The sequence below is a fragment of the Prosopis cineraria genome, unplaced genomic scaffold (assembly GCF_029017545.1).
Source record: "Prosopis cineraria cultivar Desert tree isolate PC_DT_omini unplaced genomic scaffold, ASM2901754v1 PC1, whole genome shotgun sequence".
Taxonomy (NCBI): domain Eukaryota; kingdom Viridiplantae; phylum Streptophyta; class Magnoliopsida; order Fabales; family Fabaceae; genus Prosopis; species Prosopis cineraria.
Window position 1 is genome coordinate 36,618,737 of NW_026555332.1, and position 72,089 is coordinate 36,690,825.

General features: G+C 29.2%; 5 protein-coding genes and 1 pseudogene across 12 annotated transcripts; 4 read left to right on the forward strand and 2 right to left on the reverse strand.

Annotated features, from left to right (window-relative positions):
• Nucleotides 1-2,213: 2,213 nt before the first annotated feature.
• LOC129294627 (threonine dehydratase biosynthetic, chloroplastic-like) lies at nucleotides 2,214-6,617 on the reverse strand. Its single transcript, XM_054933101.1, has 6 exons — nucleotides 6,093-6,617; nucleotides 5,796-5,978; nucleotides 4,775-5,044; nucleotides 4,165-4,170; nucleotides 2,696-2,896; nucleotides 2,214-2,387 (listed from the first exon to the last, which is right to left on the reverse strand). Exons 1-6 carry the CDS (start codon nucleotides 6,615-6,617, stop codon nucleotides 2,214-2,216), a joined length of 1,359 nt encoding a protein of 452 aa, XP_054789076.1.
• An 8,487-nt stretch (nucleotides 6,618-15,104) lies between these two features.
• LOC129290265 (mitochondrial import inner membrane translocase subunit TIM14-3-like) lies at nucleotides 15,105-17,388 on the forward strand. Of its 2 annotated transcripts, XM_054926998.1 has the most exons (5): nucleotides 15,105-15,246; nucleotides 15,351-15,427; nucleotides 16,519-16,697; nucleotides 16,938-17,074; nucleotides 17,241-17,388. In XM_054926998.1, the coding sequence occupies exons 2-5, from the start codon at nucleotides 15,425-15,427 to the stop codon at nucleotides 17,243-17,245; spliced, it is 324 nt and encodes a 107-aa protein (XP_054782973.1). In that variant the 5' UTR covers nucleotides 15,105-15,246; nucleotides 15,351-15,424; the 3' UTR covers nucleotides 17,246-17,388. The 2 variants fall into 2 exon arrangements, with proteins under 2 accessions (XP_054782973.1, XP_054782965.1); XM_054926990.1 differs by having other exon boundaries at nucleotides 16,938-17,388.
• Nucleotides 17,389-23,302: 5,914 nt separating this feature from the next.
• LOC129315855 (bifunctional D-cysteine desulfhydrase/1-aminocyclopropane-1-carboxylate deaminase, mitochondrial-like) lies at nucleotides 23,303-35,555 on the forward strand. Of its 5 annotated transcripts, XR_008594614.1 has the most exons (11): nucleotides 23,303-23,477; nucleotides 25,143-25,208; nucleotides 30,892-31,086; nucleotides 31,226-31,336; nucleotides 32,222-32,313; nucleotides 32,905-32,997; nucleotides 33,428-33,485; nucleotides 33,568-33,681; nucleotides 33,838-33,923; nucleotides 34,499-34,596; nucleotides 35,111-35,555. XR_008594614.1 is itself a non-coding variant. In XM_054959973.1 (10 exons), exons 1-9 carry the CDS (start codon nucleotides 23,340-23,342, stop codon nucleotides 34,592-34,594), a joined length of 963 nt encoding a protein of 320 aa, XP_054815948.1. In that variant the 5' UTR covers nucleotides 23,303-23,339; the 3' UTR covers nucleotides 34,595-34,596; nucleotides 35,111-35,555. The 5 variants fall into 5 exon arrangements, 3 of the variants coding, with proteins under 3 accessions (XP_054815948.1, XP_054815957.1, XP_054815965.1); XR_008594613.1 differs by having other exon boundaries at nucleotides 34,499-35,555; XM_054959973.1 differs by lacking the exon at nucleotides 33,838-33,923.
• A 1,216-nt stretch (nucleotides 35,556-36,771) lies between these two features.
• On the forward strand, nucleotides 36,772-42,404 carry LOC129315847 (bifunctional D-cysteine desulfhydrase/1-aminocyclopropane-1-carboxylate deaminase, mitochondrial-like). Its single transcript, XM_054959961.1, has 10 exons — nucleotides 36,772-37,139; nucleotides 37,277-37,342; nucleotides 37,791-37,985; nucleotides 38,106-38,216; nucleotides 39,141-39,232; nucleotides 39,416-39,508; nucleotides 39,946-40,003; nucleotides 40,083-40,196; nucleotides 41,261-41,358; nucleotides 41,946-42,404. Exons 1-10 carry the CDS (start codon nucleotides 36,879-36,881, stop codon nucleotides 42,148-42,150), a joined length of 1,293 nt encoding a protein of 430 aa, XP_054815936.1. The 5' UTR covers nucleotides 36,772-36,878; the 3' UTR covers nucleotides 42,151-42,404.
• Nucleotides 42,405-46,495: 4,091 nt separating this feature from the next.
• Nucleotides 46,496-47,477, forward strand: LOC129294711 (protein SENSITIVITY TO RED LIGHT REDUCED 1-like; annotated as a pseudogene).
• Nucleotides 47,478-48,229: 752 nt separating this feature from the next.
• Nucleotides 48,230-51,496, reverse strand: LOC129285018 (uncharacterized). Of its 3 annotated transcripts, none has more exons than XM_054920575.1 (7): nucleotides 51,381-51,496; nucleotides 51,016-51,183; nucleotides 50,790-50,863; nucleotides 50,397-50,564; nucleotides 49,438-49,548; nucleotides 48,925-48,991; nucleotides 48,230-48,845 (listed from the first exon to the last, which is right to left on the reverse strand). In XM_054920575.1, exons 2-7 carry the CDS (start codon nucleotides 51,137-51,139, stop codon nucleotides 48,562-48,564), a joined length of 828 nt encoding a protein of 275 aa, XP_054776550.1. In that variant the 5' UTR covers nucleotides 51,140-51,183; nucleotides 51,381-51,496; the 3' UTR covers nucleotides 48,230-48,561. The 3 variants fall into 3 exon arrangements, with proteins under 3 accessions (XP_054776550.1, XP_054776543.1, XP_054776534.1); XM_054920568.1 differs by having other exon boundaries at nucleotides 50,790-50,862; nucleotides 51,033-51,202; nucleotides 51,381-51,470; XM_054920559.1 differs by having other exon boundaries at nucleotides 51,016-51,202; nucleotides 51,381-51,470.
• Nucleotides 51,497-72,089: the final 20,593 nt, after the last annotated feature.

The following is a 72,089-nucleotide window of genomic DNA, read 5'->3' on the forward strand; positions in this document are numbered from 1 at the left end:
TTAAATTATATTAATATTAACATTTTAATTTGTGTAAATAAATAACTCAATATATCTTAGTTCAAATAAATTTAATAAAAGAGAAAGCTTTAATTCTTAAATACCAAATATTAATTTTATAATAATTAATAAAGATGATAATATATAAGTTAATCTCCAATGACATTATGGATATGAGCTATATTTGATGAAAATGCTATGGATGAATATTCATCAAGGTGATAATCTTCTTGATCCTCACGCACTATATGATTTTTTTCTTTCATGATGCATAAAATCAAAATGAGAATTAAATTGTTTCATAATAAAATTATGCATCACCATTGATACAACAACAATTTGAACTTGTATATCATAGTCATAGCTAAGCACATTACATAAAATTACAAAATTATTCTTTCAAACTTCAAATGTTCTTTTTATTGCGTACCGTAAATTTAAATGAAAATAATTAAAGACCTTATTATTATTTGCAAATTCAGTTGATTTTCTAAAATCAGAAAGATGGTAGTGTTTTTGTCTATATAAACCAAGATATCTATTTAGTGTTAGATAGTCGCCATCTACCAAATAATATTTACCTTGTAAAACAGAGATCATTATCGATGTTTGTAAGTTGAAAAGTCCAACATAAATAAATTGAACTAACAAATATACTTGAAAGCGGATGTAGAAAGTTGATTGGCTAAGTTGTTAGAGCACAATAAAAAATGTGAGCATCATGTGTAGTACCCTTTCATCCAGCCAAAAAGTAAAGCACGTGTCCTAATTATAGGCAGCCATTACATTTTGTGTTGTGATTCCTTTTCTTTCAATATATTTTGATTTTTTACTTGCAGGGACTACACATGAAATATGTGTATCATCAATTGCTCCAACTGTATTTTTAAAAAATGGTCAACATTACTTATCATTTTGCATTTTATTGAGAGATCGAGACAATATCGAAGATGGGGCGAGTAGATCCAGGCAACACTAACCTTCTTGGACTATGGCTGGAGCTTGTTGCCACTAGCCATAGCTCGAAGATGGCAAATGGCGACTAGGTCAATGGTAGAGGAGGAAGCCTCAAGAGAAGAAGGAGCACACATCTCGCGCGCGCGCGAGAGAGAGAGAGAGAGAGAGAGAGAGAGAGCACAGGAGAGAGTACATGGGAGATTGTTGCCACTGGCTGTAGTCGAAGACGACAGACGGTGACAAGCTCGGCGATGGGAGGACTGCGATAGAGAAGAGGTTCAAGATCGCGAGAGATGGGAGATCGAGAAACGACCAAGGGTAATATTGGCAGTGAAATTCTCTGACGACTTATTTATTATTCTAACGATAAAATTAATTTAGATAAGCGGGCAGGGGTAGCTTAACTCAACACGTGATTCACACCTCAGTGATTGGTTATCTGATTATTATGCTGTTTGGGTAATTTTCTTGTAAAAAGTGATTTCCTTCCAAAAAATCGATTCTGAAGGCAAACCAAATAGGCAGCCAGTTATCTTCCTCAAAAAGTTTTAAATTTTATTAACGTTTTCTAAAAATTTATTAAATTTTTAATTTTATCATTATTAAATGTACATACTTTAAAAATAAAATATTTTAATATTCATTCTGAATTATTATTCAAGATGTTTTCTAGAAATTACACTTAGTCCAAAATTAAAAAAACATTGCATATGTTACATATATATATATATATATATATAATTTTAAATTTACTTTGTTATATTTTATTCAAATAATTAATGAGAATGTTTTGAATAAATAAAATATTATATTTATTTTAATTAAAATACGGATGGATTTAATAATAAAAGGAAAAAAGTATGTACTGTGCGTACAGAATGATATCCAGCTGCTGGAATTCACAAAACTGAACTTTTCTCACATCTCACGGAGATAAAAAAGACTATGAGGATTATTCAAATATACATTAAAAAAAAAAACTTACACAGTTACAGTTTTTTGACCAGCACACAGTTACAGTTACACCTTATATAAGATAAATCATTCATTTAAACAAACCACTAGTTCCTCTTATATATATTAACTAAAAGAGTTTCCACTAATTATTAAAAAAAAAAGTGGCGGGAAATATATCTGGATAGAATAGGATTGTAGTTCTCATTTTTTCTAGAAAATATTTTTTTTACCTACAAAATATTGTATAAATGTGCAGAGACAAGAAGCAAGCGGAGTGAATCGAAATGTTTCAATGAAGATTAATTAGAAAGTTCAATGACGCCCCTTAATTTGTCAAAATTAATATTTGCCCCACTGGTTATTGCCACCACATGTTCCTCCTTGAGACCATAATAACTGCAATATGCCTCAGCCCCAGCAAGAGCAAGAGCACCTGCTGGCTCCAATATGCTCCTTTTCTCCTCAAACATGGCCTGCGCCAACTTGCATGTCTCATTCCATTATATGTAAATACTACTATTATATGGTGCATGTCTCATTCCATTATATGTAAATACTACTATTATAAAACAGGCTTACAGAAACGTTTCTTTTTTATACACAAGAGCGCTTAAAAAACGTTCCGTATATATATATATATATATATAAGCGCTTCCATATATATGAGAATATTTTAATAATATGACTGACTTAATTCATAAAGACTTCAAATTACATGTACGTAGTTCATTTAAAATGTTCTTGAAGGAATTAGAATTGATGACTCAAATTAAATTCTCACCTTTATTGAGGCACAAATTGAATCATGGCTGACAAGAACTATGCCATCTATTAATTCCTTGCATAAGCGAAAATTTTCTTCACCAACTTGTTTAACAGCCACACCATCTGCAAATCCTCCTACCTTCTCCAACGCCACTCTCTGGCCATGGTGTAGTGACAATGCCATCGCATTTGCATCGTTTGGCTCCACTCCAATAATCTTTACCCATACAATTGATCATGGTTATTATGTTCAAAGAGTTAGATAGGAGATCAAACATATGACATACTAATTAAATAAAAATAATAATATTTATTTGCATGTGCGTGTATATATATATATAGTATAAGAAATAAAACAATAATTTGTCCCAAAAAAACACAATTTGTCAAGTTATTAATACAATATATAACACACAAATTCACATGCCCTAGTTGCCAACACAATAACACCATAAGATTGAAAGGTTTAGGGTTTTTCAAATGTTAATTTTGCCCCTACTCAAGAGTCATTTGAGTCAAGCAAACCCACTTTGTGTTACAAGTTAACTTTGAATTTATCAAACCTGCCCGGCTCAAAACAATACAACCTCTTTAATGCCCCTTGATTGCCTTGCCTCCCTAATTTTTGTTCCTTTTGATCACTAGCTTTTATATAAAATGAGAGACATTTTAGTATCTTATCACAATGACTCAGTACATTTTTGTATTTTTTTTTTCAATTTTTTATATAAAATGGATAAAACAGCATAATTTTTGGGTGTTTTTCTTTGAAATTTTGTAAAAAATATTGCATCAATTTATAACTACAAAATATCAAAATATCTTGTATTTTAAGTGAAATTTAATGACTAGAAAAAAAGTGTAATCCCTTGCTAAATTTAATGAGCCAATTCTTTGTAACAAAATTATTGTGATTTATCCCTCGCTATATCAACTTTTTTTAGTAGTGATTGAAACGTTACAAAGAACACTAGAGAGTATGAGAATAGAAACCTCAAACTTGAATACGTACACGCCATCATGTTGTTTCGTGTTAGAAACTACATGAATATATAGGAGCCATTTGGTTGCTACTTGCAACTGGAAAGGATGTGAATAAAATAAATTAAAGAAATAAAGATAAGAATTAAATAAACTAAAGCACCCACCTCTTTGTAGTAATTATGATGAAACTCAATATTACATACTATATATTAAATCTATAATTGTTATATCTTCCACAAATTTAATAAATTATAATTCTCAACCTGATGAATTATATTACCTTTCTCCCTTTATCAATATAGTTGACTCATCTCTCCTTCATATCTTGATCATTCTATTTTTACTTTTATTTCTTTAATCCATTTTATTTATGGGAGAATTTCAATTAAGGACCATGAATGGGACTTAATTATTAGTGGGTCTCAAAAAAAATTTAAAATTTCCATTCAGTTTTGGGGGATTAAAATAGAAACAATTTCAACGGTGAAAAGATTAAAGTACCTTTAACTTGGTATGAAGAATTATTAGTTATTAATTTTTTTACTTCACTTGTTAATTTACTAATATGAGTTGTAAATTACATAAATTGATATATCAATAATTATACAATATTTGACATTAATTGTTTAATCACAAACAGCAATATTAGTCATTAAGTTGCTAACTTTACTTGTTAATTTACTAATATCAGTTTTAGTAATTTAAAATTAATGTTAGTAAATTAATAAATAAAGTTAACAAATTAAAAACTGATATTACTGCTTCTCTAACAAACGGATATAATTCATAACTTATATTATTAAATTAATAAGTGAAGTAAAAAAATTAACAACTAATGATTCCATATAACAAGTAAAAGGTACTTTAATTTTTTTTTTGCCATTGAAATTATTTTCATTTTAATTCTCCTGAACTGAACTGAAATCTTAAAATTTTTTATGACCCACTAGTAATTAAGTCCTATCTATGGTCTTTGATTGAAATTGTCCCTTTATTCATTTCTTTCTGACAACCAAACAAGCTGATAGGGTTTTGGTGTTCCCAATATTTTAATAATTTTCAAAATAAAACCAGCAAACAAGAAGATAATTAATAATAGTATATTGTAAACCTGTGGAAAAACCGGCTTGACACAAGCAGCAATACCGGCTATGAGACCACCACCTCCGACTGGCACAAAAATTGCATGCAGTGGACTTTGTATTTGGCGCAAAATTTCCAAACCGATGGTTCCCTGACCACTTATGATATCAGGATGATCAAAAGGGGGTATGAATGTTAGACTCTCTTCTTTGGCTCGTTTCTTGGCATATGATTGTGCTTCATCATAAGACTCCCCAACCAAAACAACTGTGGCACCCAGCTTCTCAACAGATCGCCACTGAAAGATTTAAAGGAGGGTAATTAAGGTCACAGGGGTACAGCCAGAAATTTTAGTTAAGGAGAAGAAAGGGAGAAAGGGGGATGAGAAGAGGATCTGCTTCTCTTTTTCAGTTATTATGGTTTGAATTCCTATAAGGTAATTTATTATAATTATTAATTGCAAAGGAAAACAAAACTGGAAGGATAAATTAGCAAATTATTCTCTAAACTTTAGGTCTAGTGGCACTATAAACTCTGAACTTGTTTATTATGTAAATTATTTTTTGTTCTCTCAACTTTTAAAAACTGTGCAATCTAACTCCTGCTATAAACAAAAGTTAATTTTAACTGTTAGTTGACTAAAAATAACTATAAAAATTACAAAAAATGACCAATTTTTTTTGTCCTTTTTTATAATTTTTTGGGTCTGTTTTTTAGGCCCTTGATTGTAATTGTTTGGGTTCTTTTTATAATTGTTGAAGTCCTTCTTTGTCATTATATAGTCAACTAATGATTAAAATTAACTTATGATAACAGTTGGGGTCAAATTGCATCATTTTCAAAAGGTAAAAGAATAATTTGTACAATAAACGAGTTCACAATCTGCAGTGTTTCTTTACCTAAAGTTTAAGAGGTAATTTGCTCAAATACTCAAATTAGAAGGTTACATAATTTTTTAACAATTTTAAGAATATAATTATAATTTTTTAATAAGCACAAAATTAATTTAAGTTTAGTTTATATATTAAGAATTGGAGAGAGTAACGTACCTTGATTTCAGGAGTGGTTATAGGCATAGCAATCACAGCATTACTGCAGTTCAATCTCTTGGCAGATAATGCAACACCTTGAGCATGGTTTCCAGCTGATGAACAAATTATCCCTTTTTCCAGTTCTTCCTTGCCAAGTTTTGCCATCATATTATAAGCTCCACGAAGCTTGAATGAGAAAGTCTATAAATGAAAATTATTTTAATTAATTAGAAACTCAACAATTACGTGTAACTTTTGTCAAGTGCGATGAAAATCTATCACCAATATAATATGGCTTATCAACTATAAAGTTACCGGCTGTAAATCCTCTCTTTTGAGCCAAATATTGACTCCTAATCTTTCTGACAGCTTTGGTGCCAATTGCAATGCCGATTCAATAGCGACATCATAGACCTTAGAAGAAAGTATACTAGACAAGTAATCCATGGCGTTGATATTTATGCTATCATCACCATCATTGTCATGGAGGTCTGGTGCTACCCCAAGGTAACCTGGTGGCCATTGTAGGGAATTAGAAGAGACCTTGAGGAGATGAGGAGGAGGATGGAAAGTAGTAGGCAAAGCTAATATTGGATCTTCTGGTGGTGAGGTTATGGCCGAAGAAGATGATGAATAGGCTATGGAGGCTACCTGCTTTGTAGCAGCTGGTTTGGACAAATTGGCATTAATGATGATGAAGGGCTTGCCAGGAAATCGTGTTTTGGTTATATGTTCCTTTCTTTTGGAGTTGCCAAGAAAGGATTGGAGGGCTAAGTTGTGGAAACGATCATGATGATAAAGAAGAGGCCTTCGGGCGAGAGAGAATGACAATGCCTCCATGGTGTAGAGAGAGAGAGAGAGAGAGAGTGAGATGGAGAGAGTAGGAATGAAGGAGATGGTACATCAACCAAATTTTATAGCTAGAACCATTCACCAACTATTTATGTTGTTAGAGACTACTACTCAAAATTAAACGAACGCTTTTTACCATTGTAAAAGTGGATAGACTTGGTTGGAAGCACTTGTGAACCAATGACTCGGCTGGTCTAGTCGATTGAATAAGTTGGTCACTTTGTGATGCGATTTCAACCCAACAGGTTATTACATGTAGATGAGTTATCTAGCTAATTATTAGCTTTGAAAACGTGATCTATGGATACTTGCAACCGTGCATGAGTAGGCTTCTAATCTTTTTAATAGTAGTGTTAATGAGGGGATGACTCTAGTTGCAGTCGTTCATAATGAGGTGAACTGCTTCTATGGAGTCGCAATGAACATTGACATGAAAATAATTTACCTTGGGAGAGTCCCGAATGACACATCCACATTGTAAATATTGAAACTTGATGATTAAGATGTTGAAGACTTTATGATTGGAGGTTACATGAATCAATCGGCTTAAATACATAGGTTACAAAATTAAGACAATTAAACAAATAATAAGTTGGTGGTTAATGCAATTAAAGCTACAATAATTTAGTGGTCACAAAAATTAATAAAACAATCTATTCCTTTTGAAATAATCGTTATCTATAAAAAAAATCTAACAATCCCCCAATTATTTTCAAAAGTACATAAAAAGAAAAAGTATTGTCTTGTGTTTGGTTGAACTAGTTGAAGAAGTTCAATAAACTTATAACGAGGTTTTAAGTTTAAGTGCATGCACACACATACACATATATATATCGTATTTAATAAATATGCTAAAAGTATCTTCTAAAGCACTCATGAGATTGTTATTGATAATAATGGTCCTATACAACAAATGTTTAGATTAAGTCTAAGCAGATATAGTGGTAATACCTCATGTTTTTCAGGATATCAACCGATGGCATAAATTAAAAAAATTTATTATCTAGTTAGGTTATAACTACGAGTACAAACCATATTAAATCGGTGTCTTATAACCTATGAACTACGCTTAGATACGTGGTGAAGTTGAATTTTCAACCAGAATCTCGAAATTGAAAAACTCTCGTACTAGAGGGATAGAGAAATCTCAAGGAGAAGAAAATTGGAAGGGGCGAAACCACATTACCCGAAAAAAAAAAAAAAAGAACTTCATTCTTTCCTAGCTAGTAGCAAAGCATTACACAATGAAAATAAGTAAGTAACTAAGCTTGCTTGTTCAAACAAAGCGAAAAAAAAAACAAAGAATAATAAAGAGTGTGTGATTCTTCGTACACAAACATGGGACCTTATAATGTATATAATATTACTCCCCATTATCTACAATACTAAGCATATTTTAGAAGCCTTATTTGTTCCAAAAAAATAGGATATTAAGTAGTTTTTTATAATTATTTTTGATTATATCCTTAGCTCACATTTTTTTAAAAAAAATGATGTATTAGAATTTCAAATGTCATTATTAAATTAAAGTATTTATATAAGACATTTAATGAAGATATAATTAAAAAATGTATACTTTTTTTGAAAAAAAATTAAGGCTTCAACAATTTTTTTAAAAAAACTGTATAATAGTTACTAACACCCAATAATATAGATGGGGAGAGAGCCTATATATATATATATATATATTATATTAATGTACTTTGTACAAATTATTCATCATTTAAATGACAGTAAAACATGGAACGCAATATTTCACAAAAACTATATGTTATTGATTAATATCAACTTTTAATTTGTTAAGATTATGTTAAATATGTCAAACATACTAAGTTTTAAATTTTATATATTAGATATTAATTAATTTATTTGTACAAAAAGTTGAATATTAATCCTAATTTTTATTTCAAATAATCAAAATACAAAGTATTACAAATGTAACAAAAACTTGGTCTCCCACTTGATGAACTGGCACCGCCCCTGATTGGAGGCAAGGTGAAAGCCGCACTAAGGAAAGAACGCACAATAGGGCTGAACAGTTTGAAGAGTTGGGCATGACCATAGCATACGTGGCATCGTGTAATTGGTTGTTGCTTCTCAGGACGAGGGGGACGGCATTGTTAAAGTCTAAAGAATGCCTCTTTGATTTGTATTTTTTTGTTTTGTTTTTAGTAGGAAACTCTGCAGGAGAATGTCTTTCGTCTGTCATGTTCAATTGAACGAGTTCAAGTGCTCTCTTGGGAAACGTCAGGTGCTTGCTATTAAAATATAAAAAAAAAATCATATTTAAAGATTAAAAGATAAATTATAAATGTATAAGTTTGAAATGTATTTAATTAAATAGTTTAAGTTATTTTGATGGAGTATATTATTATTAAATATACTTAATATAAAAAATTTAATATGGTATCATAAGCCATTTGATTTGGAGACAAAAAGAGAGAGGGGGGAATGAAAGAATGAAATATGAAAAAAATACAACAAGAATTAAAAAAAAAGAAAAGGGAAAAGGAGAAAAAAGAAGAAGAAGAAAAAATTGAATAAACTTAAAGCTTTTAAGACTAAAAAAAATATAAATCCAAGCGAGAAAATGAAAAAAAAAGAAAAAAATAATAGATGAAATATTAAAATATAAAAAAAGTCCCACATTTAAAGATTAAAAGATACATTATAGATATATAAACTTAAAAAAATATATAACTAAATATTTTAAACTATTTTAATAGAATATACTATTATCAAATATATTTAATATAAAAAATCTAACGGGTTTGGCAAATCAAACAGTCCCTGGCCAGAACTACAAAAATCAAACAAGGGGGAACAGATTACTCAGATACATAATCCCCCATACACCGTCCAGAATAATTGAAAAAAATAATATACAATTCCAGTGGATGGAAAATGCTGACCTAACCCCGATGGCCCGATCCATTATAATACATTCATTTTAATAATATATTTGATAAATTTAACAGTTATAGATTATGCAAAAAATTTGTGAAAAGCAAATTGTAGAATAATTTTTAAATATTAGTTGTGATAGAAACCATTTCTCTTTGTATTAAATTTTTGTTAAGTTATTTGAGCAAAATTATTTAACTTTTTATTAGAATTTTATTGAGTTTGCTGAATTTTTGTTGGAATTGTGCTACATGTATAAAGTTTTTCTCTATTTATTGAGTTTTTGTTGGATTATTTGGGCAAAACTAATGATTTTTTATTTAAATATTCATTTTTTTCATATTCAAATATGCATATTTTATGTATACAAATGAAATTATTTTAATTAAGATCAATATGAGTCCAAATTGACTTTTAATTAAACTACTAACACTTAATTCATTATTTAATGATCGAACCAATTTTTAATACTTTGCTAATATTCAGGCCCTTACTAATACAGATTAGGTCAACTAACCATTTAGTTATTAATAGAATGGAAGACATAAAGATATTAAAATATCTTTTACTGTATATAAAAGTCAATAATAAAAAAAAATCTGAATAAGTACTTGCAACTTTTTTTAGAAGATTTTATTAGATACTTAACGGTCATGAATTTGATGTTATTAGATTTTATTGTCATTCTTTCATGAAAAATCTATATATAATATAAAATTAACATCCGTTTTTTTAATACACTGCTCACTGTTCCTAGTCTACGTGGAACCAAAATAAAACAATATGCACTGGCCACTTACACAGGATTGGGTCAAGCAATGCTTGAACAAAACGATAAAGAATGGCAAAGGACAAAGGCCGATATAAGAATAGTCTATGGTTTATACATTTTCTTCATCGTTAATACAGATCTCGAGTCTGTGGCCATTAAAGAAACACATATCTGGACTCTTCTTCCATCTTTAAGTCAACCCAACTATTATATAATTGATAGTATGATTTCTCATTTTACAATTTTAAGAAGGCTTAACCCACAAATGAAGATAAGTGCAGCTCATAGAAAATGCCGAGGGAATGATGTGTTTGCTAGGAGAAAAATGGAGAGCACTTTAACGAGTTTGATTTATATATATAAAATAAAGAAGTGAGGTTAAAATATTTTAATTAATTCTTCTTATTCTTTTAATTTATTTTTTATATTTATTAAAATTTACAACCCCTTTTCTCAATTGATCAGAACCTTCTGATTAAATTGAAATGTGATTTTGACTTCACACTCAACATAATCTCAAACACACTTAATTTATTTTTAAAAAAAATATTCTGAGACACACATCCACGCAATTACATAAACATACCAACGTAACGTTGAGACATAGGACACCTTCCAAGAAGGGAGGTGGTATCGTCACCATGACAACTAAATGTTTGTTTAATAGTGGTCAAATTTCTTTTTTTTTTTTATAAAAATCTAACTATATCAATTTTAAAAAAGAAATAAAAAAGTAAACAAAAAGAACATAGTATAAACAAAAGGAGTCTGATTAAATAATTTCTTGAATTTCGTGATAAACACCGTCGTTTTATTTTGCTTCTCCATAGTCGCCTTTAAAACACTCCGTTGGTGGTCCTAAATTCTAAGGATAAAAGTTCTCCGAGTTTCGCTGTATAAAATTATGTGAATTTTAAATCATATATTAGCCCTTGATTAAATAAACATTCATAATTGGATCGCCTAATAAAAGAAACGGTACTTTACTTGTGTCATTAACCGGTTTCAATGTAATACTCTTCTGGTTTGATTTATAGGACAGTAAGAGAAAATTAATTTTAGTTTTATTTAGAGGATACTTCACTATTTTTTATATTCATTTTTACTTTTATGCCTTTATTAAATGTTAAAAAAATTATTAAGAACTGTTCCTTTTGTCTTAATTAGGAGATAGAGGTAAAAATTTATTAAATTTTAAAATAGAATTAATGACGTTTAATATTTTTTTTAATTTTAAAAAAATATGTTAATAATGACTTATAAATAGAAATAGAGGAAGTGTATGAATGGGTAATCTATAAAAATATACTTTTTAATTTTTTATTATATAATTTATGCTATTTAATTTAATTGGCTGTTACTATTATCTCAAATTTAAGGAACTTAAACAGTTAATTTTAAACAATTTTGATCCAAATTCTAATATGCTCCTTTTCTACTCAAGCATGGCCTTCAACAAGTTTCATTCTCATATTTATGTAGTATAAAATGCAACCATAGATGAAAACTATGCATGGTAAGTAAAAGTAGAACGGTGTAAAAGTCTTTTAATCCAATACAGTTCGATTCAAGCTCAGTCCTATTAGGTCCAAATAAAAATTAGTCTTTTAAGATCAAAAAGGCAAAAATTTAGTGGAGACTACATGAATCAATCTGCTTAAATGGATAGGTTACTAAATTAATACAATTAAACAAATAATAAGTTGGTGGTTAATACAATTAAAGCTACAATAATTTAGTGGTCACAAAAATTAATAAAAATTCTATTCCTTTTGAAATATTCATTATCTAAAAAAAATATCTAACAATCCTCCGTTTATTTTCAAAAGTACATAAAAAAGAAAAATTATTGAGGTGTGCTTGGTTGAAATAGTTGAGGAAGTTAAATAAGCATATAATGGGATCTCTAGTTCAAGTGCATCAATATATAATCATGTTTAATAAATATGTCAAAAACATCCTCTGAAGTATTCGTGAGATTGCCATTAGTAACAGTCTTGTACCAGAGGGGTTCAAATCAAGTTTGAGCAGGTATAGTGATAATACCTCAAGTTTCTTAGGATATTAAACAATGGTATAAAAAATAATTTTTTAATAATATAGATGGGGAGAGAGCATTTATTATACACACACATATATATATTAATGCACTTTATATAATTTATTCATCATTTAAATGACAGTAAAACATGTAACGCAATATTTCACAAAAACTATATGGTATTGATCATTTAAGCCAATAAGGAAATGGCAAAGGACTAAGGCCAATATAATAATAGTCATGGTTTAGATATTTTCTTTTTCGTTAATACAGATCTCGAGTCTGTGGCCATCAAAGAAACACGTAGCTGGAGCCTTCTTCCATCTTAAAGTCAACCCAACTATTATATAATTGACAATACGATTTCTCGATTTAACAATTTTAAGAAGGCTTGACCAACAAATGAAGACTACAGCAGCTCATAGAAAATGCCTAGGGAATGATGTGTTTGGTAGGAGGAAAATGGAGGGGATGAGTGATTTTATTTTAACGAGTTTGATTTTCTTTTTTATATATATAGATATATATATATATATAAAATTAAGAAGTGGGGTTAAAAAATTTTAACTAATTCTTCTTATTCTTTTAATTTATATTTTATATTTATTAAAATTTATAACCCCTTGTCTCAAATTTATTAGAATCTTCTGATTAAATTGAAATGTGATTTGACCTCACAACTTCAAGCACACTTAATTTATTTTTTATAAAAATATTCTAAGACACACATCCATGCATTTACACAAATATACCAACGTAAGGTTTAAATATAGGATATCTTTTAAGAAAGGATGTGATATTGTTACTATTAACAACTAACTGTTTGTTTAATAGTGGTCAATTTTTTTTATAAAATTTAACTATATCAATTTAAAAAAAACAAAAAGTAAACAAAAGGAACATATATGGCAAAACAAAAGGATTCTGATTAAATAATTTCTTTAATTTCGTGATAAACACCGTCGTTTATTTTGCTTCTCCATAGTCGCCTTTAACAACGCGTTGGTGGCTCTAAATTCCAAGGATAAAAATTCTCCGAATTTCGCTGTGTAAAATTATGTGAATTTAAAATCATATTGGCCGTTGATTAAATAAACTTTTATAATTGGATCACTTAATAAAAGAAACAGTACCGTGCTTGAGTCATTAAATGGTTTCAATGTAATATTGTTCTGATCCTATTTATGAGGAAGAAAAAAAAGATTAATTTTAGTCTTACTTATATAATATTTCATTATTTTTTATATTCATCTTTACTTTTATACCTTTATTAAATACTGAAAAAAATTATTAAGAATAGTTATTTTTGTCTTTATTAGGTGACAAAGGTAAAAAAAAAATTTTTTAGGACAGAGTTAAATGAGGTTTAATTTTTTTTTTAATTAAAAAAAATGCTAAAAGCTAATGATTTATAAGTAAGACCAAAGAGTGTATTAAGAGGTAACTCATTAAAATATATTTTCTAATTTTTTTTATTATATAACAATTTTATGCTATTTAATTTAATCAACTGTTGCTATTATCTCAATTTTAAGGAACTTACACAGTTAATTTTGAATAATGTTGATCCAAATTCTAATATGCTCCTTTTCTCCTCAAACTTCAACATGTTTCATTCTGGTATTTGTACGGTGCTCCTTTCGGTTCTATTTAGAAGTCATTTTTACCAACCTCATCAATACTAATACAACAAAAGTATAAAGAGTAACATTTTATAAAATTACAAACATAACCCTCAAAAAGTAAATAAACTATATAATATTATTTTTCTGTTTCTATCTCTCTTTCTCTCTCACTTTTTAAGGGTAGTTTATATATTTCATTTGAAACAAAATATCACTATCAATTCAATAACTTATAAAGTAGATCACTTTATCCTTCTAAAATGTGACTTATAAAGTGAATTGAAGGAAGTATAAAATACAACCACAAATGAAAATAATGCACGATAGGTAGAAGCCAAAAGCTAAAAAGAAAAAGAGAGAGAAAAAAAAATACTAGTTTTTTTTTTTTTTGGCCACAGAATATAGTAGTGGTAAGGGATAAGCAAATAACTTGTAAACCGCTCAACTCACTTGCATTCAGTCAAACTGGCCAAATATAGACCAAATTGTTTATGGTAAAAAATAGGCAAACTCCATAGCTAAACTGCAATAATAGTGGTGGTTACTAATGAGAGTTAGGTCTAGTGAAATAAGCTAGTCTCTTATAATATGATACATTAATGTTTAAATTTTTGTCAGGAGAGATGCTTATATTTAGTGCCTATATTGTTTTGAACAGAATTGCTTTTAGTAAGAAAATACTTGTAGATAATCATAAAAAAATAATAATAGTGGTAGTTTTTTTTTTTTTAAGAATACATAAACCACGAAGATGTGCCCAAAAAACCCGCTAACTATTGTGTTCATGATAAAAAATCATGTAAAAGTACCGTAACTCTCTACACTTTATACGAGGATAATTAAAAAAAAAACTACTTTACCAGATTGCACAGTGATTCACTACCCTCTATGTATCATAAGTGATGATCCATCCAATCTTATATTAAAACTCAAAACGTGGTGAATTTGTATGAACGAGCTGGTCAGTGGTGATTGACTGATCGCTCTTGTAATTAAGTTCTAGCGAGGGAACGTGGGCCTGATACTAATGAAATAAGCCCAAGGAAAAATAAGTTGGGCTGAGCCCACCTAATTATCTCTCCGAAAAATATATATAGCATAAAATAAATTTTCTTCCAGAATTTTCTGTTCAGGAAATGGCCGCCGCCTTAAATTTGTACTTAGTTTGCGGTTCAAGGAGTTTCTTGAAGCTCAAGTCGGGAATGGCATGACTGAATGAGAACGCGGAATGGCATCCTCACCAGAATCTGTGATCTCCATCATTTATTTATTTATGTATAAATATCTCCCTCTCATTTCCACCTTCCAACATTTTCTGCTTCTGCAAGTTCCGCTGCATCATTCTGGAATATTATAATTTATCAGCTTCATTTTCACAGAGCTATCACGATCTCCTTTCCCACAAAGCTTCCTTCTTGGTTGGATTCGTTGCGAGATCTCCTGGGATTTGGCCATGGTAAATTTTCTTTTCTCTTGTTTTTTTTCTTCGATTTTCTGTTTATCTGGAACAAGATATTTGGTTGCGGAATTCTTTACATGTTATTAATGCCAAAGTTATATGGAGGTACTGAGTTGTTTTTTCCTTGCGTCTATTTTTTTTTTTTCGATTTAGTGATAACCCTTAAGAGATAGGGCGTCTTGTTAAACAGTGGCGCATCATTTGCTTAAGACAAAGGGAAATAGAAGGTGGGGGTGGGGGGTGGGGAGATAATTAGAAAAGAAAAGGAAGAACAGGGAAGAAATAGAAATTAATAGGTCTGAATGAAATAAAAAAAAAATACTGAAAACCTAAAATAAACATTCCTAATTTTCCATCAGACTTTTTATTGGTCTTAAACGGCTTTACTCTTATTAAGAATGTCTGTCCTCTTTCACTTACATGTATATCTAATATTCAGTATGCTTTAATCTAAATCTTGTTTTGAATTCACTTGTATAAAATAGAAAACTGAAAGAGCTTGCAGTTTTTCGGAACTATAACATATAAACAGTAGTGTGTTCATTCAAGATTCTAATGTGCAAATGGTGTGCTATACTCTTGCAAGAAATGAAATAAGAACCATTGACATGTCTGCATTTTTCTTTGGCATAAATAGTTATATTACTACTGGAACTTGATTGCTTTCATGGGTGCTGTATCAAAATACGGTAATCTTTTAAGGCTTCATCATTGATTGAATTTCATGTTTTGAGCTAGACCCGACTCTAATATGAAATTCCATTTATGACAAAAAATGTTGATTTTGGCTGCATTAGTGTATTCTTTTCTATAATCACCAGATGAATATGTCAATGAGCTAAGAACCATAGGAGCTTGTTCTTTTGGCAGGGCTTTTACATCATTAGCCAACAGAAATGTAGAATTTACATGGCTTCCCTTTAAATAACAAACAAGCACAAGATCTTCCTAATTATTCCCTTTTGCATGGAGCATGTCACCTTTTTGCTTAGTTATAGCAATTCACGATTTTTTTCTTTTTTCATATCATGTTTATGAACAACCTAACACACACACACATATAATTATATATCCTGCCACTTGTATAGGCATCTCCTTTGGTCCTGGGTACTAGTGTGGCAGCTGCTGCCTTGGGGGGAAGATATTTGATTAGCAAATGGCATGCATTCAAAGCTCGCCCTAAAATTCCACGGACCCGTAGATTTTATCCAGGTGGTTTTGAGAAGGTTATGACAAAGCGAGAAGCAGCATTGATTCTTGGAGTCAGGTACATTATTACTGATAACCCACTTTGTCACTTAACTATTTATATGCATCTTGCATTGTTAATTGTGCAATTTTTGCTTGGAACAGCTGTTAATTTGTCACAGATTCTAATTCCGTATCAGTCCTGTTTAATTATTTCTAAAACAGAAATGCTTTTATCAGAAAAATGTTGAATTGTTTTTTTGACTATACATATTCAAGGCCAACTGACATTGAAGCTCAAATTAATGACCACTTTCAGGGAAAGTACTGTGATGGAGAAGATTAAGGTGGCTCACAGGAGAGTGATGATGGCAAATCATCCTGATGCTGGTGGGAGCCATTACCTTGCCTCCAAGATAAATGAAGCCAAGGACATATTGACGGGGAAGTCAAGAGGTGCATCTTCGGCCTTTTAGATTTACAGTTTACACCACGCAGTTATATTTTCATTGAGCAACCGGGCAAAATTTTGACCAGTCTTGAGTATGTAGTTTGGTCAAGCAAGCTTGCTTGCTTCTTTGTTCAATCATATTTTGATAATAATTGTCATCTTGGTGTCCAGGTTAGAAAGAGGAAAATGTAAAGCAATAAAATTTGTCTCCCAGTTGCTAACTGGTCGTATGAGAAATCAGATAACACATGCTCTGCACCAATATCTAAATTTGTGATTGAATTCTTTATCCTTATTGTTAAAATTTTTTTCTTGCTAAGGTAGCAGTTCTACTGATCCATCTTCTCCTACATAATTATTACTCAGTCTCTCTGTTCGTCCACACACCACAAGCTCACTTAAATATCCATTGTTCTAGCAACTGTAAAATTACGGTACCCAGCTATTATACTTTGCTTTTTAATGATTGATGATTGATTTGTGCCTTTATTTTTGAATACTCATTAAGCTTAGAAAAAATAAGTACTCGAGTCATCCAACTAAAACAATTTGATATGTAAATGGAGTATTTCGTGTTTTTTTGAAAGAGAGACTATTTTGTTATTTTTTGTTGTTACACGAGATGTCACTAAGATGAATTTTAAGCTTATGTTTAATATTTCGTTGGGTAAAAGTTAATTTGTTAAAAGTTTATTTGATAAAAATTAATTTAGTAAAAATTAATTTTTATAATAAAATTTATGTTTAGTTATATTTTTTTAAAAGTCAGTTTAGTAAATCGAAAGATATTTAGATTGTATAAAAAATGTGTTTTTAAATATATAATTTTTTAAAAAAAAGAAGTACTCATTAGCTTTGAAAAAAATAATTGCTCGAGTCATCCAACTGAACAAACTAGTGAAAAAAATAATTGCTCGAGTCATCCAACTGAACAAACAATTTGATATGTAAAAGGACTGTTTCGTTTTTTTTTTAAGAGGTTATTTTGTTATTTTTTTGTTGATGCACGAGATGTGATTAAGATGAATTTTTAAGTGTATGTTTAATATTTTGTTGGGTAAAAATTAATTTGTTAAAAATTCATTTGATAAAAATTAAAAAAAATTGTTATAATGAAATTTATATTTAATTATATTTTTTTAAAAATTAATTTAATAAATTAAAAGTTGTTTAAATTTTATTAAAAAATGTGTTTTTAAATGTAAAATTAAAAAAATTAATTTATAATAATTTGTAATTTTTATTGTATAAATGTAATGTAATATATTTAAAATGTTTGTATAATGTGATAAAAAAAATGTATCAACAAATTTTTTACTTCACTTTCATTAAATATACATACTTAAAAAAATAAAATATTTTAGTATTTGATAAATTTTCAAACATTTATTAAGAGTAGAAAAAAATAAAGATAGATATAATAATTTTATAAATGATTAAAATAAATATTTTTTTATATAAATAGGATTAAAGGAATACATTTAAAAATTAAAAAGTGAGAAAAGGCTTTTGAAAAAGTTCCCAATTGACTGTTCTAATATTCGTTTAGATTCATTTTCAAAGTCCTTTTACAATACTTCATCCAAATCATAAGATAAATTATAATTAACTAATATGCAGTTTACAAATAATATTAATCAAAAATTTAAATTATTAAAAATGTTTATATTTTTTTATTTATATTCTTATTAAATACCCGATATGAGAGTCATGATAATAATAATAAAATTTCAATACATAGTCTTTTCTAAAAAAAATAAATGAAATAAGAATATAGTTAAAAAAATAAATATAAAAATTATTTAATATCCTATATTTTTTATTAGGTAAAGTTTTTAAAAAATATCTTACGTTATAATCTAAAGGGAGTATCGATTTACATTTATTACAATTACACAAATAATATTTGAAATTTGAAAGTTGAGAAAGGCTTTTGAAAACTGAGAAGTAACTAAATATAAACAGGCTCTAAATCTTCATAATGACGTGGTTGGAAAATGATTTCTTAGCTTCATTATTGTCTTATTTTTTGTTTGAGTGAAACTAAGTATATATATTCCTAACTCAAAATGAGTACAACGTCATAATAAAAAAAAGTATCTGTCCAAAAACTGGAAACCCAATTGCCTTGATCATCTGTGATAATGCCCCCAGATGTAGCCTTGCCATTTGGCATTACAGAACCATCAGTATCTATCCAAATGAATCCTGGAGCGGCCAATCTCATTCCTCTTCTTACCCATTTTGTCCAGCAATTGTCTATCAGCATATGCATTCATAATGCATCTTCTAGCATCCAGGAACCTCCCAATCAATATTGTCTTATTGAGTGGGGTGTGGTAGAATGTAATGGCCAGGAGTGGAATTCAGGTCGTTTTATGGAATAAAAGTAATCTTAAAAAAAAAAAAAGTATGTTCAATGTTCATAGATAAAGCAAAGTGAGAATCAATGCAATTGATTGAAGCATGTCTGCAAAATTGCCAGACATCCTGGTCCCTATATAGATTATATACAGTCCTTTCGATACTTAGCCTCCCGCTAGCCTTGTTGGATAAACTTCCAAGTTGCAACCTAACTATCAGATGTTTAGTTCAACTTATAAGAAAGTTATAGCAGTTTAGTAAATGGTCTCAAGTTTAAACTTTGGCAATAGCATTAGTGATAAAATTTTTACTCGCAAGTATCCCATCCATGCTTGATCTAGATTAGTCTGAATTTCCTGCTACAGTCTTCTCAATTTGACATAAGGTTAGCCCAAGATATCAGGTGTTCCCCACAAAAATAGCCTTCCAACCTAACATTTGAGTAATTAGATCTTAGATCTCCTCCTCTTGAAGAAGCAAATATGCATGTATTTTTTTAATGAAAAAAGTTTTAAATAAATTTGGTCTCGAGGGGCTTATCAAAGTTAGCTAGTTAAGATATGTTTTCAAGCTCAAAGAGCATTCACATTTGCAACAAGACTTGATTGCACAATGTTATAAATTATGGGCTAAATTCTTTCTGGCTAAATCATTCTTTGTTAGTAAATATGTGTCTGTGTGGTAAATGGCAAGTGGTTGTATTGAGGTTTCATCCCAAATCCCTTATATGCCTCCGTGAAGCCATTTGGGCTTTAAAGTTCATACTACATTGACAATCAGAATCGTAAATTTGGGAGGAGTTGCGTTGAAAATTTTGAGGAAGAGAAGCTGTGAACCACCGATTGAAAAACAAAGGCACAAAACTTTGCGGGTCATATTGAGGAAAAAGTGGTTAGGGAAGTTAAAAGTTGTAAAAACTAAAGAGTTAACTTAAAAAAAAAATTTCCTCCTCCCAAAATTATAACTCTTTCTCCTAAATTTATAATCCCTCTTGTATGTTTTTTTTTTCATGTATTTACAATATTATAAAAAAACCCACAAAAAAGGTTATAAATCACAACTCTCAGTGTGTGGCAGTGGTCTCAGTGTGAAAAGGCAAATTCAGAAACAATATATGTGTGTATATATATTACACTGTCTCCAATCACATTTATAAATTACTTTTAATTAACTCACCAAAATAAAAGAGGTAATTAAATAATTAATTTTTTTAAAAAATTAAATTTATTAATTTACTCTTGTTAAATACATTTTTAAAAATATTATCTCTCTTATGTAATTTTTCAGTTCTTTACTCATTGAAATTTGTAAAGATAAAATCAAAAAAATAATTAATTATCTACTGTTATGCAAAATGACTTACAAACAAGAAGGAAGAATGTTTTAAATTTGCAAGACTATTGGTCCTAAAACAATATTAATACCAGAAATACTTAGATAAATTAGGTGTATTACATTATTTGTGATCTATTTAATTAAAATGCTCTAAATAATTTAAATAAAATCTTGTGTGATGTTTTTTAAATTAATTTTATTTTTATGACATAATGCATATTTAATTTTTTGTCTTTGCTCTCTCTATTATTATTAATATTAAAATTAATTTACATTTAATACCATCTAAATATAATATTTTTATTAAATAGATTACAAATGATGTGGTACATCTAATGTACTTGAGTATTTCTCTACTGATACTGGAATCTCCAATCACCCACTGGTTATAGTTTAGATGCAAAAATGTTTTATTTTTTGACTTGGATTAATTTTTTTTATCTGCTCAATTTTTACCGTGACTTTGTGTAAAAAAAAAAATTTTAAAAAAACTGTGAGACTCTCGTATCAATAGCTTTTTCAGGAATTTTTTTTTGAGTGAAAAGGAATTTCATTACACAAAACTAAAAGTGAAAATAGGTTAGGTTGAACTAAATTTCAGTCAAATAGGTCTGAGCTTATATAATAAATCAGAGGTTTGAGCCTGACTTGAAATTTGTATAAACTCTTTTTTTTATTCAAGCCTGAGCTTACTTAAAACATGTCCTAACTTAAAAGCTTATTTCGAAACCTACTTAAAAATATTCTTGTATTTTAGTTTTAGTTGTCTCAAAAATATTTTAGGACTATTATAGTATATAATATATAACCTGATTTATCAATTATAATATATAATAATTGAAAAGATTTACCAACTACAATATAATATAACAATAACATAACAACATTAAATTAATATATATAAATCTAATATGATTAAAAACATAACTAAAAATTAAAACAAGAATAGATTGATTAAAAATAAAATGATAAAATTAATGTGTTTATAATATATTACATTATATATATATATATGTGTGTGTGTAAATAGGCCTGTTTGTTGGACTCATAGGCTAGATCTTATAAAAATAAGCCTAGCTTATTTGATTAATATGCTTAATAAAAACCTAAACCTGACCTGAGCTTATTTAACAAATAAGTTTCAGGCCAAATTGTAGGCTCTTATTGAAGGCCTTATTTATTTTCACTCTTGGATAAAACTATACAAGTAATGTGTATAGGAGAGTGAAAAAACAATTATATCAAACTTTTTAAAAAAATCTAAAAAAATGAAAGGGATATAATTTTTTTTCAAATATTTGCTGCAAAAGGACATCTTTTTTAAGGGCATGGTTAGTGAACCATTACCTTTTTAGGGATCTTTAAAAAAAGAATCCCAATTACTGTTAAACTCTAAACACGTTTTGCCATTTTCTGCTTCTTACATTGCTCTTAACCTCTCAACATTTTACTGTGTTAATATAATTGCTTTTTCCTCAAGTGATCTTTATATCGTTTTCTCAAACATTGAATGATATTGATGTTTTACCAAAGACCAAGAAAATGAGTGATGTTGATGGAACATTAATATGTGAACCCACTTGGCCCTGTATATAGCGTCCGCATTCAGCGCTGAGAGCAATCCTCTCATCTCCATTTCACTTAAAAATAATTTTTTGCCATTAATTTTTTAATGTTTTTAATAGGAAGAATTAATTTTTTAATTTTTTAATTTTTAATTTACTTATAACTTAATCCCTCAGTTATAACTCATTGTGATTCAGTTCTTTAATTATGATTCACCTATGATTCAATCTTTCAACTTTTAAATCATTTACAAATGAGTTCCTTAACTTTTGTTATTTTTTTTATTTTAGCTTATATTTCACATCAATGAGCAAGAGAAGGGTATTTTAAAATAATATATGAGTATTTTTTTATCCCTCTTATTTGATAAGAAATTTTTTTAAAACAATTAGAAAATAAGGATCGAGTTATAAGTGAATTAAAAGTTGAAGGAGTGAATTGCAGTGAGTCATAATTGAGGGATTAAGTTACAAATGAGTTAAAAGTTAAAAAATTAAAAGATTAATTTTTCCTTTTTAATATTATATTTATTAATAAAAAATATAAAATATTTTAATATTAAATCTAAACTATTTAAAGCTTATTTAAATAGTTAATTTATAAAAGTAATATTTTTTTAATATTAAATTAGATCATCTAAATTATTTAGAGTCTATTTAAATAGTCAAATTATAAAATTATAAAAAAATTTAATATTAAATTAGACTGTCTATATTAACGCTGTACTAGAAAAATTAATAATGAATATATTCATTAAATTTTTTTATATTTTTATAAATTTTATTTTAATAAATGTAAAATAAAAATAATTTTTTTAAAAATTTAAATGATTCAAATCTTATATGAGAAGTAATCGGTATCATGTTGCTTAATGAAGACTAAAGGCAATGCAAATTTAATATTTCAATCTAATGAGCACTCAGTGTCACTGAACAGGACGGCCTTAGTACAAAGATAATGTTGTGTGGCTCAGTGGCGTCTCACCCTCATAATTCGTTAGAAAACATGGAAACAAAGCTCACAAGAGAGTCTTCGTCTTCCAAGGCATCCAATTCTGAGTTCCTGGCCAAGAAGCCACACTCGCCTCCTCCATGGGCATCCCATCTCAGTTGCTTACCCTCCCATGTCTTTTCCTTTGCCCACGTAAGCATCTTCCCTCTCTCTCTCTCTCTCTCTATATATATATATATATATATTTCACATCAATGTCTCTCACATATTTTATTTCTCTTCAATTCAACTCCTTGCTTGCTCATCATCATTGGGAAATTCTGTTAAGAGGGAAATAGAAGCAAGGGAAGATTTTACTTAGTTTGATTTTTTTTAGAAAAATGGAGAATTGGTATTCAAAATTTTTAGTTAATTTTCTTACCTTTTCTTCTTATATCTTTTTCCTATTAAATTTTTTACTTTAATTATATTTTGTTTTTAGTCCTTATAAATTATAGTTTTATTTTGTTATTTCCAGTTCCTTTAGTTTGATTCATTTATAATGTTAATATTTATAATTTAAAAAATGCATATAAAAATCATGAACTAACACCCACAAAATTTTGTTGACATAGGTTTAACTTTGTTAACCTTTTGGCTGACGTATGCTTATTCTCGTTTTCATCTCACACATTCTGTTAAATCCAAATATAACAGCAAGTTTTTATTTTTCTTCTTCTTGTTTTTCTTTTATTTTCAATCATATCTGATCAATTTATTTTCATGTTACTGGCATATTTTTACCATGTCAGCAAAAGGTTAGCAGAGTTACAACAAAATTACTTCATTCGATGTACTTTTTAAAACTAGAGGAACTAATGTTGCAGGTTGATCAAATTAAAGTGATTGGAAACAACGAAATAAAATTATAAAGACTAAAACTAAAATGCAATCAAAATACTGGAATCTATTATTGTATTTTCCCAATTTTTTAACTTTACTTGTCTTTTTTCTTTTCTCCCAAAACATAAGCTCATTAAAAAATTTCACCCTTCAGTGGTTGGGATATCAATTAAAATTAATGTGAGTGGTAGAAACTCTCATCACTTTAGCAAATAATTAAAAGTTAAATCTCAATTTTTGTTTATGTAATACCTTAGTTGAGAGAGCTTTATCATTTTTAGTACTTCAAAAAAGGTCATCTTTATTGTTGGTAAAATCTATTTCTTATGCTTATGGCTTATTAGAGTTTTTGAACCGAACACACTTTAAAATAACTTGAGCTACTTGGAAAGATTGACAGTACATTTATATAGTTGTGATTAACTATGTAATGACATAATATGAAATTATTATGCATTATTTTCTTTACTATTTTTTTTTTACTTTCCTTTCTCTCCTTTCTCTTTTTTTTTTAAATTTTATTTTTTTTAACCTACTTTTTTGGAGTTTCAAATGAGTCTAGCTCTTGATATCATGTTAGAGTTTTTGCATTAATCACACACAAAAACTTGTCACCAATATCAAAATAGTTTAAGTTATTTTGAAAAGGATGACCGCATATTTATGTAATTGTAATTACTCAGTATAAAATTATAATACATCTAGTGCTAGTGCCATCATAAAATCATTTACCTTCCTAATCGTAAATTGAATATGCGAATTTAGGTGATTTTTTTTTAAACTCTAAAAAAAGTCGTAGATATGAGTCAATGCAAAAAAAAAAAAAAGTGCCCCTTGTCATGAAAAAGTGGACTGCTTAACTAGGGTATTTAAGAAATTTGATGATTTTTCTACATTATTTTTGTTTAAAATTCTTTTTAAATTTTGGAGTTTTACTAACTAAAAGCCATTTATTTATTATGTGCTTGGCATTAGCGGCCCACTCCAATTCAGAAATGGAGCCTTCCTAATTTACCAAGCAACACGGAGGTGTGGCTCAAGGTATAGCTTTATTTATGCCGTTTTTTTGTATAAATCATCTAATATCTTAAAATATTTTGAGTTTATTGCTTGCCCACACTAATCAAGACCTTTCACAAGGAGACTTCATGGTGATAGTGAGATACTGATAGGATAACCTCTTTAAAATTACGTTAATTATTGAGTTTGTTACTCACTAAGGCTCGAACACTTGCCTTAGGGAATGCAGGTAGAGCTGGTAAAAAGGGCTGGCTCGGCCCTGTAGGGTCGGCCCTTGAAGGGCTCGAGCCTAAAAAGGCTAGCCCTTTTAAGCTCGAGTTCCCTTTAGGACCCTAATATTTGAAACTCGACCTTTGACATAGCGGGCTCAAGGCCAGCCCTGCGGGCTTTAGGCCCTTTTAACTATTTTTATTTTTAATCAAATAAAAAATTACTTCATTCTAATATAATACTCAATCAAGAAAGGTACAAAAAAACTAACTAAATAACATCTAAATGAATTAGAAACACAAATAAAATAATGGTAATGCAATAAGCAATAGATCGGCTAAGCCGACAAACACCCAATCAAAATTAGAAGAATAAATGTTGAATTGAATGAATCATTATCATGGATCTAGATGAATTAGGGGATTTAAAGTTGTATTTTTTAAAAAAATAGTAGCCAAGGATTTCTGTATGAAATTTATATCAATTAAGAATCAATTATTGTCAAAACCTGAATGAAAAACAAGCTACAATGAACTATTGTTAATTTAAAATAAGTTGTTATTAAAACCTAAATGAATATTTATTAATAAAGGCTAACTCGAATCCACAAGTATCTATTCAAATTTTGACAACAAGTGATCATTGACTGATATAATTTTTTATCAGTAATTCTTCATTACTATTTTTCCTTTTTTTTTTGCCTTCCATCCTCAGTAAATATGGGCTAATATGTGATGTGGAGTAAGATTTAGTTTATTTTTTTAAATCTAAAAAGAGTAAAAATTATGAGAATTAATTTAAAAAATGTATATACGGGCTTAAACGGGCTGGCCCTCGGCCCTGTAGGGCCAGCCCCTTTAAACCTTAAATTAAACAGGCTTAAACGGGCCAGCTCATTTAGCCCGATTTATCATTTTGGAATCTTATTTTCAAGCCCGGCCCTACTCTTATACTGGCTTAAACGGGCTAGCCCGACGGGCTCGACCTGTTTTCCCGACTCTAAATGCAGGCCATAATCCTTTCCAACTCGACTGAACATTTATTGATTTTATTTATGCTTATAATAATATAGTTGAAAATTATGATCTAAAAGGTTCAAACCCAAAAAGCTTTAAAATATTTTTAAAACCTGACTCCAGCCCTCAAGGCAAAAGATTTTCCGTAAGTGCCTTAACCCTAATATATATATATATATATATATATATATTTTTTTTTTTCTTTTTTCAATTTAAAAACTTGATAAACATATTTATAATTTTAAAAAAAAGTTATTGCACATTAAGTCCACAAAAAATTAATTTCATATTAAATATATAAAACTTAAATATCCAAATTCAATATCATATCAAAATTATCAAAATCAATATCAATAAAGACTAAACAATGGCAACATCATCAGCAGCATCCTCATGATGATATTGTAAACATGACTCGTGACTTTGAGTGCTTGAGATCGAGAGTTGAGTGTGTGCAGGCCGGAGGGACTGTTCTGCATCTGCCATGACTGCTGACTTGCGACTTCGTTCTATGAGTGCCATGTACTTGCTTCTCAGGAGGGCTTGGTTAAGTTAGCTATAGGAGTTCTTATGTTTATTTTTTATTTTTTCACCTAATTTTTTTTAAAAAATAATAATAAAACCTAGAAGGGCCAATCCTTTCCTTATTAGGCCCATTAGGACCATTTCTTTTAAGCTCAAAATTTAATTACACCTCTAAATCATTGGCCAAACTTTAATTATATTTGAGCTTAAGCAAGCTAGCTAGGCAAGTTATCGCGATTTAAAAAATAGATTATGATAGTATGTGAAAATAAAAATATGCTGATATACCATTAAAAAAAATTAAACAGAACACAAAAACTAGGAGTATTTAATATTTTTTCCAATATGCCCTTGTTGAACGTATGAAATAACTTGATATAAATATTTTTTCCCCCACTTTTTAACATTTAAGGTTAGAAAATAAAATAAATATTAAAGGTAGAACTGAAAAAATATACATAAATTTAAAATATGAATTATTTAAATGAATTTAATTAGAAAATTAGAATTAATTATTCTTATAATTATAACATAAATATATGTAAGACATTATAATTTTTCTCAATTTTAAATTAAATCCTTGAAATTTATTTTTTTAAATGAAACTTTTATAATTTAATCCGTTAGATTTGTTAACTCATGAAGGTTAAAATCCTAAAATTTTTATTTTTAAAAAAAGGAAGTTAAGAAATTTTATTTTTATTGAATAATTATATAATTTTAGAATTAATTACATAATTTTTATAAGGGTAAAATTTATTTACTTAGCTTTATATATTGCTTGATTTAAATCAGTTAAATCCTAACTTGTAGAATTTTTTTAAATGTAAATATTGTGTTAAATTATTTTTTATTTTTTTACCAAAAATATTAAAAAAAAAATTTGATCAACTTTAAAAGTGCTTTTTAGAAAATTAATCATCTTGTTTTGGCTAAAATATAATTTTTTGGCTCAAGCCCATCTAGAGCAGTAATTTAAGCTAGCTCAAACTCACTCAAAAAAAATGAGATTGAGCTTGGCTGTATAAGCTTTTTTAAGAGGGTAGAATATTTTAAATTAGATTTGAATAAACTCAACTCAAATAAATTTGACTACTAAAATTTTCAACTCTATATTTATATAGAGTTGGCAATTTTGGCTAAGCTCAACGGGCCAACCTGAAGCCAACAAAAAAAAAAGTGAGGATAGGATTTGATTATATAAGCTTGTTTAAGAGAGTTAGATATTTCAAACTTAATCTGAATAAGCCCTGCTTGAATTAAATTTGATCTGAATTACCGATTCTAAGCCATCTCATACTTTTAGAATCAAAGAAGTCAAATTGTTTAGGCTAAAACTTAAGTTTTCACCCAAGCTTACCTAAAACTTTTAGAAGAGAGGTGATTATTAGAAAGATTTAGTAAGTCATGCATCACTTTAAAAATAAGAGGAAATTGAGAAAAACTTCAAATAACTATATCTAATGGCCTAAAAATTGAATAGTGGAATTATATTTAGTGAAAGAGGAGGGGAGGGGAGGGATTTTAATAAAAAAAAAAAAGGAGAAGGAAGGGAGGAGGAAGAGGAGGGGGAGGGAAGGTGAGAGGGAGTAGTCCCTCCAAATTGGAAATTTAAAGGGAAAGGACTTTCACTACAATATTACCAAATAAGGGGTGGGGAGCCTCTCATCTCCGCTCTCCTTATCCCACTTAAATTTTAAAAATTTTTTTTCCTTCTAACCAAGTAAAGGGTAAAAGAAAATTGCCACATTTGCTAATAAAAAGAAGCAAGCCCCAGTGCATCAAAAGCTCCAACTCCAAGGCAATACATCAATCAACACCTAGACTTGTACATAGGCCCTTCATTACGTAGCAAATTAGATTTTGATCTCTTAAATTGGCATGCATCCACAAGCACTCGAAAGGACAGTAGCACAATCGCTCCAATGATCTCCTGCTGTTTTTCTGTAATGTATTTCAGAATAGTAATAGTGTTATTTGTTTTTTTTTTTGTACTACGATTTCTGTAATATATTTTAGAATAGTAATAGTGTTACGTTTGCTCTCACTATGTAATTCTTATATTTGTTCCATCTTATTTTCTTTCTTTTTAATTACTTGTATATGGAAAAATTATGGTAAAAGATTTCAAGTAAAACTAGAAAAACGGACTAACTCAACTCTTATCCTTGACAAGCATAAGCCTGAATGGGTTAGGCTTGAAAAGCCTATTTTCTTTTGAGACCTACAATTACCAAACCCGGCCTTTAAGATAGTGGGCTTAGAGCTGGCCTTACGAGCTTTACGCCCTTCTACTTATTTTTATTTTTTTAAATAAATACATAAAATTAAGAAAAATATGATAAAAATCATAAAACAAATATCATTATCAAATCTATTCCCTATAAAAAAAAATTAACCAAACGTTTCTTCCTTGGATGATAATCAAACAATAATGCTTGTGTGTGACTTGTAAGACATGATTAGGTGGGATAAGGATATTGAGATTGAGATTGAGACATGACTAAGCTCATACTAGATGGATGTTGCTATGGTTCAAGCTTTTTTTTAGATTAGATGCTCAGATAAAAAATGAGCGATGAAGAAGAAGACTGCTGTGGGAGTGTACTATGAATGTTGACTGTGGGGCCAAATGTGATTGCCGATTGAGAGCATGAGATCGAGATTTGGAAGATTGGAATTGTCGTTGCCTTGGTTCTAGACTCTAGACTCTCAACTTTGCTTTGGTTTGACTCAAATTAAGGTTAGTTGATTAGGGTATAGCAAGAAGATTTAGGGTTATTTTTATTATATAAAAATAAAAAAGTATGTAGACTTAAATGGGCTAACCCTACACCCATTAGAGCTAGCTTGTTTAAACTCGATATGAAATTTTAGGGTCTTATATGTAACCCCAATCTTTCTGTTATTTAATCTTAAGAACTCACCATTTGATTTATAAATAACTTATATTACATAGCTTAAGGACAAGATCTTTTGCCATGCCTGTCCAACATTAAGAAACTTAGAATTGCAAACACTTTCATTAATAGTAACATACATGGTGGATCAAACTATTAAGAATTTAATTCAAACAAAATAAACCAAAGGACTTAATTTTTTTAAAATATAAATAATGCAAGTATTGATATTAATGTTTGGGCAAGACTTGTATACTTAATCTTATATGTTTAATATTCTTTTATCCAATAAAATCAAAACATATTAATAATAAATGTTTGATATAGATATAAAAATACACGTGCATTACACGTGCATTTTAATCATGTAAAACTAAATATATAAATTTTTTCATAATGTTTTTGTATCTTGTTCTTTCTCAGTTCAACTACACTTTGACTGCAAATCAAAATTGTTCACAATAAATTTTAACAATACAAATTAATTTATATTTTTAAAAGCTATCAAATTTAAATAATTAAATTCAATTTAACTGTTTAGATTTGTAGTGTTTCTTGGAGGGAAGCCAGCTCCGTTCTTCCATAGTTCATCACTGCTCTCGTCTCTAGTATGTCCCTCCTTCGGTCTCCCCAATCTTTTTCGCCCTCTCTCCTCTCTCTTTTCCTTTCCATATTTTCTTCCCCTTCATCTATTTTGCTTTTTGTACTTCTATTCATTGAAACTGACATTCACAAATCATAAGGCAAGCAAAAACATCAAGAGATTATTCTGGTGATATGGTTTAATAATGTGGTTTTGAGTTGTCCATGATTATCTGTGAACTGGCCTGTTTTGATTACAGTCCGCATAATATTCGATAATACGATCTTTGATGGAAAACTGGTAAACCAGATCATTAGTTTGACTTTACTGTGTTTCCGAGTATTTCGTATGGATAATCTCTTTATTCATCCACTTGCGATCCTTTCTTTCTTGGATAAATGTTCAATCTGGATGAATTCCCCCCCTCCCCTCCAGTCTTTAACTGATGGAAAAACTTTCTCCAAATAAAGCGTGAGGGCCTGGCAGGAATTGAATTGGGTGGAAACAAGTTCAGGAAATTGGAATTCTTGATGGCAGACGCCGTAGCGCAAGGCGCAGACTGTGTTATTACAATAGGATTCATCCAAAGCAGCCACTGTTGTGCAACTGCTGTTGCCGCCAAGTATGTGAATCTGGACTCATATTTCATACTGATCACTTCTAAGGTTCGAATTCTCTTTTTTGTTTTTTTGTTTTTTTGTTTTGGTTTTTAAATGCAGTTCGACAACAATTTGCTTCACTAATCAGATAAGGTTTCCTTGTGATCTTTAATAACATATTCATCGAGTCTTCATTTATTGTCAGGTCATTGTTGACCAAGATCCTGGACTGACAGGCAACCTCTTGGTCCAGCGTATGATAGGAGCTCAAATTGAACTTGTATCCGCGGACGAATTTTTAGAATTTGGCAAGGAGGTGAGAATATTGGCCGTTTAATTAGTACCAAATACGTGCGCGTGGGTGCGGGTGCTCATAGTGGTAATTCATGAATAAACTACGCATTTCTCAAGATATTATATTTCACTGATTCTAGCATTTAGAGTGGATACTGCTTTGGCTTGTTCCTTCCAATTGATATTTTGATTCTTTTCTGCTCTCCCCAGCCTATATTGTGATTAAAGCAATGTGTGTGATAAGTGATTACTTTGGGCAGTGCCTGTGGCAAAATAATCATCATCACAGTGTTGAGCGTCCGTGAATGTAGAGGGTAGCAGATTGGTTTCTAACATACTTTTTTTTTTGGCCAAAGATTTCTAACATACTTAAAAAACAACTAATATGTTGTTATTTAGGATAATAGCTACAAAAACTGTCCCTTTGAAGGATTTTTTTTTTTGGGTGAAGAAGGATGAAGAAATATTTGTCCTACACTGTACTCCTGTTGAAACCGAATGTCTTTGTGCCTACACTCTTTAGTGTAACATGTCATAGAACTGTTTCATCAAGACACTGGCAGCAAATATCTCCTTTTCTGTTTCATAAGTTCCTTTCAATGATATTTTCTGGCTGCCTTTTGTTCACACATCATGCATTTTTCCAATTTCTAGCTAGTAGCATTGCATTTCACCATCAATTGGCTTATTTTCTATAAACAGAAAGGAAGAAAAAAGAGATAGGTTGGTTTTGTACCTCACTAACTAAAGAAGATGAATTCTTTTTTGGCAGATGAATTTGTAATCCATCCATATATATATTGCAGGCAATACCATTGTTTACTGGCATTCATTTCTTTCAGTCATCGAAAGTGATATATTTTGATTTTGTTGATTACTGATACTGAATGGTTTGGTATTCTTGTAGACACTTACCAATATTCTAAAAGAAAAGTTAATAAAGGAAGGGAGGAGGCCATATATTATTCCTACAGGGGGAACAAACTCTCTAGGAATATGGTGAGACTATAACTTATTATCTTCTTTCATTTTCTTCTGCTGTACTCATTTTCTTAAAAGATAATTCATTTCCACCTAGTGGGACAAGGTTTGTTGTTGTTGTACTTATTTTCTAATTCTCATATTTGACATGAAACTTATTCTAATCACAGTAAAGAACCAATTGTATTAACTATATTTTTTGTTAAATTACCTTTTTTAAGGGAAAGAATATTCAATATTTGTTCATGAGAAGGCTTCATGTAAAATGATTATTTAACTTGTTTGGTTCATGCAAATTTTTTTATACGTATAATCTATTATTTATGATTGTGTTTGCTTAGCTTCTCAGCTGCCTCAAGTTGATCGTACCAGATAAAACCAACTGGTTACAACTTATTGTCTGGGCAGATAGTGAAAGTATCTTCGTAACATGAAGCTTGTTCCCCAGTAGCGATCCTAGCAAAAAAAGAGTCTATGTGTATAATAAATATTACAGAAACCGTTCCTTTCAAACTATCAAATTTCACATCAACCCCCATTATGCTAGGTAGATTGAATTGCACAATTCCTTGTGTGTTGAAATTTCTACACTATATTATTTCTATTCAGGGGCTATATTGAGGCAATTCGGGAGATTGAACAGCAGATTCAGAGTGGGCCTGGCAATATTAAGTTTGGTGATATTGTTGTAGCATGTAGCAGGTCATTTTCTACTTCCTTAATCTATTTTTTTCTTAGTCACAGCAATTTTCTACTTCCTTGATATAGTCAATTGACATGCAATTTCTTTTCTTTTCTTTTCTCTTCTTTTCTTATTTGCTCCAGTCTTGGGAGTATAGAGATCTGGGGCACCGTTGCTACTTTGGTTTGTTTGTTTGTTTGTTTATTAAGATAAGGATGATATTGCAATTGGTTGCAAAGTTGAAGATAGGCAAGTTCAATTTCTCTGAAGAATTAATATTTGTTAACTGTGTTAACTTACAACCAAACTGCCAGGAGAAAGTGATTTAAGTTGTAGTGTTATTCATGCTTAGAGTAATCTGTATCTCAATAGAGCGAGATCTGTTAAGTCATACTCATAGTTTATTGTAATTTCCTCTAATTAACTATCTTACATGTATTCATTTTCCAGCGGCGGTACGGCTGCTGGTCTGTCATTGGGATCGTCATTGAGTTCATTGAAAGCTAGAGTATGCCTTCCTTTAAGAAGACTCTCCCAGTTGAAGTTATTGCATACCATACACATTACTTATGTTCTCACCATGGTTGTAGGTACATGCATTCTCTGTTTTCGATGACCCTGATCATTTCTATGACTTCATTCAAGGCCTACTTGATGAACTTGAAGCTGGTGTCAACTCGCGTGGTATTGTCGAAGAACAAAATGTGAGTGTCTTCTTAATTGCTGGCTTGCATGATTTTTTTTTTTTTTTAATAAAACTTAACGGAAAAGCTAGCATAAGTTGATTCATTGTTAAATGATGCAAATGTAATTGTTTCAATGATGTTGAGCCCAGAAACTGATTTAAATTGCATTCACAGGAATGTCAGGAACACTAGAAAAAGTAACTGAAAAACAAGAGAATATCAGCCAAAGAAATGATACTCTCTCCCTCCCTATATATAAGGTATTTTCTAAAAGTTTTTTTTGTCCCTAAATATAAGAAGTGGCAATGATATTTTTGATTAATTAGAGAATTTTACCTTTGTATTGGAAAATGGAATAGATAATTAGTTGTATGTTTTTCCTACCATCATTATGATATTAATTATGATATTGTTAGGGGTAAAACTAAAAAATTATTATGTTTTTATGTGAGTTCAAGTAAATAATAAACTTTTATTGATATATAAAATTCAGTTAAAAATATTTTATATATAAGGATGGAGGGAGTATGTAGTAAGAGAAAAACAGAATGCACACTTGCAATATAGCGTTTTTTAATCAGTTAAAAAACTGTACAACGAAATAAATTTAGCCATTTTACTTTTAGCATCTGTAGCAGAATGTAATTTCTTGCGGGAAAGGAGTGGACCCTGTCAAAATTTAGAAATCGTCTGACTCCTAGAGACCTTCTTCGAGTGAAAAATTCATGAGAAGCGTCTTTTTAATATGAATATGAAAACCTTCTTTGTAAATAGGATAAGCATGCCTATTAATTGTGTTATGAAAACTCAACTAAATTTCTTATGTTTTTGACAGGCGGATGGGCTGGGCTATGCAATCAACACCTCAGAGGAGCTTAATTTATTAAAAGAAATTGCTGTGGCTACTGGTGTAATTCTTCACCCATCATAAAGGTATTTATCGGTCTCTGTCATCATGATTTTATTAGCTTCCTCCATCTTCATTTATTTCAAACTAATAAATCAACCAATAACATGGTAATACAATTATTAGCTCCTCATTAACTGAGACTAAAAACTGGAAAGTCATATCATGCTTGTCCATCTTTTTGACTTGCAAAGTTTGCATGAATGCTTTCTTGCCAAAATGGCAAAAACCTTATGGAGGAAGTTAAACAACTAGGCATACGACTCAATGCAAACCTAGGACGCGTCTGGTTGTTAGTTGTTACATCACACTTCGTGCTATTTTGTGTACCATGATTTAGGATGCCAAGGCTTTTAAGAAGCTCATATTTTGTGGAAGATTAAATACCGCTGTATACTAGATTACCAAACAAAAGGCATTTTGGATGTCTCTTAAACATCAAAGTTACCAGGACCCAAAAATAGTGTACTAATCACCTTCTATTCATCTTCTACAAATAGAGGAACTAAATAATCTGTAACTGAGTGTACATCTTGTCAGCGGAAAAGCTGCTTACAGAATGTTGAGAGACATGTCTGAGAATCCAAAGAAGTGGGAAGGGAGAAAAGTCCTTTTCATTCATACTGGTGGCCTCCTTTGCTTGTATGACCAAGTTGATAAATTGGCGCCATTGGTAGGGAATTGTCATCGAATGAATGTTCATGAATCGGTTCCTAGGCATGACGGCATTTGAAAGATTTTCTAGACGAGACCACAAACTTGCATTGTCTGAATCACATCAGAAAGACTCGTTACAATGGCATATTGTCTGTCTCCAAGTTTTCTTATTTTGTTTCAGATGTAATATATCCACATAAAAATTGTCCATGAACTCTTCTCAGATGATTCAAGTTTGTAGAATCAAATAGCATTTGAAAGTATGTCAGTGTAACTATCATTGAACACTTGAATAATCAAAGCAGAACTACCGATTTGATGTGTAAAAGACCATTTCTCTATTTCTTTTCAGCACAGGAAACATAATCATCAAAAGAAGTGTATTTGTACCATTCTGGAAAAAAATTTCAACTTGCCCACAGATAGCCATTATGCTTGTGCCGTTCTATTATATACAAAAATTCATTTTTCTTTAAATATCCCTCATTCCTTCACTCCCTTCTCATGTATTCGGTCAACAAGAATATACATACATACATACATACATACATACATACATACATACATATATATATATATATATATAAGAAAAATACAGTATTGGTACTTCATGCAAAAGAGAAAACCTCTTTAAAAATAAAGTATTGGTACTTCATGCAACAGAGAAAACCTCTTTTGCCAATAATACTAAAGAAACTTGTAAATAAAATTTTAAGGTTAAAGTATACTTTTAGCTTTTTAATTTTGTATCTAATATTTTAATTTGGTTTTTTAATTTTGTAAAATATCTTTTTAATTCTTTAATCTTAATATTGTTAGTTTTAAATGATTAATTTTTGTATTAATCATTTATTTTGAAAACTTAATATATTAATATTTAAAAAAATTTTGTCAATATATGAAAGTTTAATGTAAAAAATTATTAGGATAAAACTAATAGTGTTAAAATTAAAGAATTAAAAAGATAATTTATAAAATTAAAAGACTAAAATGAAATGATGTGTAAAGTTAAATGATTAAATTTCTACTTTAAGCCAAATTTTAAAATCAAAAGTAAAATACAACTTTTATATTACTTGACTGAGACACAGAAAAAAATATAGGAAAGTCCTTCATTGAAGAATTCAAACTTACAAAACATGAGATAAGAAATTTTAAAAATCACTTTCTAAAAAAGTGAAATTAAAATTTACATTTTCAAAAAGTTTACTTGCATTATTTAAACGTTATAATTTACTTCTTTATGTTATTAATAAATAATTAAACTACCACCTATGCTTTTCATAGAGCCTAAAGTAAAACATGCTGTTGATAATTTATAAATAGTCTATTTTTTTTTTTGTACATTACATTACACACACACACACATGTTATAGATGTATATTTTGATATTATAATTTAAAAAATTAATAGTACTAATTACTTAAAAAATAATTCTTAAGATTTTTAATGTTAATTTTACCGGATGTGCGTTTTAACTCCAATTTTCTTTTATAGAAAATAAACTCACTTTTTCCCTCTACACGCAGGGGAAAATGGATCGATGGCATTAGGATTTCAGGGCGAAATGACTAAGGGGCGATCAAACAGAGGCACATCAATTACATTACGGTCCAGGTTCATCGTCCGGTTGAGCTGAGCATGGTATGAGATGTTGTACGCTCGCTGCCTCCACTCTCTCCATCTTCCCAATCCTCTGACCCACCACAGATTAAGTCCCCAGGGTCTTCCCTTGTCACAATCGCCTCCTCTCAAGTTCAGCAACGCTAGATTTCAGAAGATGGATGCTAAACTCAATGACATTGCCATCACCACAAACGAGTTTGACTTCCTCACCCAGAAGACTTACTCGCCTCCTTCCTGGGCCTCCCATCTCAATCCCTTGCCATCGCATATCTTCTCCCTTGCCCATGTAAACAAATTCACTCAATCTCTCTGTTTCTGAATTCTCACTTGGTTTCTGTTTGGTGCTCAGGTCGAGCAAGCAAAATTAGTTTCTTCAATTGAAGTTGTACTAAAAAAAAATTCAATTTCTCTCCTTGGTATCAGCTACCCACTCCCATTCACAAATGGAATCTTCCTAATTTGCCGAGCGGCACGGAGGTGTGGCTCAAGGTATTAATTCGTGGGATTTATGTTATTTAAACTATTGGTAATTGTTTTTTCTGCTGCTGTTGTATTCATTCTTCATCTATTTTGTTCTGGTAGTGCAATATATTAAAGCTGTCATTCAGAGAAGAGAATGCAAGCAAAAACGTCAAGAGATCATTTGACGATATGGTTTAAGAAGATGGTTTTGTGTTGTCCAGGGTTGTTTGTTAATGGCCCTGTTTTGATTACCACTTTGTCTAGTGCCTTGTTTTAAGATTCAATTTATAGGAAAATCTGATGGATCAGATGTTAGAACCTCATTTGAGTTTACTGTTATATTATGTATTTTAACTGTTTTTGAGTATATTGTAGATAATCTCTTTGTTCATTCACTTGGAAAGATGTTCAATTTGGATTTATACTTTTGCCTCCGTCCGGTCTTTGTGCTGACTGAAAAAGTTTTCCAAAATAGCGTGATGATCTTACAGGAATGCAATTGAGTGGAAACAAGGTCAGAAAACTGGAATTCTTGATGGCAGATGCCATAGCGCAAGGTGCAGACTGCATTATTACAATTGGAGGCATCCAAAGCAATCACTGTCGTGCAACTGCTGTTGCTGCAAAGTATTTAAATCTTGACTGTTATCTGATACTTCGCATTTCTAAGGTTAACATTTTGTTTTTCTCTTTTCATGTATCCCAATAACATTTTTCTCTAATAATCTTGTAAGGTTTGCTAGGCATCTTTAATACTATATTTAATATTTAGAAATCTATCTATTTGTAGGTGCTAGCAGACCAAGATCCTGGACTGACTGGCAACCTTCTAGTTGAGCGTTTGGCAGGAGCTCACATTGAACTTATATCCAAAGAAGAATATTCAAAAATCGGTGCTGTGGTGAGAATATTGGCCATTTGATACCGATTTTTTTTTTTCACAGTTGTAATTTGTGAACAAATTACATATTCCTCAAGACATTGTTCCTGGCCAAAATATTTATCAAGATATTGAATTCACTAATTCTAGCATTTGAAGGGGATAGCTTGGTTCCTTCCAGGATTTTTCTTTTTTCCTTTTTTCTGGCCTCCCAAATCTATATTGTAGATTAAGCTATGTGTGTGATTTCTTTTGTGTAGTGTATGAAGCAAATTAAATATCATGACAATGTCGAGCATTCCAAAGAAGTAGAGGGTAGAAGAGTGATATCTAAGATACTTGTACTCATAAGATATTTATTAGCTACTTTATTGTTGCTTTGGACTGAGCCAGCATCATTATTTTCAATACAATAAAAGCTACAAAAACTGCCCCTTTGAAGGTTTTTTCTTGGTTGTTGGAGAAGAATTAAGGAAAATTTTCTTTATGCACTTTAACTGTGGCTGACACTGTTTGTTTGTACTGGCTTGCTTTAGCATAACTTTTGGAGAATTGTTTTATCAAGACACTGGGAGCTGATACTTTTTTCCTGCTTCACAAATACCATTCATTTCAATAGTATTGCTGGTTGCCCTAAATTTTATTAGCCTTGTATTTCACCGCCAGTTTGTATTCCAAAAATGGAAGAAAAAAGGAAATTGTTTCTATTGATTGATTATTGGCTTTGTACTTACTCAAGGTGGATAGAGATTCATATGCCCTTATAAATTAATGAAGAAAAATTCATTTTGACGGATTGATTTGTGATCCATATTTGTAGCAAGTTATGTCTATTGGCATCTATTATTCGAGTAACCTAAAGTGCTATATTTTGATTTTTTTTTTCTTTTTGGCCAATATATTTTGATTTTTTTCTGTTTACTGTATAATTTGTTGTTTCATTAGACACTTACCAATGTCCTAAAAGAAAAGTTGATAAAGGAAGGGAGGAGGCCTTATGTCATTCCTGTGGGAGGATCAAACTCCCTAGGAACATGGTGAGACTTTAACTTAGTGCCTTTTCCCCTTTTCTTCTTTCGCACTAATTTCCTTAATTCCCATATTTGACATGAACATTATTTTAATACACAGAACCAATCACATTGATCATATTTCGTTTTTAGTTTGGACATTATATTATCTATCAAACTCACATATTTGATGGGATTTACTCTATTCAGGGGTTATATTAAGGCAGTTCGGGAGATTGAGCAGCAGATTCAAAGAGGGCCTAGCAATATTAAGTTTGATGATATTGTTGTCGCATGTGGCAGGTTGAGTTCTACTTGCTTGATATGTCTTTTTCTTAGTTACAAACATTTTTCTCTCACAGGACTGTATCTATATTAAAGGAGGCTTTCATTACATCCCTCTAGGATATGCTAATAAGCTTCAACTTGATATATGGTCAAGTGGCAAAGGCATTTTTTTTAAAATGATAGGGAGGGTCATTCCTATTGGTAAATTAATCAGGAGGTCCATTTTTTAGATCAGGATTTCATTGCAATTAGATGCAAAGCACGAGGATTGGTAATTTTAGTTTCCTCTTCATTGTTTGTATTTATAGTATCAACTTATAGCTAAATTTCCAGGAGAAAGTGATTTAAAGATGTATTAGAATAATGAACTGTATTTCAAAAGAGCATGATCTGTTAACTCATGGTTTACGATGGTTTCCTCTACTCATCATCATTCTTTTATTCATGTCCAGTGGGGGTACAATTGCTGGTCTGTCATTGGGGTCATCATTGAGTTCATTGAAAGCTAGAGTATGTTTTTCTTTGGGAAAACCCTCACAGTTTGTTTATTGCACCGCAAACATCATTTATGTTCTCCTCATGGTTGTAGGTGCATGCATTCTCTGTTTGTGATAGCCCTGATTACTTCTATGACTTTGTCCAAGGGCTTCTTGATGGACTTGAAGCTGGTGTTAACTCACGCGATATTGTTGACATACAAAATGTGAGTGAGTGTCATGGTAAAGTAGAAGAGGTCAATTTTTTTTCTGATTGATCAGATTTGGTTCGTTCTTTTGTGCAAATGTATACATGATATTGCTTGGGCTTCTTGCTGGAGTTTTCTGCCCTGATTGTAATGTTGTTCAAGGGGAAACAATTTACACTCATGGAAACTGCAATATATACTCATTTACCCAGTGGCTGGATTTGAAAAACATGGCTTTTTCTTTTTTTCCTTTAAAATAAAGGATATGAAATGATTAAATGAAATTAATTGTTGGTTTGAATGTGTCTTTATTAATTTAATATAAAGGCAACCATAAGTTGCTGCATAATTTAGCAATGCTAATGTACTTGTCTTTAATATTCTAGCTTGTTTAGTGCAAAAAGAGATTTACATTGCATTCACAGATATGTCAAGAGAATATGAAAAGTGATTGGATCACTGGAAAAATAGAGAATATCATCAAACAAAATGATGAAATGTAGTAAGCAAAATCTGCATGTAAAAGTTTAATAGTGTTCTCTAATTATTTCTAAAAATATACTCTCTCCGTTCAAAAATGTAAAGTATTTTTAATCGAATCTCACCCCCGAATAAAATAATTATTTGTCTTTAAACTAGTCATATCTTTCCATATTTATCCCTATTTAATAGGGTGTTTCACCCTAAAAAAATAAAGTCATCTATTCAACAGGAATACTTTTGGAAAAAAGATAATGATTATATCTTGAAAGATTAAAAATGCTTTATATTTTTTAATATCAAACTTCTTAAAAAATGCTTTAAATTTTTGAATGGAGGGAGTATAGAAGGATATAAATTAAATATTTTACTTTTAGTGTATATATGCATCCATCTCGGAATAAACTTTCTGGCAGAGAAAGGTTGGATCTTTCATAGTTTAGAAATCAATGATCGAATTTGTGGTTTACAAGTCATGAGTGTGAATAATTCAAATTCAAGTTGTCAGGTCCGACATAAATATGATATGAAAAACTTGCTTTGTCATTTGGATAATTTTGCTTATTAATTGAATTCAACTATATTTCTTGCGTGTTTGACAGGCCAAGGGTCTTGGCTATGCAATTAACACTTCAGAGGAGCTTAATCTTGTAAAAGAAATCTCTAAAGCTACTGGTGTGGTACTTGACCCAGTATACAGGTATTTATCTCTTGAATGTATATGTTCATGGGTTCATCAGCATCTTTCATCTCCTTTCAGTAGGGTTTAGCCTCAAAGTAATTAATCACCCTCTAAGATGGTGAAACAATTATTAGCTCATTAATTAGTAAGACTGAGAACTGAAAAGCTGTATCATGCTTGTTCATCTTTTGGACTTCCAAAGAATCCTTATCCTACTAGGCGAGATTGGCTACATGAATTGCACGTTGTTATTGTAATCTATCATCAATCAATTTTTTAATAATATTATTAACTAAAAAGTCTCTTTCCAGTATTCTCTTTAGTTTTTCTTTACTCTCTTTTTACAGGGTTCAAGATTATCTATTTCACTTTTTTCACGGGTGCCTCACACGGCCTTCTCTGTATATATCTAAATCATTTCAAACGATTTTCTATAATTTTTTTGTTAATAGATGCCACGCTCACTTTTTCTCATAAATGCTCATTTTGAAATTTTATCTGTTTGTATAAAATTGTGAACTTTATGATGGAAATAATGTTTGTGTGAATGCTGTTTAATTTATACGAGTTGTGTGTATGGTTTTTATTTTTTAACACGCTGTCAGCGGAAAAGGTGCTTATGGAATGTTGAAAGATATGTCTGAGAATCCCAAGAAGTGGGAAGGAAGAAAGATCCTTTTCATTCATACAGGTGGCCTCCTTGGCTTGTATGACAAAGTCGATCAATTGGCTCCACTGGTAGGGAATTGGCGTCGAATGGATGTTCATGAATCTGTTCCTAGACAGGATGGCATTGGAAAGATGTTCTAGACTAGAGAGCAAAACCTTGCATTGCCTGAATCGCATGTTGTGGTATTTTGTTTAATCTGTACTTTGCGGTGATGCAGACGGTGTACTCATCAAGTTACTGCATAATAACCATACCCATAATGAAACATTGCAATGGCATCATTCATGTCACTAGTTTTGCTCATTTTCTCTGGGATGTAATTTATCTCTGTATCTTATCCGAATATGCTTGAAAATAATAATAAAATTACTTGTGAGTTTCACCAAAAGAATTACACATGGGTGTGGTATGTGGTTTGCTGGAATATATGTGTGTGTGTGTGTGTGTGTGTATCTATGTATGTATAATGTGTGATCTTCATGAAGATATTGTGGTTTTTGTATGTGTTATTTTCTTATATGCGTACAGAAGTCATTCATGTAGCAAGTTGGGGGATCTTGACGACCCTGACTGACTCTGCCTTTTATTGCAATGTTCTTTCTCGGGTCATTAAAAGAAGCGTGCATATTTTTCTTTCTTTGATGTCTCGTTCGGTTACTAAAATAAAATGAAATAGAATGAATTTAAAAGGTTAATATAAAAATGAATTAATTATTCTTCTCCCTTATAATAAGTATGATAAAATTTATTAATATATATTATAAATGTGAGAATTATATTACATTTTTTAAAAATTTCGTAAATCATGATTTTCAACCTTATAAATTAAATTACCTCTTTCTTTTATGAATGTGATTTACCATCTTTTTTAATCATTTCATTTTTACTTTTATTTTTTTCTATTTAATTTCATTCATTTCTAATAACCAAACAGAGCTTTAATTTATAAAATCTCTCTCTTTTTTGCTGTGTTTTTTCTCTCTAGAGGAGACTGGACCATTCTCACTTGTATTCTTTCTTCTGTATGATTACCCCATTCTTAATAAATCATAATAATTTGTTATGACTTGGTAGTTGGTACAACAAATTTTTGACATGGTATAACTTAATGCCTATTATTTCTCAACTCAATAAAATACAAGGATTGAATTGTATTGAGTTTGGCTAGAGTACTGAATTAAAGTTTAAGGATTATAATTAATAATTGAGAGAAAGTTTAACAACTAAAAGTTATATTATCCCATTATAATATTATTTAAAAAAGTATAGAAATATTTAATATATATAAGTTTAGTCTTCCCCCCACTAATATACGTTGCCAAAAAGCCATGAGAATTTTGAGGAATTTATAAATACTTGTTAGAGAAATTGATATGCTTCCTCTAATCTTTATTACATGACATTTTTTAAAACAATTTGTTATTTTTTAATATAAGACACGTAAAGGGTTATTTATTATCATTTTTTAATTTTATCTTTGTTGTAAATTTAATTTTATAATTTACTATATATTGTATATCTCTCTTCCTATCTTTAATCAGGGTCAAGTTGATTTTTTTTATTAGAAGACATATTTAATAAGTAAACTGTCAGTGTTTTTTTTAAATAATAATTAACTGTCATTCTTTAATTTTAGTGAAATAGTTGAAAACATTTATAATAAGGATTAAAAAGAAAAATTTTAAATTTTGGGAATTTACAGTGAACATTTATATTGAAAAAATGATAATAAAATCTCATCAAATATATAAATAATAATTAAGTCTCTCAAAATATTATAATTCTTTTGAAGTTCTTGGGCACCTTTTTGACATTAATAATTTTAGGTTAAATGATTAAATTACCTCTTGTTTAAAATAAAAATAATGAGTCTGGCTTCATTTTCTCAATCACAACTTGTGTTTTAGTAATCACAACTTTTATTCTGTAAATCATAAAAACTAAACAAGATATCACAACTTTTTACATAAAATTTCTTTTATCATTCAAGTCTAAGTTCTAAAAATAGCTAATTATAACTTTTGTTTAAACAATCATAATTTTTATTATATGAATTGCAAGAGTTAAATAAAAAATTATAACTTTTTATGTGAATTTTTTTTATCATTAAAGTTCAAGTTTTGAAAATAATTAGTTACAATTTTTTTAGGTAATTACAATTTTTATTCTATAAATTGTAACAATTAAACAAGAAATCATAATTTTTCATGAAAACTCGTTATTTTTTTTATTTTAAATAAAGGGTAATTTAATTATTTAATTTAAAATCATTAATGTTAGAAAGATATTTAAGGACTTCAAAGAAATTATGAAATTTTAAAAAAGACCTAATTACCATTTATATATTTTATTGAAATTTCATTATTTTTTTTCCTTTTATATATATCTTGGACGAGAATTTAGAGTTGGAGTTTCTTGCAGCTAAATAATTTCTTAATCTCCCGGGCAAGAAAACAATTGCTTAATCTCATAACCGAAACCGTTTACGTTTTATTGTTGAATATGAACATCCAATAACTCTTATTAAGAAAAAAAATGAACATGATCCGATAACAATTGAATTATTATAAGCAACCTCGATTAGCAATTCTTATATATTTCATTTAAAATTGCTGACTTGTTATGGTCAATCACATTATTTGTGCCAATACCTTCTGGTTAAAACCAATGTCGACCAAAAAAGTGTTTGAAATTATTAATTTCGAACGTGATTCTTGCTACATTATAATTTTTTATATTATTATTATTATTATTTTTTTGCATTCTACTTTCTAGTGTCTATCTGGGCTTTTTATGTTCATCTGACCTCTGTTTTCTGTCGATTTCTGATTTTGGAAAACATGATAAGTACGTAATTGATATATTTAAAAGTCTGATGCCAATTTTAAATTAAATTAAATAATAAAATAAGAGATTTTATGATAACTGTTATAAACATTTTACTTAAATACTCTATTATATTTGATTACCAAACAAATTTAATGTATTTGATAATTAATTAAAATTAAAATATCTAAAAATCTGTATTATATGAAATTGGTTTTTGATTTTTCTTATGTTCACACAAACCCAAACTAGAAACCTTGTGCTTAAGAAGTCAATTACTATCCACTTTATCTTAGATAATTTTTTACATCATATAAAATATTTTATCTATATTTTATCTGATAAAAATTAGTTAACTCTTTTTAACATTGATTTTTTTAATATGAAAATCAAATTAATTTTTTTTTCATGTTTACTATTTCACACATTATATTATAAATATCTTTATATCCAGTTTTGGTTTTGTATCTTCACATAAAATAATTATCTTATAGATGTAGTGATATATTTTGACATTACTTTTTATTTTATAATATAATTATTTTTATATAATAATCAAAGTTTAATTTGATTTGTCTTTATCGATGTTTACTTATCTATCATCATAAAAATCTATTTAAGACCTGCTGTCTCGCTCCTTCATTTTTGCATATATTTTCGAAATTCTTCATCTTCATCCCCACAGGTTACCTTCTTTCAACTTGTTTTTGCTTCATCTCTACCTTCTTCTTTTGCTTCTAAATAATATCATTGTCATATTAATATATATGAATTTAATTTATGGAAATTACTAAATATGTTGTCTCTGGCCTGATTTTAACTTGAATATTCTTTCAGGTCGTTCATATTTGATATTCTCATATCTGGAGAAGCCTGGTCTTTTCCCAGAAACGTGACAAAACTTTGCGAACAAAAGTCAAGGTATTTTATTTATGTATTCATATACATATATTTATGCTCTTCAAAAACTAAACTACATGCACTTGGATATCTTTATCTCAAAACTTGTCATAACTGCACAACCTGTAAAAGTGATTATATATATCCATGCATGTGTGTGTATTAAAAAGAGCATGGATGAACGTTCATTAGATAGTTGACGCTGTCTTGGTAATTATCATTCCCTTACAGTTAGTTTATAAGACAGTTTTTAAGGTAATTTGATATCTCAAAACAGAAAAATATAAGATATTTTGACAAAAAAAAATTTTATTAATTATACTGGCTCTAATATTACCCTTCATTTCTTATTATATTTTCTCTCTTTATTTAATGTTTCACAAATACAGTTATATCAAATGAAAATATTTTTAAAAATTTATGTTTTTTTAAATAAAATTATAAAGTATATTTAATAAATTTTATTAGTACACGTGATTTTATTTTGCTAAAAAATATTTTATAAACTAAGATTTTATAAACTAGGAGGGAGGGAGTTTGTGCACGCGCATGCAAGCGCGTGTGTGTGACAGATTTTAGTAGCATATATCCTTTGATATGTCAGTTGACTGGTGTATTTTTTGATATTCTGAAATTAGATAATGATGATGAATATTTAGAAATCAGTGATATGCAATTGCTTGCTTCTTATGATATAGATAGAATATGTTTCATCAGTTGCCCTTTGTTCTTCTGGTCAGAACAACAAGTCAATAATAAATGGCATCATCATCAACGGAAACAGTCAGTGTTGATAAATTTGATGAACTTTATTTGAATGAAAAAGTAGAACCATGGATTCCCACAGATCTACAAATTGATCCTGGTAGAGAAGAAGCATTGATGAAGAAAATGAAAAGATTAATTAATGAACTTGAGAGCTCCCAATTCTATCACGATTTCCAAGACGAGGCACAAAGTTCACCCATTTCTGAGCACATTCATAAAGTTTTGGGATCAGAGTCAAAGATGCAAACGATCATTTATGGACTTGGCAGTATTGAATTGGATGAAGAAGACCATCCTGGGTTGCAACTCAGTCTTGCAATATTAATGAAAAAGGATTTCAATTGGATCGGAGATATAGAAGTGTTTGATCCTATTCTTTCAACAACTGAAACCGAGTTTTGAAATCTTTTGGTTGTTCTGTCTTATCATTCAACGAACATGGAAGGAGGCAAGCCCTGAAACCAACTATGTTCTTCATGCCACACTGTGAAGAGAAGTTATACAACAATCTCTTAATGGCAAATTGGAAAACGAATCTACTAAGTAATGTAAAATTTGGTAACAGCCTTGATTCCTATATCAGCCATACTCTAGAGGTTATAAAGAACAACCCTTATTCAAAAGATCCAAGGAAAAGAAAATTAGGTATTGGGTTGCGATGGGCCATATTTTGGCTGCTCAAACATTTACGAACGAGTTCAAAATGAGAACAATTCCGTCTGACTGTAGTAGTAGTGATGAAGAAGAAATTGTTGGGCATGAGTATGAGGATGCCTTTTTTAATTTAAGTGGGCACTTTTTTGGGCCTCTCACAGAGACAAAGATGCAAATGATGAGAGACAGTACAAGTGAAGAGTACGGTGTGTCTATAATTGATGAGAAGGATTACCTCAGAAGTCAGCTGACAGCAACAGTGTATCGTGGAAGGATTAGTGTTTCTAGAATCAGTTTTAGTGCTAATTACCAAAATTGATGAGAATAGACTATCCACAATTAATGTAATTTTATTTTTTTGTTTTTAATAAATTATTGTTTTAATAGATGTAAAATTTAAACTACAGATAATTTAAATGTCACTTTGCCAAAAAAACTTATATAAAAAATTAGACGTTAAGAATTTTAAATAGGTTAAAATATACTTTTACTCTTCTAACTTTATACAAGATTTTTAATTTAGTCCTTTAATTTTTTAGAGTATCTTTTTGATCTTTTAATCCTAACATTGTTAGTTTTAAATAATTATTTTTATGTCAATCATTATCATTTTAAAAAAATTAAACTTAATATATCAATATTTGAGAATGTTTTGTCAATGTTTAAAAGTTTAATTTAAAAATTTATTAAAATAAAACTAACAGTGTTAGAGTTAAATGATTAAAAAAAATATTTTATAAAGTTAAAGAATTACAATAAAACATCATGTATAATTAAATAATTAAATATATACTTTAACCTTTTAAATATAAATTGTTGAAATCAGGTTTAGATAACTTAGATGTTACCACATTAATGAACATCGTGGCGCCTACTATTATGATGAGCATTGAATCATACTCTTGTCATAAAAACAACCTGAAAACAGAAATCTTGGACCATACGTTATACTACTAATTCAGTCAGGTTGGGCTTAATTCAACCGATTTTAGGGGGGGTGTGACATCGTGCTAACCTTAATTTGAGAATGTCTGGTGCATCTGGAAAGAAAAAGTTTGAGTAAATGTACACTTACACTAAAATTTATTCCTTCAAAGCTTGGGAAGATAATACAGAACATTAATCAATGGCCAAAACAAGGATCCATTCCAAAAGTTAAAGCATATAAACGAAAAATGGTTCAATAAAATATTATTTGCAAAATGGGTTCCTTCATACATATCAACTTATATCAAGGCAACTTAGAACCATGACAAACTGCTGCAAGATTCTTTAACGTTCTCCATATTTCCTTGCGCCTGATTCTTTCATATGAAGTGATTCATGAGCAGAACCTATATGACAATCCAACATATAACATCAAAACTGCCCACCTTAACGTGAAGGCTCAAACACAAGCGGGCTCAAGCAGTAGCTGTAGCACTCGAGTCCTGGCCGCTGGAATTGTTCTTGCGACCCCAGATGGAAGTGGTCTCAATAAGTTGATGAGGCACGAGCCGTCTTTCTCGCTTAGTGAGCTTCCGAAAGTTGTGAACCCTGAGCCTAGCTATCTCTGCTTCCTCTTCAGGAGTTATCTCTCTCACCACAACTGTTAGTCTGCACTCTGGTCGGACTTTCACTCCACATCTTCCTTTGGAATGATAGGAAACTCTCTTTTTGAAGAATCCCTTTCCTACAAATGCTTCAGCTGCAAGAAAGGTGGTAATGTAGGCCACATGAGCAGGATGAAAACAGAGTGACAAGGCAATTTCATTTCACATCATTACCAACGATGAGCCGATCTGGATCCATCCCATGATTATGTGATGCATTTGCTCGAGCTGAATGAATAACCTACAATGAGCAGAATTTTCGTGAAATGACATCTAAATTTTTCCTTCCCATAAAAGATAGAAATAGAATCTTGATAGACATTGAAAAGGCCTCGAATAAAAATTCAGAAGTTTCTGTGTATAAAATAAAGGTAAGAATAAACCAGAATAAAACACCGAAAAGGAAGGCCTAATAGATATGTGTTGCATCAGAAAATGACTCTAGGAAGCACCTACGAATGCAATTTCTTCGCCATTAGTCATTGCAAAGTCCAAACACCTTGGACTCTAGAAAGTTACGTTAAAATAGATATTCCCAAGGTCAACCACTGGAAAATAAGGAGAAAAAATACAAGAGGAAGAAGTGGATTGGATGAAAAAAAGAAACTCTTACGCGTGCCTGAGGACTTGAGAACCATTTAAATTCTCATCCTCACAGTCGGCACAAAAAATCCAAATGCCACGCACCTGGTATACAGTTTTGCAAGCCCTCTTCACTGTCACCTGCAACTGCAGCAATGCATCTTCAACTCGCATACCACGAACTAAAGCAGCGACCAAGTTGACCTTCTTCGGACTCTAAGAACAAGGTAGTCACAGTCATTTTTTAATGCATGTATGAAAAGGAAATGACTTTTCAGAACAGTATGATCATTTAGAAATGCAGGTCAGATACTTGAAACTTGGTTGAGATAAAGGTTATGAAATGCTCCCCAACCAGGTAAATGGGAGGCGAAGGAGCCATATGAATAAAACAACATTATTCACTTTTCAAATTATTATGACGGTCAATTTTGAGCTAACTGAAATCTTCATCTTGGTAAGGAACAATATATGGCCTCTTTGCAAAATCTCGTTAAATTTAAATAATGTTCTATTTCAGAACTATTTGACTCTCAACCAGTATAGTGTTCCACTTGATACGCTTTAGCAGGTGTTCAGTATATTGTCATCTTGAATGAAGATGTCGATGCTTGAGATACATGTCATCAAAGATATCATGTTGCCACAGGATGGAACCATTTGGGAAATATCTCTTAGCATAAAAAAAAAAAAGTATAAATCTCACATCATGACCTTTTCAAGTCATTAATTTTTTTTATATAAAAGCACTTGTATCCTTTCTAAGGCAACTTCTGCCAATTATTGACATCTTAAATACCATGGTATGTTATGCTGTAGAAACCTAAAGCATGGTATCCAGAATAACATCCAATGCAAAATAATAGTGAACCAAATACATTGTTATATATCCATAAATTTACTAGAATCATGATCCTCATTAGCACTACAAAAAGGAAAAAATGAAGAAGTTTACAAAATGCATAATTTGTGCATGATTGAAGATTGAGCACTTAAAATTATGCATATCTGAAAACTTCAAATAATCAGTTGATAAACGGTGAATGAAATAACTAATCCCATACCTGCTTTATTCCCTTCAATACAGCTTGAACTTTTGATGGCTTAACAACTGCTTTCTGCTTTTGGTCTTCGGTTTTTCCACTACCCAATGACAAAACCGGGGTTAATGGAGATGAAACAGGTGTTTCCTCAGAGGAATTTGCTAGCATCTTGGTTGAACTTGCAATTCCCTGTTATGAATTCAAGTAGATAGATATAATTATAACAATACAACTGCATCAACATATATCCTCAACAGACTGCTTTTAACAAGTTGGAAAATAAATCTGAACATACTTTCCTATGAAAATCTTGCCGTGTGAAGAATAAATTCTATGAAAACTGATTATTTCAAGGTGACAAAATAATCTTTTGAGGCGTGTGTAAACACTGGGTCCTCTGAAATATCAACTTACCTGATGTTGAAAGTTATACCAAAACGGCCTTGACATGCTGCCCAAGGGCATTCTCCATGCCGTCTGTACCTGACCTACACAAAAATGACTTTATCATAATCAGACCTCATAAATTCAGGTAATGCAAACCAGAAAACTTGCATGCTAACGGGGACAACAGAGCAAGTCGCAAAGTGATATAATAAAAGAGATAGAACAAAAACTGTAAAATACAATAGAAACTAACCATGTGTAAGTGACGACCCTATGCGAGAAATTACAGTTGTTGCAGCAATAACTTCATTGGCAGGGTTCGGCCTCTTCCCAATATGCCGAAGTATTGGGAGTATATGTCTCTGCCACTGCACCATAACCTTATGCCAGAAATGAATTCTTCCGCCGTAGTGTATCACAGCTGCCAAAAGAAGTAATGGCTGCCAATCACATTCACATTGAAAAGTATTTAAAGAAGCACGATATAACGAGAAGATCGGTGAATAGTGATTTCAAATGGGGGGAAAAAGATGCTGGTGAAAAGGGGATCTGGGTTTGTTGCGATTTTATTATAAGAAGTGTAAAATTTGCAGTCTGAACTGTAAGATGGAAGCTTACTGTTAACGGAGGTAGCTCCCTACTCAGAGCGGCGTCACCATCGGCCAAGGAAGAAAGACGAAAGGACTCAAAACGGAGCTTCATACTGCATTGGAGAATAGTCACTATGATTATTAGTGCGTCCCAAACAGTCCAGTTCAAGCCCATGTAGGCCCACAATGATTGGATCAAGCTATCATGTTGAAATGGACCTGCCCAGTTAAATAATCAACTATTAGCAAGCAAAAAATGGTTGCTACTTAGTTTCTTTTTCATAAAAATATTATTACTGACAAACATAAAAGTCACAAACAAGAAAGAAAATTGTTCAGCAAACATGTAATATCTTTGACAAGAACTCTAGCATGATTCGGACATGGAAGTTGTGCAGAAAGGATTTCATCACTATTGTTATTTATATTTTAATGAAATTCAACTTATTCATAGTTAAAACTTGATTATATGTACCAAGTAGATGTGACACATACGAGAGCGGTGCGGTTCCTTTAAGTTTCATTCCAGGGTTTAACTCCTGGAGGTGTGTAAGAAAAAAAAAATTACTTGAGAGAGAACAATTCCTTAAATAAGGTTTAAATTCTTTTAGAGATTAATTTCACGACTGCTAGCTGTGGAGATACTTTGAGAAAAAAACACTTGATTATATGTCATTTAAAAATATCTATTTTTGATCCAAAATATCTTTTTTTGGATCATTTAAAATATCTCAAATGACAACAGTGAGATTTTATATAATTAAAAGTCCATGGACACGAGAGGAACAAACCCAACGAGAGGAAGAAAAAAAATCATGGACAACCACACACTAAGCAACAGGGTGTAATGAATCAAAAGACTTCTTTCACTAACACTCCAGAATCATTGCCACAAAACGAAGCCATTTGAAGAATAGATCAGACGACAATACAGATAGTGGTCACTTTCTTGTTCCTAAAAACATCAGTGAGAGTCACTTTTCATAAGTTAAGATATAATTTTATTTTTAAACTATTCACAAAGAAGTAATGTTGTCCATAAACTACTCATTGTAGCAATATTACCCTTAAACTAATTAAATTGGAGCAATATTGCTATTGCCATTTAAACGTCCGTTGTTATAGTTAGTGGGGCTCACTTTTCATAAGTTAACTTGTAATTTTGTTTTTAAACTATTCTCAGAGGAACAATATTACTCTCGCTATTTAAAAATCATAAATATCCATTAACTATAGTTAATAGGACTTACTTTTCATTATCTCTCTCTAGTTGACATTGAATCAAGTTAGGATTTCAACTAGACTATAGCATTGTTGAATTGATTTTTGGGTAACCACTTTATGATGGTCTATGTATAAGCTTTTTGTTTATAATACATATGAGATAGTATAGTTATTTATAATAGTCAATTTTATAGGTTGATCCACTCAAGACAATAAGAAGCGATATTTTTACTCAAAATGTTGTTTATATGCTTTTTGTTGAATCAAGAGCTCTTCTTGTAGTATTGTCAACGTGAATTTATATTTCAACTATTGTCATATTTGTTGCTAAAAAAAATTATTATAAAAATTAAGTTTCTTTTCAATGTATAGTTCATAACTTGTTGGAATGTTGGTGGAGAATATCATGACACAGAGAAATGCTTTTACATGAATATTGGGTGTTAAAAAGGATGTGAATGGAATGGTACTAGTACAAAAAGTACTTTTTATTATCTCTCTCTAGCTAATAGACTTTTATGATTTTTAAACGGTGGGAGCAACATTACTCCGATTTAATTAGTTTGATAAGACATTGCCCTTTTGAGAGTAATTTAGAGGCAAAATTATACCTTAACCTATAAAAAGTGAGTTTCACTAACTACAGTTAATGAACATTTAAATAGCAGGGAAAATGTTGCTTCGATTTAATTAGTTTAGGAGCAACATTGCTTCTCTGAGAATAGTTTAGGGTAAAATTGCAACTTAACCCCTGGAGAGAATGGTGAATGGATGAAAAGTATGAGCCATGTTTGATCTATAAGATTTCTACATATGGAAATGGAATTGAACATGAAATTTGAATTTTAACATGTTTAGTATGCTAGCATCTGGATTCCCAAGAATTATGATTCTAACAAAATGGCCAAAATTGGATTCCATCACAAGCATAATGGAATTGGCTCAATTCACACAAAATCATCTCTTGGACATTTTGATCCTCACTGTCATCATCGTATTTGCCTTCATAAACCAACTTCATCCCCATCGCCAATATAACATCCTTAATTTTCAAACTGAGTTTTCAGTGTTTAAAAAGCGGTAAATTGGTAAAATTTTGAGAATAATAAGTTAATAATATTTTCAGACTACTAATGAGATTATTAGGTCATTAGATAGCCTTAAAAGAATATAAGATTGAAGTTTTAGTGAATTAGGCATCAAGTAAGGCCAAAATTCAATTTGGCCTTGCTATACCATCAGCCACGACAAATGCACCATGTGCCGTGGAAGATACGCAAAAATATTATTTTATTAGGTCATGCATACATTCAAAAACATAAGAGAAGGAAAGAGGAAATGGGAAGACCAACAAAGACTACTATTATAGCTGCTAAGGCATTATCTTACGGCACTTTAAGGGTGTTTTGAGCAAGAAACATCCTTGGGTAAGTTTCTTTTCACTTCCTTCTCCTTCTATGCGAGATTTTCATAGATTTAGGAATAATAGGTTATTATTTTTTGCTCCTCTTAGGTTTTAACTGAACCCATTGCATTCTTTGGGTCCTTAAGGGGTTAAATCAAGCTTCTAAACCTAAATTTATCAATTTCATAGTGATTTAAAATTTTTGGTTAGGGTTTAAACGAACCCTAGGTGAGAATTGAAAGATTGGGAGTAATGTGAGTGATGAATTGATGTTATCTGAGTGGGTAGGTGTTAAATAAAATTAATGGAGTATGTTGAAAATGTTACTTGTGTTTAAAAGGGAATTTGGGTACCCAACATCAGGCTAAAAAAGGGTTTAATTTGAGTTATAATTTACAATTAGTATTTACTCTTGTAGATTAAATATTGATCAAGCTAGATTAAGCTGGTGGTCTCTTATGGAGTTGGTAATTTACTAGGATAACCTTTTTGTGGTAAAAGTGTTAAGGTAATTAGATAATTTATTCATTTTACCTGTCTGTTTGAGTAGTTATAGGCTTGCAAAAATATATTGTTATTCTATCATGAAAATTTTGAATTATGCATGACTTGTTAATGTTTTGAAAAACTCATGCGAAATGGTATTAAACTAAAATGTTAATTTATACATAAAACCATTTTTACATGTATTTGTAAAAATTGCAAATTAGATATGAATATGGAATACCAGTATGTTGTACAATCATCTTTTGTGAATGATATGTATCATTGTTGTATAAGCATGATCATTATGAGAGGGTGAAGTTCACCTTAGAATTGTCATGGAATATTGTATGAAATCTATATAATACACTAGCACTGTAGAGACCCCAGTGCACAGTCTCTCTTGTTGAGAAGTTCCAGTACTATTTGAAATAGATTGAGCATACGATACCCTAAATATCTAAAAGGAGGAGAATTTGTACTCCAAAATGAGTGAAGGCGCCTTTGGCTGAGGCTGCCTTTCATTATTAGTGAGCTCAAGCCAATCCAATCATATGGCCTTAGTCTTATTGTGTTGTTAGCTTATAGATTTAGTCAGAGGAAATAAAGGAAGATATAATGTGGAGAATATTGATCATGCATTGTATGAGTTGTTTTATGATGATCATGTGTTTGTTAAGTATCTAATAAATGTTTTACTTGCCACTTCCCGCACTTATATGATATTCTTGTATACTTGAAAATATATTAGATTATTTGATTATTGAGCCCTTGACTCACCCCCATAGTTATATTTTATAAATGAAAATTCTGATAGTAGCAAAGGGAAGAAGGACTCTGTTGGGATTTGAGGAGCTTAAGTTTGTAAAACTCTTCTCCTTTCTTTGGGTGTTTTGTAATGAATTAATTGTATAAATATGCCAACTTAAGATTATATATTGTTTTAGGATCACTTTATAAGACTTTATTATTTGTGGATATCTCAGCCAAGGATAATATAATTGTAAAGGGTTGAGATACTAATGTAAGTATCGTTATTATTGGTGGTTACATGTGTTTGAATGGTTAAGAGATTATTATATGTGAAATTTTTCCACCCCTTAATCTATGTAAAATTAGGGTTTTATAGGCTATATTGTGTTTGGAATGTGTGTGATATTGTACAACTATTCAATTAGGTGTGTTGTGATCCAATTAAATTGGAAGTGATCCCAGAGTTATTGGCACTTGGTTATCAAGCTTGGACACCCTTAAGTTTATTTTGAAAGGAAAAGGGATAATTTTGTATCTAGTTGTCCAACTTTAACATGGTAAAGTATTTGGTTATAAAATCGGTGCTAATACTAGATAGCTTAAAGAGTTATGTGTGAGCACTTGAATTGCTCAAATTAGTTATCAGACGGTGAAATGACACATTTTAGAAGTTGTATCATGACAGTAGTAATGCACTATGGTGTATTGTACATTAAGAGGACTCTCTTCTCTAGGCTATCCACTATAGTAGATGACACATGCATCGTGGTGGATGGTGTAATTTAAGAAGTTCCTAAATTGCCCTCCTTTGATCATTGAATGGCTTAATTTATGTTTCAATGCTTTTGTTACTTCTTTTCACTTTATTTTAAACTATGGTTTGAACTCAAACATTCTTTCAAAAAGGTTTTTTGGAATCCCAAAGTTTTAAATTTGATTTTAAACCCTTGTGTTATGATAACCTAATATAAGGAATTAATTAATCTTGATTATCATAATAGTAGTGTGTGTTATGTTCTAGTAATGTCACGGTGGACATTACAGCCAACATCTCGTCCATGAATCTAACCTCTTTGTTGCCTCCACTCAAAAGTTGTGAATCTAAGAGAAGAGTTGTCAAACATTCATCGATGATGACAGTGATCTTAGTGGTTGTGGAATTGATGGCCGAATGAGTTGTAACTGGCGTCAGTAGTGATTGATGGCAAGATAGAAGTTGATTCTTCCTACCTAGCAATGTCTTAACTTTGATTTTCCTCTATCTAGGAATGTCTTCAACCTTTTGTCTATCTCTACCTTCTGTCTCAATCGTTGGCAGTATTCTTGCTTTAAAACTTCCCAAATGATGTTTTGTTCCATGTTCTTGTTTCTACCTTAAAGTTTCAAATTCTAGGCAATTTTTGGTCTGTTATGAAGCAAATTTGCTAGATGTTATGACTTATGAGTATGGTGGGAAGTAGTGTAGCACTATATTTAGTTGAAAGGGGTAGAGGAATTTTAATAAAAGAAAGAGAAGGTAAAGAGAAGGAGGGTGGAGAATCCTCCCAATCCCTTCAATTTTCCTTCCCCTCCCTTCTGCTAAACAAGAGGAAGGAAGAGGTCAAATAGAGTGTCAAAGTCGTGAATAAAGAGAAGGTAGGAGTTTCTTGCCTTTTTATTTTTCTTTCTATAACAAGGAACATTTTGGTATTTTTTTTAATTTAAAAGGCATATAATTGTTAAAATTATATTAGGATTTTATTTTTATACCAAATAAATTTTTATAACCCAATTCTCTTCAAATTTTAATTTTATTAAAAATCCTTCCATCATGTCAAACAATGTCTAAATGCACAACTACATTGGCCAAAAAGAAAAAAGAAAAATAAAAATGATAATAAAATCTCCTTGAATTATATAAATGATAATTTGGTCCCTTAAAATGTTATAATTTTACTAAAATCTCTAAAAACTTTTATGTCAATCAATTTTAAAGTGAAAAGATCATTTTATTCATATTGGCAAGTTGTGATTATTGTTCAATTTTTGCGATTCTTTAAATAAAGGTTGTTATTTATTAAACAAAAGTTATAATTGAGGCTTGTTATTTTGAAAACTTATTTAACAATAGTAGAAATTATACTCGACAATTTATGATTTCTTGTTCAATTTTTATAATTCAAAAAACAAAAGTTGTTATTGAGAATTATTTTTCAATAATAAAAATTATACTTAACAAGTTGTGATTTCTTATTTAGCATTGTGGTTTACAAAACAAAAGCTATTATTCCTTAAGCAAAAATTGTGATTTGGATTTATTATTTTCAATAAGGGTAAAATAATTTTTTTCAAAAATTTATTGACATAAAAATCTCTATAAACTTCAGTAAAATTATAATATTTTTAAGATTATATTGTTATTTATATAATTTGAGAAATTTTAATGTCATTTAAAAAAAATGCTCCTACAGCTAGATATTAAATAATAAATATCACCACTCATCTACTTTTTGAAAGAATTATCTCTTTGTGAGAAATTCATATTTATGTTATCCATAAACCTTTGTTAAAAAAACGAAAGTAAAATAAATCAACACAAAAATACATATATGTATATAATTTGCTGATGCATCTATGTAGTTCATATAAACTACTAAATTGAAAATTGAGTTGAATACAACCCGGTCCCTGACTTGGTTTGCAAAATTTTATACGAACTGCGACTAAATTAAAATTAAAGTCCTCTTCTAACATACACAGCAACGACAATCAATCAAATCCAGGGGGCTAAGGAGGTAATTAAACGCGTATGCATTTGAGGGAAATTCACAATCACAATCAAGGGCCCTCAAGACAATTAATTACACTGTAAAATTAAAATGTTTTTATATGACTTTGTAAAATCAAAATACCAACTTTATCATGAAAAGACAAAAATACATTTCATATACATATTATATAATCTTTTAATAATAATTTTTTATTTGAAAAAAATAAATTTCATTCACATTTTAACAACAATCAATTTTATTATTAACAACTCAAAAACATTAATTTGGTGGTGGAAAAAAACAAATATTATGATTTGATAAACAAATCTCCATTTAAAAAAAAGAATCTCATTTTCATTCTAATAACAACTAATTTCATTATTAATAACTTCAAAAAATTAACTTAGTGATAAAGGAAAATAAGTGTTGTGATTTGGCGAGTAAGTCCCATTTTTCATTCTAACAGTAATTAATTCTTTTATTAGCAACTCCAGAATATTAATTTAATAGAAAAATTATTATAATTTGATGAATAAGTCTCCATTAAAAAAAAAATCTCATTCTCATTCTAACAACAATTAATTCTCTTGTCACTACAAAAATACATTAAGGATATTTTTTCTTTTCACAATAATATTTAATTACATTTAGATCTTTTGATCTTGTAGAGTAATATTACAATCCTTTGGTCCAGCAACGTGATTAATTGTCTTTGGGGTCATTAATTGTGATTTTCCCATGCATTGTATCCACAGAGTTGAAAAATCTGGAGTAATTACTCGCAAGGACAAAAAGGAGTTGAAACTCTTTGTGTGGCTTACAAAGTCTTAGAGGCACAATCATGTGGTCATTGTCATATTATGATTTTTTCATTGAACAAGTCTTAACTGCCGACTACTGTTAGCGAGTGGGACAATCGCGAATTTATTGAAACTGGGGCCGTCTCCCACTGCTTGAAATGTTCCGCTTGCAGGTCTTTTTAATTTTTTTATTTTTTATGTTTAAAAAATAAAATTTTATTTTTAAAAAATTAAAAATTATTTAAGTAAAAATATTTTATAAAAAATATATTTTAAAAATATATTCAAACAATAGTTAAAAGTAAATTTTTAAAACGTAACTATTTAAAATTTTTAAAAAATATATTTAAAAAGTAAGATATTATTTGATCATACTATCCTAAATTTAATTTTTTATTTTTATATAAAAATGATTAATTTATTAAAAATATAATTATTATTTTAATAATAATAATTAAGTATCAAGTTTTTAACATTATAAATTGAATAATTAATCATGTTATTTTTTAGCATTAATGTATAATACAAAATATAAATTTTTATCACATTTTTTAAAATTATAAATTAAAAAAATACAAATAACTAAAGATTAAATTTTTAGAATTATAGATTAAAATTTATGTTGTTTAAAATTTTTAGCACACTTTTTAAATATTTTAAATATATTACATTTGTATAATAAAAATTACAAATCATTATAAATTAATGTCCTTTTTGATAATTGTTCATTCAAAAGCACATTTCACTATTACAAACCAAATAATTTTTAGTATATTAAATTAAATTTTAAAAAAATATATTCAAATATAAATTTTATTACAATAATTAATTTTTATTAAATGAATTTTTATTAAATAAATTTTTAATAAACTAAAAATCAAGGACACATATAGATGCCGTGCTTACATAGGGTAGCTTCTGATATTATTTTATTTTTTATATATATGTCAACTTCGGAGGAAACATTTGGCAAGCTCTAAAGCAAGCGTTCCGTGGTTTTATTGCTTCAAATAATGACACTAATTTTCTTTTTTAAGTATCATATCTTCAATTTTTTTAAAAAGTTAAATATAATCTAATGCAGGATTAAGTTTTTCTAGTGATCTTATAGAGTTGAGTTATCCAGTAATTCTTGATTCAATTGGTTAAAAGAATATCTCTTAATATATAATTATGTCAAATAAAAACGTCAATAACATCTTCGAAGTATCATATTAAACTGATATGGGTAATAATAGTGACACACAATGAGATTTAAATTAATCTAAACAGATGATGATAATATTCCAAATTTCTCATAATATCGAGTCATGAAATAAAAAAAAATGAGTTGAACTATCCTAAAAATTGATTTAACTCAATTGATTAATGAAAAAATGACAATTAGGTATCGCCAGACATGACAATTATTTCTAGTTCCTAAAAAATAAGTCTTTTTCTGAAATGACATATATGTCCTTGCTTAAAAATTTATAAGTTAAGTCCAACAATTAAAAATTGGTTGTTATTTTCTTTGGGAAAATGACAAATTTTTTTTAGGAAAATGCTAAAATGAAATAGCAAATAATTATTTCATTTTGCAATATTAATTGTTACTTTTTTTATCGGTTTTATATTTTAAAGAATTTCACAAACTAATTCAAAAAATTGGAATAAAGCCCGATGAGATTCTTGGTTTGAAAAAAAAAAAAAAAAAAAAGCTCGATGAGATTAAAATGTAAGGACAACATGAATAGCGACAGGACAGGTTGCTTATCAAGTATCTCTGTCATGATAATGATTACTGGAAGGCAAAGATTAGTTTAATGGACAAACCTACTTGGCTCGGGAGTGGGGTTCTTCCCTTTATTTTATCTTCTTTTCCCTCCTTCCCATAGCGTAGGGACTGGGGGCAAGAAGAAAATTACACATAATTCTAAAATATCACTTGCCCCTTTTAAAAATTTACATTTTCCCCCAACTAAAAAAAATTGTATGTTTCACCCCATTTATTTTTTAAAAATACAAAACATTTGTATCTATAGATATTGTTTTCTATTAAATGGTTATAAAGATATGCTAGTTCCTTAGTAATTAATTTTAGTAACTATTATTTTTATATTAATTTAATAAACTCTTAAAAATATATTTAAATAAAATTATGACAGTTATATTGGGAAAATTTCTTAAACAGACTTGACCATGTAATTTCCCAAATAACTTTATCTTTTAAATATATATTATGATAGAAAAGAGTCTAAAATTCACACATATTTTTCACAATTTATGTAATTTTCCAAACAACTATATCCATTAAACATATACAATGATAGAAAAGAATTTATTATAGAAATAAAGAGTAAAATTTATTTTTAAAAATACTATCATGGTAAATAAAGGTTTATCACAGTAGAAAAGACTTTAGATAATATTTCAAAACTCTATCATGGCACAAAATGGGTTAACATGGTAATTGAAAGTTAAAATTATTTTATAAAAGCTTGTGATGGTAGAAATAGTTTTTCTTACAAATAAAACATTTTTCAAATTGAACTATCATGGTAGAAAATATTAAACATAACAAAATAGAATTATCATGATAAATAAGGAAGTAAATAATTTAAATAAATAACTACTAATATAAATCTAAGATAAATAAAGTGTACTTCAGGAATCCTATTAAAAATAAGTATTTAAATTCAATAAAATGATAGAAAAGGTAATTAAATATGAAGCATGGTTCCTAGAAGGTTAAATTTTTCAAAAGTAAGTTTATCATAGGTAAAAAGGGCCAATTTCAATGGTTAAAGACTTAACTTGGGCAATTTTGAAAAATTTTGTATGGCACAAAGAGAAAAATTCACCTTTTGTGATGTATTTCGCAGCATACACAATATATGTCGTGGTGTATGATACTACATTAGTAAAATGACAATATGAACAATAACAACAAACTTCAAATGAGTATAATTTTCTCTAAAATTTCAAAATTGAGTTATTCAAGTATTTACAAAAAAATTATAAAATAATCTAGCTAATGACGTTAGTGGGTACAAAAATTTCTCTATATGAGAATTTTATCTTCGAATTCTCATTATGTGCCAAAGTATACTTTTTTCTCAAACCAGCACCCTTCCAAAACTAGCACCAAAGCCAAAGCTTAAATGTGAACAACTTGACCACACATCAAACATGTTGGACAACACATAAAATATAAGTATTCACTAATTATATGCAAACTCTCATAATTGGATTACAGCCACCCAAAACTACATAACTTATCACAAGCTAATAATTTACTTCAAGCTCATTGTAAAGCATTTAGCCACATCAAAGCACAAAAATTATCTTATGACAAACAAATATGAGTTTAATCAAAAATAAAGAGTTATATACTCGATTACATAAATTATGCCCTAAAGTTGGCAAATACATATAATTCAAGCAAAAAGAGGCCAACTCAATCTTATGGTATCCATACACACCAACTACATTTTGGGTGCTTCTTTGATTGGACCCTTTCCTGTAAAAAATATTAATTACAAGGAATGAAACACAAAGGTTCTAATAACCAAAACTAATATGTAATGATGCAAACAATAAAACTAATCATGTGATTACTAAGTAGGCATACAAGATTATTTTTCAAGCATATGTCATTCAAACAATCAAGAAAAAAATAATTTGCATGACTATACTTTATACCCCTCCATGCATCAGCTCAGAACTAAAGAACCTAACTAAAAGTGAGTTAGTCGAAGCTACTAGCCACCAATTAAGCCCAATGAGAGCTTATCATGTGGTAGGTAATCTCTTGACAAAATTCCCAGCATCACATATTTCAAAGCAAACCTAACAAATCATGCATATTTCAATCATTTTAGCACAAAAACATATCCAAACAAAGACATGCTTCTACAAAATAGTTATACCAAACATAGTATTCATGTACAATTCATCCCATTTGGCAATTAATTTTCCAAACAAGAATATATATATTTTTGCCACACATAACATGATTTACATAGCATAATAAATTCACACATAATCAATCACACTCACATCCCATCACATATTAACAATTGTTACTTATCCTTGCTAATAGAGCTCCCCGAACAAATGGATTGTCACCTTCAACAGTGTCAATGTCATGATTTACAAATAATATGACATTAATTATTATTAATACAATTCTAATCATATCTAATTAAAGTGTTTATATACTAATCACACTCTAATTATAGGGTTATTTTAATTACACTGTTATAAAAATGCAAATTAGTGAGAAATCATCTATTCCTCTCTAAAACACCAAACTAGAGAGGAAATTAGAAAGAGATATTGATTTCATAACTTGACTTAAAATTAGCAAGGAAAATATTAAGAAACTGTCAATCCCTTTTTAAAATGAGAGAATTAGTGAGGGATTGTCAATCTTTTTTTAAAATAAGACAATTAGTGAGAAAAATAGCGAGAGACTATTAATTTCTCTCTAAAATAAGAGAATTTGCAAGAAAAATAGCAAGAGACTATCAATCTCTCTCTAAAATAAGACAATTAGTGAGAAAAATACAAATAGATTACTAATTCCTCTCTAAGATAAGATAATTAGCAAGAAAATAATGAAAAAACTATCAATCCCTCTCTAAAATAATATAATTAATGAGGGATTTAGCAAGTGATTATATCTCTAGCTAATTACTGAAAAAAAAATTTTGGCAATGACTTTTAATTATATATTTAATTATTTTTATTTAAAAATAAAATTTAAATTTAAAAATTAACTAAAATGTTCATAATAAAATTATTTAATATTTAATATTTTCTTTATTTTGAGTTCATTTTTCATTAATAAAATAATAATTTATTAAAAATATAATATAAAGAATAATAAATAAAATATAAATATTTTTAACATATTAATAATTGAAAATAAAATTTAATATGCATACACGTCTGTATTTTTATAATATATTTATGTAATTAAATAATATATATTTAATTTATCATATAATGACTGTAAGTATCTTTCAATTCAATTGACAAAAAAAAAAGTATAAAGCTTGAAAAGTATAAGGTTAAGGGTTCAAGTCTTAACTTTAGCATAAATATAATAAATATATGACATGATAAGGAGTCAGTGACACGTCACAATATGGATAATAGCATATCATGAATTACGGCATATGTGGCAGGTGATGAGGTAAGAAGATGATAGGTGATATGGTGATCGACGAGGTACGATGTTGTTGGTGACATGTTGTAACACACCAATTTTTTTTAATATAATTTAACTCAATCATAGTTGGATTACAGCCACCCAACACATTTTATATCAATAAATTTTATATAAAAATATTTTATAATTGGCTTAAACTTGCACAATACAATATTTCAGATAAATTTTTACCTCCCACATGCCATTAGGCTAAATCACATTTGTCCATTCTTATACTCCCAACAAGTAAATTAAATCACATTTGTCCATTCTTATACTCCCAACAAGTAAAATAAATAATTTAGTCAATTTTTAAAATAAGCCAGTTATTTGGCATCATAATCATGCCATTTTAACAAATCCCAAGTAAACCAAATATTAAAATTACAGTCATCCAAAGTATACCAAAAATATAAATATTTGAAAGGCATAATTACATTTATATATTCATATAATTGTCAATAAACAAAAAGTCTCAATATTGACAATATAACACATTATAAATCATAAATCAAATATCTAAAAGAGATAGTGGATCTATGCCACTAAGCCTCTAGGACTCCTCCACGTGTCACTCGTGGCTCTTCTCCTAAAAATTGTTAACCACATAATGAGACTCAAAAGTCTCAGTAACCAATACTAATTTATTATAGTATGTACAAACAGTTAAGTGTGTGCTTACTAAGTGGGAACCAAAAATAATATAATTCTCACAAAATATAAGAAATATTACAATACACACAAATAACCATCCTTATATCCCTCAATTAACCTCGAGTCGTAACTCTCACTCGGTGCTAAATTACCCGACCAAAGGAAGATTAGCCCGAGCCCTTGCAAGCCACTTATTAAGCTTCAATAGGGGCGTACCACGTGGCACATAAATACAACAACAATAGCAAGTCTCCTAACACCTCCCACAATAATCAAACAAATTCATAATAATATTTCACAATTATACAATATTACAAAATTCATAATTTTCTCAATAATCACCCAATTAACATGAAGTAACACTAATCACAAATTAAAAGCATGGTACCTCGTGGCTTTTTCAATAAATTATTCCTTATAATTTCTCTCCCACCACAATCTTCACCAATAACACAATCTACAAATAACATATTATTTATAAATATTAGTTTCAATTTTTTGAAACTAATAAAATAATTCTAATAATAGAATTAAAATATAACATAATTCTTAATCTCAATCTTAATACAATTTAGAGTCAATACTATTAAGTAAAATTTTTAACTCCTCTTATAGTCATCAATAAATATTAATAATCTAAAAATTAACTTCTAAACTAATTTTTATTATCAAAATTTTCTTTTTATTTTATAAATTCGCACCTAAAATACTCAAAATTAAAAATCAAGTATCTAGCTTAGAATCATAATCCTATAGCCATAATAATTCATTTCTCATCCCAAATAATCATCTAAACCTCAATAAATTAACATATATTTTTAAATCTAGTTTAGAATTTGATTCATAAACCACAAATTCAAAGATCATCAACAAATTTATACTCTAGAACATTTATTATACTACTAATAACTTTATAAATCATATTTATTCAATATAAATTCATCCCTCTTCCAGATCTTAAATTTCTACTACCACAAAATCAGAAATCAAAGAGGAAGAATGACTAAGAAATTTTTTTAGAACACTTACTCAGTCTTGAAAAACTTGAAATCACGCCCTAAATATCCTATTAAAACTCTTACCTTAAAATTCAGATCTTTCACACCAGCGACTCGCATTCTCTCTGCTCAGCTCGCGCATAGGAAAAGAATTGAAGAAACGAAAGGAAACAGGTGAGTTTTTATAAAAATTTAGTGGGACCCACATTTTTTTTTTATTTCTTCTTCCTCTCTCTTCTTTTCTTTTTTTATTATTTTACATGTAATCATTACGCACCAAAAGCAATTTTGTTGTTCTTCTTCTTCCTTTTTTTTTTCCCATACCTTTTCTCTTTCTTTTTTATAATAATAATAATAATTTAATAATATTTACTTATTTTTTAATTAATTAATTTTTTTTATTTTAATTTAGAATTATATCCTAAATTAGATTTAATAATCATTTTTTACTAATTTGCTTACCTCTAAATATTTTTTAAAATTTCTATTAACTCAAATTAACTATTAAAATTTAAATTGAGATATTACACATGTCACAAATTGACACACACATGACGGGTGATATGGCATCATTATTTTTAAATATAGGCATATTTAGTGAGAGATTAGACTAATCCCTCTCTAAATTATCAAATTTTAAATAGTATTAACAAGAGAAATACGATCTCTCGCTAAATTTAACGAGTCTTTTTTAAGTTACGAATTTAGTGAGGAACAACATTCTTTGCTAAAACACAATTTAGCTAAGGAAAATGGTTCCATTTTTCCAGCATTGTTAACCTAATTAACCCAAACACTTAAATCATCATATTAATCTTTTTTTAACCTTAAGTTCTTAATATACCTCTCAATCACAAATTAAACTTCTAAATACTCAAATTATCACAAATCATCATCCTCTTAATCTAGGGTTATTAATCTATCCTATTACCTTAAACACCTTTAAAATAACTTAAACTACACTTATTTAACCTCAAAGCACCCATAAATTTTGAACCCCAGGGGCTAGTTAGCATTGAAAATAAAGCCCTAACAACATCCTTGAAGATATTTACATTAAAAATGAAGAGAGAAGTTTAGAGAAGGGGTTAGGATGATTATCTTAGGATTTTTGAAGTTCAAATTTGTGCACAATAATGGCTCTAGGTCAAATCCTAGTGGAGCAATAAATTTTTGCACTTAACCTCACCCAAGTCTCCTTCTTCTGTTTGATTTTGAGCTGAAGTAATAAGTGTTGAAAATGCATCATATGCTGCAACATATGATACAGTAATGTAAAATCTCACTTAAACCTAATAATTTGGGTCCAAACCAGTTTAATACCTATTCTAAATCCCAAATAACCCTCGTGCATGATCTTAGGCCCAATTTAAATCATAATTAAGAGCCTAAATAATTGATTAATATCCATAAACCTCAATCAATATAAATCCTCAATTAAATTCTCAAAATACATATTTCTTCAATTAAATCCTCAAATGCACACATTTTCTCAATTAAATCCTTAAGTACCCATATTTTCTCATTTAAGAATAATTCATCAAATTAAATTCCTCTAATTATCCACAACTTTCACAATTTAATTGTTAAATAAAATTTAAAATGTTACAAAAATATCAATGGATATTATAAAAAAAACATAGACAAAAAGGAATCACAGCATCTATTTCTTCAATTTTCTTGAAAACACTATTGGATTTTTTGAAATTTTCTCATTTTTTCATAAAAACACTAAGGGATATTCTAAAAACACTAATGAATATTCTTAATAATCATTATTACATTGTTATACATGAACTTTAATTACACCAACTTAAAAGTATGAAAAACAATTGAATATTAACAAATTCATTTATAATGAAATAATAACATGTTCTTGCATCCCTTAATAATATAAATTACATTACATTATAATGGATTGCAAGTATGTCAATCTAAGCTCCTTCAAACAAATTGTCAATACAAACTTAGCTTCATCACAAATGCTCCATTTCATATTCCAATCTAAGCTCTCTCAAACAAATTGTGAGTTCCATTAATGCTAACATGACACTCATCTTGACTCGCCACATCAATATTGACTGGTTCCAAAATTATAAAAATATGGTAGTTTTCTTTAATTTAACGATGAGAATTTAGGCACTCAAAAATTAAAAATTAAAAGGAGTTTTCATGTATTTTAAAATTTATGATATTATTTGTGCAATAATTTACGTTCTAGTGATGTTTATTAACCCTTCTTCAAGCCTATGCATGGTAACGCAAGCAACATCTTTTGAGAAGGAGTCGACGCTTTTATCAAAATTTATAAATTAAGAAGCGTTTTTACGTAGAAGTTAAGTTTCATTATTTGCCTAATGATTGGGGAGCAATGGCCCACTAAAACCAATTTTCATTGTTTTACGCTCCTTTTCCTTTCTCTTCTTTTCTTTGTTCCCACTTTTTTAATATAAGTGTAAGGTCACAAAAATTCATGCAAAAAGATAAGTGTAAGGTGATATGGTGAATCAACAAATTTTTTGCTAGGTAACGTTTGGATATATTTAAATTTATTTTAATTAAAATTTCATATTATAATCCATATATTTAAAATTAATTCTATAAATTTTAAAGGTGAAAAATAGAAGAGCTAATATTTGAAACGAAAACAGAAGATTGAAGGTGATGAACTTATTTCCTTTTTTAATTGGTCAGAGGTGAGGACAAGAAATGAGATGAATGACTAGAGTAACAAAGACACTGATAATAAAAATGTGAAAAAAGGAGAAAAAGTTTTGAATAGCTAAAATCTGAAACTATAAAACAGTTATAATAAAACATGTTATCAGAATCCATAAACTTTTACATATCCAAATGATAATTTTAATTTAAATTTAAATTCAAATCTACTAGATAATTGAAGATTATAAGACTAAAGTTGTCATAAGATACCTTATTAGGTAAATAATCAGTGAATTTATTTAGTTTCTCTCTACAAATAGATCTCCTTTTTTTCTTTTTCTTCTTTCCCACTCCTTTGCTTTCCTGCCGGAGTTGAAAGTACAAGTTTAACACAAATTATACAAATTATTAGTATTTAGATAATTTAAAAAACTTGTTCTTTTTAATTTTTACTAATATATTTGGACGGAGGGGAACTATTCATCAGTTTACGAGTAGATGGGAACAAGAAAGTGGTTTTTGGCTGGCGGCATCCGCAAGTCAGCAAAGCTGGCGGGGCATATTTGCATTTGAAGCATAAAAAAAGTGGGACCTATCATTATTTGGTTTGAACCATCCAAAAATATACTCATTGAGATTCAATAGTAAAAATTTTCAGATTTTTTTTTATAATTTCAAATGGTTCAATAGTAAACAAAGTGGGACCTTTTAGGTTTAAATTTTGACTTTTTTTTATAATTTCAATGATTTTTAAAATTTTATGGTCAAAATTTGTTGTCTTGGTTATGCATTATAATATAAAAATTATAAATTCATGAATTAATAAAAAGGATTTATATATATTTTAAAAAAGCTTTATCATTTAAAAAAAAGACTCCTTCAACAAAAGTAAACTACAGGAAGGATTTGTATAATATAAAAAAAAAATTTTCGGGAAAAAAAAACTGCTCTATTGTAAACGTATCACGAAACATAATGGCTAGTGGCTTAACGGTATTTTATAGTAGTTTATCTTTAATTAAAAATACAAAAATAATAAAAAAGATATAAACGACAAATAAAGCCATCAGCCTGGACCAATTTTCAGGTAAAAAAAGTTTTCAAAAAAAGCTTCATCATTTTAGTTAATATATAATTTAAATTTTAAACTATATGTCACAAGACGATTTGAACTCTAAAATTTTAAAAAGTGTGAAATCTTAAACAATTAAAGTCAAAATAATTTAATTTTTATTATTAAATTTAAACAAACGTCCTTAAATTAAAGTTTAATATATAATTTTACCAAATGAATTTAATTATTTGGATTTTGAATGGTGCTTTTAAGAATTTAGTATTTAAATTATCTTTAAATCTATAATTTAAGATTTAAATTACATATTAACTTTTTTTATATTACACCGTTTTATAACTCTATATACCCCATGAGTCACAAAATCAATAAACCTCCGTGATAGATTTGTAAATTGTATTGAAGTGAAATCCGAGCCGAAATCAGGGGAGGGCCGGAGTGGGAAAAGAGATGCGAACCTTCCAACGTTACTTTATCAATATTTTTCTTATGATAGTTTTATTTACTCCAATAATTTTAATTTATTTCACAAGTAAGTTTGGCAATATACACTACTGAACATTAATAATTACTTCACTTCTTCACGGTTTTAGAAAGATTAGGAAATCTTAATATTTTGAAAAATTTGATATCTTTCTAATATATCCTTATTAATAATTACATATTATCTTAACAATGATAATTGAAATTTTAATACATTATTTTTTTAAAAAATAAAATGAATTGGAATATGGTCAGAAAAATAATTAAAAAACTATCTGATGCGCTATATTTTAATTTTTGAGTCAAGTATAATTTTTAAAAGAAGCCTTAAATTGATTTCGGGTGGAAGTATATTTTAAAAGAAAAAAAACTTATATACTTACATAATATGTTTGAGGTGCTTGTTTCTTATTAAATTAAAACATGCATATTTTTTAGAGATTATTTATTTTATAATAAATTTTATTATTGATATTATCAATACATTAAAATTTACTTATCTTAATTTAATTGAATAAAAATATACTACCTATATAAATCCTTTTAAATCAGGGGAGTAAGTTTTTTAACCGGTTCACTCAATTACTCAAATAAAAAAAAATTAATTAGAATTAGTCATTTGTCTAAAAAATTATCCTATGTTTTCATAAATATTTCCTCCATTTAAAAATATAAGATATTTTTTAAAGTTAGATATTAAAAATGTAAGATATTTTTAATTTTTTGAGGTATAATCATCGCCTTTTTTTAAAGTGCGCCTACTGATATTAATTTTTATATTATTAGAAGATATTTAATGAGGATAACTATAAAAAAATAAGGTTAGTTTGATAATAGATAACTACTTTATTGAGGGATGAGATTTAATTAAAATATTTTATATTTTAAATAAAGAGAGTATCTTTCATCAAATGCGGATTCACCATCTCGCAGATTCATGATCTTCTCTTCCCATCTCTCTTCACCATAACTGCACAACATTATCCACATTCTACATATTGGATTTAGGAGATTTATATTTAACTAAATCTTTCATCTGAATTTATAATTTTGGATTTGATTTCAAATCCAAAATTGTTTTTTATATTACTTTTATAATTTTAAATTTCATCTACATAATAGTCATTTAAAATTTTCAATCACTTCAAATATCTTGTTTTTCTTTATATTTTTATTATTGATACCTTTATAACTTTTATATATTTTTCATCTCTTATTATTGTCTATGGTCAATTAAAAAATAGAGATAAATTTATCACTTTAAATTTTTTCATTTTCATTTCAAATTTCAACTCAGTTTCTTTTCTTCATTTATAATTTTTTAAAATAAATTTTTAAACTACCTAAATAAAAAATTTTAAATACATAGACTTAAAATTTAAAATTTAAATTCCAAAAATTATCTTAGAGAGTTTACATTTACTCTCTCCTGTCCTTGATATAAGGCAAAACTAACTAATATAGCGCTTCATTTGGAAATGTTAGTTATAAACCTTAAAATTGTAAAAAAAAAAATTGTGACTTTCTAATTTAACATTCTTTTATAATTAATAATTAATAAATAATAATTATAATAATTTTTTTATAGAAATTCAATTGACAATAAATATATAAGTGATAAAATTGAAAAATTAATTATTTTAACTTTACCTCATACTAAGGATAATTTTTTTAAAAAGGTTTTCTTTGGATCAAGGATTGAAGAAAGTATCTTATTAAAAAAAACTTGTAAATCAGTTGTAGAGGAGAGAAGAAGGATAAAATTTCATTACGTACATTAATTCAACCATCAATGAATTATTTACTGGCCTTTCAAATAATATAATTTTGCATTGAGGCTATCATTTTGATTACTAAAAGATGTAAACTTTTACACCCATTTCAGGATGTAATAGAAGATGTTCCTTTTTGTTTTACAAGGATTGGAACATCCTCATTTATTATATTAATAGATGCTTTAATACTTATGCTGATCACCTTGTTAAAATGTCTTATAGATTAGATGTTAGTTTTTAACACTTTTAATTATCTCTCACCGTTATTACAAGAGACGGTGGATAATAAAAGTGATTCAGCAGGTCATATGTCATTGATATAATCTCATTTTAATTATGAATGCATTTCTTTAGTTAAAAAAAAATTATATGGTCTTTTGCCATAAATATTAACTCACGAGGGCCCTTCTGCAAATTTTCCCCTCAATATGTCCGTGCTTCACAACTCACCTCCCGGGAATGTGTTGCAAAATTGATGCGGT

Bases quoted from the DNA above. Each gene is read 5' to 3' on its own strand.
- LOC129315847 (XM_054959961.1), top strand. From the start codon at position 36,879: ATGTTGTACGCTCGCTGCCTCCACTCTCTCCATCTTCCCAATCCTCTG. The intron at 37,140-37,276 runs GTAAACAAATTC...CCTTGGTATCAG, and splicing joins ATATCTTCTCCCTTGCCCAT to CTACCCACTCCCATTCACAA. The intron at 39,509-39,945 runs GTTGAGTTCTAC...ATTCATGTCCAG, and splicing joins ATTGTTGTCGCATGTGGCAG to TGGGGGTACAATTGCTGGTC.
- LOC129315855 (XM_054959973.1), top strand. From the start codon at position 23,340: ATGGAAACAAAGCTCACAAGAGAGTCTTCGTCTTCCAAGGCATCCAAT. The intron at 23,478-25,142 runs GTAAGCATCTTC...GCTTGGCATTAG, and splicing joins ATGTCTTTTCCTTTGCCCAC to CGGCCCACTCCAATTCAGAA. The intron at 31,337-32,221 runs GTGAGAATATTG...GTATTCTTGTAG, and splicing joins TTTTAGAATTTGGCAAGGAG to ACACTTACCAATATTCTAAA.
- LOC129290265 (XM_054926990.1), top strand. The intron at 16,698-16,937 runs GTACATTATTAC...GACCACTTTCAG, and splicing joins GCATTGATTCTTGGAGTCAG to GGAAAGTACTGTGATGGAGA.
- LOC129285018 (XM_054920559.1), bottom strand. From the start codon at position 51,464: ATGAAGCTCCGTTTTGAGTCCTTTCGTCTTTCTTCCTTGGCCGATGGT. The intron at 50,565-50,789 runs GTAAGTTGATAT...AATTCATAACAG, and splicing joins GGTATAACTTTCAACATCAG to GGAATTGCAAGTTCAACCAA. The intron at 48,846-48,924 runs GTAATGATGTGA...CCTTTCTTGCAG, and splicing joins TCCAGATCGGCTCATCGTTG to CTGAAGCATTTGTAGGAAAG.
- LOC129294627 (XM_054933101.1), bottom strand. From the start codon at position 6,617: ATGGAGGCATTGTCATTCTCTCTCGCCCGAAGGCCTCTTCTTTATCAT. The intron at 5,979-6,092 runs GTAACTTTATAG...TTTCATTTATAG, and splicing joins AAAGAGAGGATTTACAGCCG to ACTTTCTCATTCAAGCTTCG. The intron at 5,045-5,795 runs GTACGTTACTCT...TAAATCTTTCAG, and splicing joins TAACCACTCCTGAAATCAAG to TGGCGATCTGTTGAGAAGCT.